Raw genomic sequence first — 70597 nt, 5'->3', positions numbered from 1 at the left:
ACTGTGTCTTAAGGCACTTTGTTACTAGCAGGTGGTTACAAAAACACATAATTTGTTCCCATTCCTTTAGCCGAAGCTCCAAAAAATACCAAAGATAACACAGTTTGACAGAGATAAAATAGTGTTTTTGCTCTAACAACTTGATTCCCAAAGACCCGTTGGCACATCTCTGCATGGTGTGCAGTGTATCTTTAAAAAACTGAGAAAACTGGAGGACAAAATAAGAAGTGGCAGGCCTGACAAACTAACTACAGCAGATGAGCAACATCTGAAAGTCATGTTCTTAAAAAATAGGAAAAAATCCAGCAAATACCTGACACAGGACCTGAAAGATGCATCTGGCTTCTAAATTGATCCATCTACTGTTTGTTGAAGAAATGGTCTCAGTGTGAAGAGTGGCTGGCAAGAAGGGAGAAAAGTACAGAAAATTACAGAAGAACTGGACTGAAAATCAGTGACAGCAGGTCTTATGGAGTGATGAGTGCAATTTAGAAAATTTTAGTTCAAATCATCATCAATATGTACAGATGAGCTCAGGAGAGAGGATCAACAGTGAGTTCAAAGAAGACCTCAGGATGTCCTTCGAGAAGCCTGGAGAACTGAGATTATCTGTTTTTTTAAAGTTTTTAAAATGTACTTCAGGTAATTAAAATATGTCAACCCCTGGTTTTAGTTTTTACACAAGTTTAGATCTATCAGAGAACTGGAAGTGCTGGTGGATGAACAGCTGAACGAAAGCACAGTCTGTAGCTTCAGTTAAATGGCTACTGACTGTAGCTTTATATTTCTATTGGACAAGCACTTGTGTCCACAGTGATGATTACTACTACTACAACACACAAATCTGACCCTCTCATTACAACACTATGCTCTGAAACATTAATATTACTTTGCCATGTACTACCCACCAAAACACTCACTTATGAGTGAGGCAATGATACCACTCCAGAGCAGCAGCCTACCTTATCAGGATGCTATACCGTAAAAACAGGAACTCAGAGCACCAGCCTAGTCTTCAAACTCCCCAGACCTAATCCATAGAGACTTGTGGGATACAAGTCTCTATGGAGGACCCATGTTCCATGACCACAGGACACCCCCAACGGTCCTGTGTCCATACCCTGATGGATCACAGCTGTTCTGGAGGCGCGAGGTGGACCCACACAATATTAGGCAGGTGGTCGCAAAGAAGCTGATGGGTTTATGCCTTATGAAGAAGAAAGAAGAAGCATTCATGAGGGTAAGCCATGTGGAGAAGTTGAATAGATAATGACTCCCTTTTGTGGTTTATCGAGTCATTATCTTGAAGGGGGAAAAAGGCAGGATTTATCCAAAGAAAAGGTCATAACGGAGTTCATCATTAGGATTCCCTGAGGGGTCTGTGTAACAGTAATCCATCAAGATGCTGCACCTGCAAAGAGACAAAACTGTGAGATGGGATGAAGGATAGAGATCCAACTGCACATGAGAACGCTGCAGACTGGCGCCTTCATGTAGAATAATAACATAATGGCATAATGAATGTAGGCAAAACAAAGAAAAAAGAAGTAAATATGTAAAAGTGATAGTGGAAAAGATTCTGTTGAGACCTGCAGTATATCAAAAATATTATCTTTACTTCACACATATAAGCAACATTTATAAAACATAAGATATTAAGGAGGAAACAGTGAACTAGAGATCATTGTGTGATTGGATTACACCAGTTTTAGCTCATTTATTGGGAAGTACTCAAGGGTAGGACCACACCCATTTATGAGCTTGACCTTGATCGCTGTATCTGACACGTTTGTGATGGACAAATAAGGTAGACCCTGATTATTCTGTTTTTTGGGGGGCCAATTCAAAGAAATCTAATATAAATAGATCAGCTATATTCTGTCTTAAATTCATATTATTTTACTTTCTCTGAAATACCCATAGTGCATTTTCCTGCGTTATTTAAAAATAATACAATGTCTGCACACTGGTGCTGATAAATCAGTGATAGACCATAATAAGCCCATCAGTATGTCCACTGAATTCTATTATAAACACAGGTGAATACTCATTACCACATTTGTGGCTGTTCTGACTGTATCCAAGGCCACATTTTTTGCCACACACACACACAATCCCGACACAGACACACACACATTTTTTATACTTTTTTTTTTCTATGTTTGTATTGTTCAAACCCATGGATACACAGATGTTCAGACCAAGGTCAGCATTGGCTATAGTCAACTAGTTATCTAATTAGTAATAAATTTACTGCTCATGAAAAGTGTCAGAATGTCCATATACACAGACGTACATGCTTAATCCCTCAGATGTAATAGGTTGTTTCATTTTCACGGGCTTCATCAATGTTTTAGGAAATGTTTTAAACTAAAATAAATTTAAATCCTCAGAGCTTTGAGAGAGGTGAGTGAGTGAACCTGCATTATTATCAGCTGATCATAGATGGGTTGCTTATCACAGAAGTAGTTCAACAGAAGTAGAGAGATGAGGAGGTAAATACCACTTTTGTATATCTTTGGTGACAATTTTGTGAAATGACAGTCAAGAAGAGCTAAGACTGAAAAAAAATGCAGCTAGCCTGTCGAAAGGTAATCTGTATCTATCTGGTTGTGGTTTAAAATTTCTGTTAGTGTGCGTTTGAAAAAACAAGTCTCTTAAACTTCAGAGTGAATTCTTAGCTTCAGAAGTGCTCTTTAAGTGATCTATTTACTTTCAAACAAAGCAAAGCTACATATATTCAGTTGCAGGCAACATCAGACATCAACAGCTAATCATTGGAGATGCATAACACAGACACAAACGCACACAGAACACACACACACATGCATACACATATATAAACCACAGTTTTGATACATGTGGAATTTCCAGCAGATAGCAACAGCAGTTAGAGGGAGCATGAGAAAATAAAGAAGTGTCAGGGACTGAGTGGTCCCAGTAGGAGTATTAGGAGCTGTAACCCAGAAACTTGAACAGTGTCTCCAGCAGATCCCAGGGGCAACATCACCGGTCTCTGTCCAGAAGAGCATAATCCTAGGAACAGGTTAGAGCGCACCGAAACCTCAAACACTCAGGCCAAATAAAGTAGACACTTTTTTTTTAATCTTAAAATGATTATTTTACTTGTCTTTTTTTTTTTAGTTTTACTGTTTTTATTTTAAAATCAGAATTTATATCCACCACAAACGTATATTTAAAACTTGAATGCAAACAGAAACTGGAAGCTGAATTCAAAAACAGATCAAGAAATCCACCTGCTTGAATTCACTCACTATTTCCTTTTGATATTGTACAGGGTTTGAATACTATAACATTTCACAGGAAAACAAAGACCAAAAAAACAATGGCGTCTCTAATCTGTGATTTGATACATATACTGGTTACAAAAATGGAAAGAAAGAGAAAAAATATGGAGTCATTAAATGCAACATTTTCTAAACACGATTATTATGCAAACCCACAAAAGATGAAACATTCTGAGGTATTGAACGCAATAAATATACAACACCTTAAATGATACACATGTTGCACAACATGCAGATTTTTATTTAAAGCTTGGATTCCAAACACCTGAGGCTGCTGTTGTCGCGGGGGGGCGGGGCTTCAGCAGGAAGCGGAGCAACAGCAGGAAGAAGCACACACTGACCACACTCAGGATGACCACACCTGAGATCAGAGCACTGGTCACTGGGTTCATTGAATGGGAGAGATCTCCAGAGGCTGGAAGATGGAAAGGGAAAGAAACTGAAAACAAGCTCTCGGATGAGGTTTTTACCACGAGCTGAGCCCGAGTCTTTCCCTTGCAGGAACAGAAGAGGGTTTGCTGTAAACAGTCATTTCAAAGGGAATCTGCTGTCATGATAGTTTACAACACTTTTATGTTTCACAACATTGCGTAATGGCACTTACCGAGCTGGGAGTTGTTGACGGGAGTTTCATCTGTAAAGCAATTTTTAAAGCGCTTATTGGATTCATTTTTACTTCAGCAGTCCTAATTGAAATCAGCTTTAAATTAGCAGTTTGACATTTCAGGCTGTTGCTTCTTATTTTGACTGGATTGCTGCACTCTCAGCATGAAAGCAAAGCAGCATGTCTCTCAAAACTATTCCAGTAAAAGTGGGTTTATAGTTCATACCACTCCTGGTGATGATTGGACCGGCAGAGAGGATGGCGTTCCCTGATGCTGCTGCCATGGAATCAGGGGTCTCCTCTTCCCTTTTGCGCCGCCGCCCACAGATCTGCCAATCACATCGTCAGATTTCAGTCCTCAGTGAGGTGAGGAAACAGGTGGTGAGTCACAAACGGAGATTTTCACTCTTACAGGCATTAACATGATGCAGTCATCGGCCCGGCAAAGCTTGGTGACGCAGTGCAAAAACACAGTCGACATCTTCTGGTGCCTATGTTTAACAAAACGGAAAACCTCAAAGGAAAAACGGCCCATCTGGCTCTTCCCGTTCTCCAAAACTGTCGTCTGGGGATCTTTATAGCAACTGTATGGAAGCAGACCCAGCAGAAATGCTAGATTTAATGTCTATGAGTACCCTTAAGAACTCTTTAGGAAGAGAAAACGTGGCATTCAATGAGGATAAGCCATGTGGAGAACCTGAATAGGTAATGACTCCCTTTTGTGGTATCGAGTCATTATCTTGAAGCAGAAAAAAAACACGAGATTTACCCAAAGAAAAGGTCATAGCGGAGTTCATCATTAGGATTCCCTGAGGGGGTTGTGTAACAGTAGTCCATCAAAATGTTCCACCTGCAAAGAGACAAAACTGTGAGATGGGATGGAGGATAGAGATCCAACTGCACATGAGAAAACTGCAGCCTGGCGCCTTCATGAAGAATAATAACATAATAGCATAATGAATGTAGGCAAAGCAAAGAAAAGAGGAGTAAATCTGTAAAAATGATAGCGGGAAAGATGCTGTGGAGAACTATATTTAAAATATCCTTTCTGCTGCAGTAATAGGTTTGTTATGGTAAAGAGTCTTGCACATCTATGACGTGAAAATTATGGAAATTCAATAGTGAATAGCTGGGTTTTGTGCGGTACCGTTTGTCTAAGTTTGTGGCTTTCACAGCAGCAAATACTCTGGTTTTCAGAGCCAGTCCAGCCATGGGGATAGAGAGAGGCTGATTGTATGCTGAATCCTGGAGAAAAAAGAAAAAGAAAAAGAAAAGTTGATTGTTCTCTCAAAATGTGGCATAAAGCAAATGAAGACATTGAATCAGTCTTTACATAGCTGGTGTTATTCTATAGTTTTGCTATTTTTCTGCTGTCCAGAGCAATTTTTGCACAGGTCTGTAGCCAAACAAGCATATGTGACATTAATTGTTAAAGAAGGAGCACAATTATATGCAACACGGTGATTATGTTGTTTAAAGTAAGTACAGAGTATTCTAAGCAGTGTGATTTTAAACAGGATTACATCGCAAAACTTTTGTGGAATATTGTTGTTGGTGGAAAAATACATGGGCTATTACAGAAAACCAACTTTTGTTGTTTTCATGGAGTTAGTTGGAAACAGTGAAAATACTCAGCACTGATTATTAAAAGACATTAAAAGATGTTATATGAACATCGAACTGAGGCACTAAAACAAACCAAACATGCTCATCCAGTCATGTGCCAGTTCTAATGTCTATTTTGTTTCATATGAATTCCTCTGCACCTCTTAAGCTAGAAATGGAAATATATTTTTATTCCAGCGCTGCTTTGTACTCACATTGTACAGGATCATACTGAGCGTGCTCACAAAAGTACCGTTGCTGTCTTTGACAGACACAGCTGCAGAGGATCTGTGGAGAGACGGAGCCTTTGTGAGCCTTGGCTTAATAAATAACATTTCGGGAGCAGAGGTTTCGATTTAGTACAGTTATAAATCAGCTGCGCTTTTATTTATATACTTGTCTGATTTACGAATGTCAGAGAATAATATATGTGAATAATAGATGTGAATAATAAAATTAATGGTTTGAAAAAATACTGTGAGGCACAAAGTCACTGAAGCTTTTAAACTGGGAATTTAATTGTTAGCACCGTTTTTGAAAGCTATAAGTGAATCTAATTAAATGAATATATCTTAAAGCCAGCCTTTCAGGATTAACTCTGCAAAGCAACTCCTGCAAGGTGCAGCTCTCTTTTGGACACTGATGGATGCTTTGGCAGAAACTCACGATGCCAGCTGTGAGTTATTGACCAGGTACTCCAGCGGGTAGCTGCAACTGAATTTATACAACAAACCAGGCAGATAGCTGATTATAGTTGGTGGGTCAGGGGTGTCGATGTAGCCTGATATATTCCCAATTTGTACAAGAGACATGTTCCCATAGGCAGTGGGCCCATAGGCTGTGCTGACCTGCAGAGAGAAACATCAGCCAGTCACTTTGCTCCAACGTCAATACACAACATGATGAAGCTGATTATTGATTAGAATAAAGCCATGCGCAGTGCTCGAGTATTCTTTACCACCAGACTGTTGCCGCAGGCCTCCAAAGTGCTGAGGCTGATGCTGAACAGAAGTGCTGTGGGGAAAGTGTTGTTGTTGATGAAGCCGCGACACTGGGCTTCGCTGTGATGGCCGTTGAGGGCCAAATCTGCGTCGGTGTAGCCGGAGAAGAGAACAGGACAGAAGTTGATCTTCAAAGTGATGGTCTGAACCCCGCAGTACACGCTGATGTCCCTTTCACCTGGAGGAAGGCGGGAGACGAAGGTTCAGAGAGAAAAGTTGGCAATGTAATATTTGAAATCAAGATAAAAATCAAGACATGCCGGTTCATGCAAGGCAGAAGTTACACATTTTTCTAATTAACACTTTTATTCACTTTTGTACAGGAATTTTAAAGTATGAAATTACTAACCGAGCTCTGTGGAGGCAAAATCAGTCAGGTAAATCAATCTAGTAAAAATGTCTGTATCCAGGAAATGTTTGTCATAATAGGGCCATAAACATTGTAATTAAAATATTCGATGCATTAAATTATTTATGTGGTTCACATGTTTTTTTTAACTATAAATGAAGCTTCCAGCTTAGATAGGCAGAAAGGTATTTTGATGATCTATCTAAATATAAAGATATAACTTTATCGTCCTCAATATTAACTCTCAATAAGGAAATAAACGTTATTAGAAACGCCATCAGTAAAAAAAGCTTCACCCTACCAGAACTATTTGTGCTCATTTTAATGTGGCTGCTACTTTTGCTGCTCATAGATCTATCGTGTTCCACACCTGTTGGCAGACGTGTGTGGACGGCAAAGAGAGAACCTGCTGGGGAGGATTCTCACCTGGAAACCTGCTGTGGTAGTTGGCATCGCAGTTGTATCCATTAAACTGTGTGGAGACTGACGCGGCGTTACTCAGGAGCAGGAAGATAAAACCCATTCGTGTCATTTCCGCGCCTAAGAGAGGTTTGTCCGCTGTCATCTTCAGAAGATCACCACTGCATTAGCCACATTCCTCAGGTACGTGTTAAGAAACAGCACTTATCTCAAAATTAGATGTTCAAAAACAATGCCTGTTGTTTCCTGACTGCTCCACGGTTTGACCTCTATCAAAGTAGTTCAGCCTTCTTTCCCCACGTCCCCTAATCCTTCTTGTTCTGCTCCCCCTGCACCCTTTTACCTCAGTTGCTCATGTTGGTCTAATGCCTCCATTACCCAACCCCTTTTAAACTGAGGTCACCCCTCTTTGCGGCTCATTTCATCCCACCCCCCCAACCCCACAACCCCCCCTCCGTCCACCCCCACATCTATTATTTTTCCACACCTGTTTACCTGTCTCCTGCCTTTTCCAAAGTAATTGGCTGGAACCCCTCTTCACCTGGTTAGCGATGAGAGAAAAGTTCAACTCTGTGGCATGCAGCTCTAGTGGCACAGAGTACCTAAACTAAACACAGCGTCAGCCTCACATGTATCTCTTGTGTGTGCACAGATGACAAAGATACCTCGACAAAAACCAGCTGCGGTGCAGAATATGGGAAACTCCATCAGATCTGAATGGACTGGACAAATCTTTTCACCATGCCAAGAAACCTGAGCATACTCAGAGGGTTTCCACTCATCTCTCCACAGTCTGATCTCTGTCTGTCAGATCACACAAACGGCGAGCCTCAGCAGGGGGGGTCCAGCTCAGGAATTAAGCTGTCATCGGCTCCTGCTGCGGCCCACATTCACATCAACATAAAAGTCAACTCACGGTCTGATGCAGGGCTGTGTGTGGGTAATTGTGATGCACAAGACATCACTTAGAGTAAAGGCATTCAGTGGTACAGCTACGGCACAGTGCTTTCAGCATTGCAGAAGGAAAAAGTGGACCCTAGCATGTGCTTTTATGCCGTGTTTCTCTGCCTCGAGATAACCCACTCACCTTGGATTTTACTGCAGTCCATCTAACAAAACATTATTATGTCGCACTTGTAGCATAACACAAAAAAACTTCTTCTTCTGAAGTTCCTTGACCTTTTAAAATGATCTGCTCAAATTTAAAGAGGTGTAAGAGAGTGTTGCTTGAGCCTTCTGTGATGCTGCTGAGCTCAGTCCAAGCCTGTGGAAAGCATGAATTTATACAAATGGGTCACAAATATGGAAAAACAACTTAAAATATGTATAATTTTTCACGACAGCTGTAACTACAGCATTTTTTGGGAAATATTTTGATTATTGGATTTGGTGTTTAGTGGGTATTGGCAGCAGATCTGCCCATTTTCACTGTTATCGAGGAACATTTCACTCTGTGCAAATATGCAGCTCACTTTGTCCTAATGTTTATGTGGATATAAATAAAGGAACTCAATAAGCTTTACAATATGTTTTATTTTTCAGAATGCTCGGTTTTGATGCATTCATGGAATTGGTTAATAGGAAAGTTGGTATATTGGATTATTGGCAGACTGTAAAATACCTATGAACAAGGCACAGAGAAGAAATTGCTTAAAACTTAATCCAATTTGTGACTCGTTTGTCAGACAATCAATGTAAGTCTGGTTTGCTGTAGTTTATGAACAAAGTGACAACAATTTTCTATTTTTCATTCATATTATTTCTTTTCCATCTGTGTCTTTCCTGTAGAGGAAAAAAAGGGCCAAATATCTCAAAGCAAATAGTTTCATTGCTTTTTAGATGAGCAGAAATAAACTTTTCTGTACCCTGCTGTCCTCATTCCTTTCTCTGAGTAATGACAAACAAACAGATGTGGAATTAAAGCACCTTCAGTGGTGTCTGAAGGGCCTTGAAACAGTCACATGCTTAAGATTGCTGAAAGTTGCTTATAAAATTCATGCTCGTGCAGTTCCCTGAAACAGAAATGTTCTAAACAGGACATTACTTGTCCTGGAGTCTCAGAAACACTTTGAAAAATTATTTTGGATACAAATTCTTGGAAGCATATTAGTCACAAGCTTTTCGATGGGTAAATCAATCATTTCAATACCCTCTTTTCATGCTAACAACATCCACCAGTCTACCCGGTCTGCATGTCAAAGTGTTCTAGCCTCCAAGTTGCCCACGGAGTGTGCATGATAGTTGGAAAGTGCTTGAAGGCATAGGATAAAGTGCAGCATGAATGTGGCCTGTGGTAAAAAAGAAAAAAAGTACTTTGAGTGCTCTGAGTAGAAAAATGCTATAGAAATTCGAAATTATTTATCATTAGTGGCCTGAGTCCTGAGTGGGGATATCTGGGATGTCCTGGCATCACAAGTGGAAAGGGAAGTTGTGTTGATGGCATACCGTGTGGTAACATAGATCATTTCAATGTTACTCCAGGGATGATTTTATTGTTTTGTTTAAATAAAGAGAACTGTGTGATTGACCTGTGGTCATATCACCTGAGCCCAAATGCCGTGAGCATCAAGTGTTCAATTCCCGGCCAAGCAAACCAATGCATGCAATCACTGCACGTCAGCCCCGCTCTCGCTTCTCAGATCTCCCCTCTCTGCCCACTGTCCACAACTCTGAAACTCTCTGACTGTTCACTGGCTCTGGCAGTATTTTTAATTGTAGTTTTTACATTTTTAGTTTTAAGAGCCTTTAAATAAATCCTTGACTACTACAAACTGAGTTTCACAAAAAAAAAAAAAAAAAAAAAAAAAGATTATGTGGAAAAATAAATATTTTGTCCAGGTATTATTTTTGATTTGTATCAATCTAATGGTCTGGGTAAAATTATAATAGACTACATTTAATAAGAAATATGCATACACAGTCATGGTAAAGTAAATCATCAAAGTAAATACAAACTGAGAGCAACATGACATATTACACTGTGCAACTAGTTCTTTAATAACAATAAGAATGAGAATAACTTTATTGATCCCAGAGGGAAATTCATATGTTTCATATCTCATAATAAAAACAAAAACAAAATTAAGATGCATTGTGTGAATAACTAAATACATCCCTATGATCCAATAGCTTGTAGAAGCAGCAATAACTTTCAATGATATTTTTTTGCTTCTGTTTGACTTTATCAGTCTCTCACATCGATGTAGAGGAATTTTGGCCCACTCTTCTTTACAACATGACTTCAGTTCACCGAGGTTTGCAAAACCTTGATTCTTTTCTTTTTCAGCAATTCTTTGTGTAGATTTGCTGCTGTGCTTGGGATCATTGGCCTTTTGCATGACCCATTTTCAGCCAAGGTTTAGCTGTCACACAGATGGCCTCACATTTGACACTAGAATACTTTGGTATACAGAGGTGTTCATTGTCGACTCAATCGCTGCACGATTCCCAGGTTCTGTAGCTTCAAAACACGCTTAAATCACCCCTACACCATCGTGCCCGATCTGCTATTTGGCTCTCACTAAACGTGGTTCGATACACTATATCCAAACATCTCCACTTGTGTTTCTTGTCTGTCCATTGTTCCAGAAGTCTTGTGGTTTCTTCAGCTATAGCTTTGCAAATCCAAGCTCTACTGCCATGCTTTTTATTTTAGAAACCCTTCCAAACGAACCACACTTGTTCAGTCTTTTTTGAATTGCACTGTCATGAACTTTCTTTGAGCATTGTACGGTCTGACCTTGGGGTCAGTTTGCTGGGATGTTCACTGCTGTCAAGATTGGCAACAGTCTTCAGTGTTTTCCGATTGTGAATAATCTTTCTCACTTGTAGAATGATGGACTTTAAATAGTTTGGTAATGACCTTATAACCACTCCCTGATTGATCGCTGCTGTAAGATCACTGCTGATATCTTTCCTCCTTGGCATTTTGCTAGCCCACACCTGAATGCTCCAGACCAACAAACCAAAACTTCTGCTTTTATAGAGGTGCTCAGATTCACTGGTGAGCAATTAATCAGTTGCATTTAATTACCAGCACCTGGCACCCTTTTAATTCATATGGAAACAGTAAGCGTGTCCTCAGCTTTTTATCCCCTGCTTTGGCATTTTGTTTCAGTTTTTATTAAACAAATGATGACACGTTGTAATATGTCATATTTTGTAGTTCATCGGGTGTTGTAGTTACCTATTTTTACACCTGCTTAGGACCAGAGTGATTTGCTGTACTGTCCTGACACAAATAAAGAGTATACTTGTTTTTTTTACTGACTGTATATCAAAGCATTAGATTTATTCATTCAATCTTTTTTTGCATGAGCTCATTGAAACATTATATGCTTTGATTGTTATTCCCTTCCTGCCCCTAATATTGTTACTGTCGTCTAAGACATGTAATGTATGTCACCTGGTTCAGGCACATCCTGCTCTGTGGTTTTATGTGTCAGATCCAGACTCACAGCCCTACACAGCTTGCTGCACATGTTTGCTATCCCCCCTGCCTTTCTGATAAGGTAGTGCTGAAATACAATATGAATTCTGAGCAAAACAAGATCAGATGCCCACGTATCCTGCTTTTTTTTGTGTTTTGTTACAAATCCCACCCAGCAGATGACCTATTTAGCCAGTACACTGTGCGTTCAGTACAATTCTTTCTTAAAGATGCAAGATTAAACGAAATATCTCTCACCAGTGTGTGGAAATACATGGTTGCTGGTTTTCTTCAAATCTGGCATCAAAATCATTCTTTGTTAAACATCAATGAACTTTCTGATCCTTGCCATAAAACCACGATTTTCTGTGCAGACCTCATGAGCTTTGCGAATGATTTCTTCAGGTCACCATGTCCAGAAACTTTTAATGGCTCGGGACCGCCTGCCAAACTTAGATCTGCCTGATAGAGCCGCGTCTATCTGATCAGCCTGAAACACCCAGACTCAACAAACAGACATCTAAATCACACAATCTGGGCTGAAGCACAAAACCTGTGAGAGTGCGGCTGTAATCTGATGCTCCAGTTTTAACGCAGGCAGGAAAGTGAAGCCTTCATCAAAGGCCCTGCTGCGATTTGATCCTCGGTGAGTAATGTTTGCCAAAGCCAGGAAAAATCTTTATTTTTTGACAACAGCAGATGGACAGGTTCATAATGCATGATTAAAAACGTGACTTATAGTACAGATGAAAAAAAGAAAGAAAGAAACTAGCCAATGATTATTTATAACTCTCTGCTAATACAGATGATTAAGAGCTTGTCTGTGGAAGTCATCTCACTGACGGCAAGTTTTTATGTGAGGATATGTTTACAGAGGCTTTTGTCCGTTTCCTTTGTTTGGCTGAAAATGGGAAAAGTCCCCAGTGGGGTGGGATAACTCCAGGATGAATTATTGTTTACATATGAATCTCAGCCCCATATTTAGAGAACAATACGTGAGGAGCACTGCTTTCCACCATCATGACCTTGTCAAGGATATCACTCAGAGGAAAGCGCAGGTCTTTTTTAGTCTTTTATTTATGTTTCCACTTGTAAATACCCCAAAATATAATTTAATTCAGGAGATATTCCAGATTAAACATCAAGCTTATTTCATAATCAGTCATTAATATAAAGCACATTGATATACATCACAGTGAAACTGAAGGGAAGACCTAAGTAATCCGTCCTGTTATTATACGTATTAATGAAGTTCAGCCACATTAATTAGTCATAAATTTGAATTTTATGTGGTTAAAACAATTCATCATTTACCAGGCATACAAAATCCTTAAACACCAACACTACAGACTTCATGTTTGGTCAGAATCATGGCTCTGTGCTGCTCCCTAGTGGTCTCTGTGGCGCACTGCATATAGATAAATGCTCATTTGAATAAAAATGCGTGAAAGGGACTATCCAGTCTCCTTTTTAGTTATGCCCAGTTTCCAGATATTATCAGATTTTTATGTTGTTATGAGTTTTATTGTGTGAGTTGGTCAAAAGATTGCGTTTAGTATTTTAAAGGTTTCTGTGTAATCAGTGGCATGCATGATTAGGCCCAGAGTAGTGAGTAACTGAGACACATGAGAAGTAGGGGAGAGCAGGAGATGTTTTAAACACAGCACAGTGTGTATATATTAAAGGTACTCATATTTAAAGATTTTGCTAGTGTAAACCAGAAATATCATTAGCTTTATGTTGTTGTGGGAACACAGTCCTGTAGTACTGAACATAGTAATGATAATAATAATAATTTTGCACAGCAACTACAGGTAAAAACTTGTTAAAAAAGCAAAGATGAGCAAAACAATACAAGTCGAATATTATAAAGAGTTCCTTTGCATACAACACAAAATGATCATAAAGAAAAGCACATTACTTTTTTTTATAGTATATGTACAGACTCAGAACCCAGGTAATTGGAAACTACACATGTACTTATTTGTTTTTCTAAACACAAAGTTAAGCACATTTAGAGCTCCACTAAGTCACTTTTGAAGAAAATTCAGGGATTTTTTGCTGTTTTAATATAATAGTAATAATCTGTGCAACCACATTCTTAACTGCTCAAGCTGTGATACTATACTTACAATCAACAAGAAAACATTGGTGCCTCCTAAATCATTTTTGTGAGTCTAGTCTTTCACAGCAACACGGATAATCTATACAGAGGTGTGACCAGATAGGGAATGGGGTGGCACCAGCCCCGGTCACCTTGACCACTTACTCACATTAAATAATTTTCCACATTTTTCACTATATTTATTTCTAATAAAATAATCCGATTTCTCATGCTGATTTCTTTCTTCCTTCTTTGTCAGCCCTGTGCCTCCTAAGAATTGAATTTGAACCTGAATTTGGATTAGAAAATATATTTATCTTCGAATGACATATGTGCTACAGAGCTCTCAGTCTTGGTTCTGACTTTTTTAAACGTAAAATAAGTTACCAAAAACATTTAATTTCTTGTATTTAGCATTCAGGGTAACTTACAGCTTTCATAGGTGCAACATTGATAGACAACTTTACAGCATCATTGCTAGATATGGAGTTTGATATATGGGCTTCTCAACATTTTAAGCATATTCATTAAATAGTAAATGAAAACAAACACAATATTTCTGCAAGATAAGACCAGATTTCCATTAATCAAAGTAAGATTTATATTTTTATCCCAAATGTCAGTGAAAGAAGCCAGAGGGAATTGTTGATTCTCGAGGCACAGAGCATCTGGACAGAAGTCTCTCTTCCTATAAACAACATTTTAGGGAGATTGCTGAAAATGAGCTCTAGACTGCAGTAATGGGAGTAAATAACAGTGATTATTGACATTCAGGATTATTAAATATTCTTCTGGTTATCCAAAAGAAATGGAACTGGACTGGACCAAGATAAAGTGCAGTATGAAGGAGGTACATGAAAATGTCCTATTTCCATGAAGCAAACAAACTCTAATGATGCAACCCCTTTATTACCTTTATTATATTCATCTATTTGTGGTTTTCTTTTCTCATTTGATCGATTTCTCATCTCCCGTCTACAAATGTAGATTGAGTAGATTCATTCTTGCAGAACGTTGCAAGTGAATTTCAATAAATAATGTCAATAAACACATGAAATATCAAGTCTGTAACAAAAAAAAAAAAATCTCATCAGTTTAATGTTGAATCAGGCTGTCTAATGGGAAAAAAACCCTGCTGTCAAAATGTGGCTCAAAGGATGTGACAGATTTGCTTAGTTTATTAAAACTCCAACACAAAGCAAAGAGGTACTGTGGAAATCACAGAAACACAAACAGTGTGCATGTGTGTCGTGTTTGGAGTTGTTGCAGGAAATGAGGTTGAATCAGAGTGGATGGATGGAAGAGACAAGAGTGACCACATGACCCAGCTTTAATGGCCTGCAAGGCCCCAGAGAGTGGTCCATGTTAGCATGTTGCCCTCTGATGTGACTAGGACTGCCTTTAGGATAGACCTCAGCACATCCAAACCCAAATGCTAAAAGCAATTACAAATCTTAAATTTTACTTACGTTTATGTTTTGATTATTGTACATTACTTAATAGCTACATCACTTTAAATCTATTAAAATGGATTATATTGAACAATGGCTAAGAGGCCAAGAGTAACAAAATATACTGCTGCAGACACCTTGAGGCAGATATTTCATACTTAGATCAAAGAAAAGTTGGGTTAACTCCTTTTTAAATAAAAATCATTGGAAACCATAATTAAACATATCAGAACATTTTTTTCAATATCTGTCACAGGTATATGGAAACAAACAAACATGGAAGTAATTGAAGCAGGAAGCTGATATGATATTACTGAAAAAATATGCTTATCCTCTGCATCTCTGAACATGGATTAAATCACCAGCAGGTACAGCTGTACAGAGGAATGATGAAAAGCACAACAAATCAATTTATTAAAGTCAAAACACTAATTAAAAGTCAATTAAAATGTGTTTTTGTAATGTAAAGTGTCAGACTGTGAGAAATGTAAGATGATCCAAGATGATCCAAGATGATTTAAGATTATATATCCAAGTAAGAGTGCAATAGCCATGTTTCCCTATTCCCAGCACTATCTGCCATAAAGCCGCCATGTATAATGAAAAATGCAGTGGGCCCAGAATTCTATCCAGTGGTACACCGCATAAAATGACATGTATGTTTGATACTTGATCTCTACAAGTGATGAAGCATTGGAATTATTTGAGAACATTATCAGAAAAACCTGCCCAGTGAAGAGTGCATTATCAGCTGTGTCAAAGGTTGTGCTTAAAATGAGGACAGCAACCTTATTAGTGACTTACGTTAGTATGTGAGGTCTGAGGTCAATTACCATCTCTATGGGGGCAGTTTCTGTGCTGTGAAAAATAGAAACATTATAGTATAATGGGGCCTTAAATTATCACACTTATTCATTTTAGTAATTTAAATAGCTTTGATGCTTGAGGGCTGAAATGTTTCCTCATTGACATCTTACTATATAAAAGGACAATGCTTCAACCCACCACCCATCTCACAGAAAAGTACTATGAACAGGGCCATGTATCATGGTGTCTGAACTCTTATAACTAGCATCCAGAGAAGAAAACACCTGAACTTACATGTAAGACAGTGAGGATTATGGTCAGCAGGAAATTACTGTTAACCTCTGACCACTGGAACATATTTACATGTTTATCTCAGAGTGAGCAATCTGTTTATCATAAATGAATGATGAGAGTCACACTGGAAAAAGGTCACACTGCCTAAAAGAAAATACTGACTCTTTTGTAAGGACACTTTATTAAAGGTTATGAAAATACTAGCGTCTTTCAGACTACGTGAGGCATCTCAGTACACTGTTATCAAACATTTCAGGTAATTCAAAAAATATACGTTTGCCATTTTTACGTCTGTGTACAAAAAATACCCGACCAATTCATTTCAAAGACAGACACAGTATTAAGTCTGAAGTCACGATTTTGACATTTTTACTGGACCAGAATGAATGTTTCCTTTCCAAACTCAACAGTGTAAACACCTAAAATGAACAGCTTCTGTACACATCAACCTAGTTGTAAAAACAGTGAATGTTTTTGGTTTATGAACATTTTTCAAGTCAGTAAAGTGAATGCAGGGTAACCCTTTTTTTTTTAGCTTTTTAACTTTAAATGAAAATATTAATAATTAATTATCTAATAAATGTTGAAGTCTTTTATTGAATGACACTTTTGTGCAATTTCACTGTACTTTCAGCATGCACTATTAACTGCCTGCTTGTCATGACAGCAAACCTTTTTATCTATTCAAAATTTCAAAAAAGGACTTATTGAGAAAGACATATATGCTGGTATCCAGATTAGGAAAAATGGTGGGGAGCCCCTGTCTGCTCTCCTTATTTTATCTGAGATGGCATAACAACTGCTCACAGAAGTCTTACAATTAACCACTGCCACAATTTTAAATATGATCAGTTCACCTTTATCAGTAGGCTACATATGACACGGTTATAATCCAATTAAAACATTATTTACAAACCCTTTACTTGATCCAAGTGTCTTAGCTAATTACAGACTGATTTCCTTGCTTTTATTTTGAAAATGATCACTTATAAGAGTTGTGGTAAGCTATATGATTATTTGCAAAGTAATGCTCTAGCTGAAGAATTTCGGCCAGGATCTAGAGTCCATCCTCATTATGGCCTAAGATAGTGAAGTGATTTCTGACATTTAATTGATTGAGAGTGATGTACAAAATTGGCACAACAAGTTACAACAGTAGTTAGAGTCTAGTTTGTTCATGTAAATGATAATCTCTTTCACACACACAATTCCTGCAGTTCTACAGGGTTATATTCTAGACCCAGTAATTTTTACATTATACATATTATATTATTATTAAACCCTGTATACATTTCCACTGCTATGCAAATGGTACTCAGTCATTTATGTCAGTTTTATTTATGAAGGCAAAACTATTAGTTAATTTTGTATCATCTATATTATCCATCTACTATTACTACAAATATTATTACTAGTGCCTTTTTGCCTTTATTAGATGGCACAGTGAAGAGTAGACAGGAAAGCAGGGAGAGTGAGTCAGGGTTTGTGATAAAAGTGAAGGTGTTGTACTGATGACATTACCTGGGCCTACAGTGCTACTTTTAGGGACCTTTTTTGTCCTTCAACATAAACCAAATAAACATCCACAAATGCCTTTTTTCATCTGTATATTGCTACCAAAATTAGAGCTCTGTCTCAGAGGGATGTTGAAAAACTAGTTCACACATTTGTGACTACTCAATAACTACAAAATGCTACAGTGAGAGAACTAACAGGGTGTAGAAAGAGAGATACATACAAAAGTCCTGAATGATCAGGCCGTGTCATATCTTAAAGACCTTGTAGGACTGTATTATCCCATAAGAAAACACTTCACTCTCAGTGTGCAGGCTTACTGAAGTTTCCAAAAATAGCATGGTAGCCTTCAGCTATCAGGCCCCTGTCCAAATGGAACCAGCTCTTAGTTTGGGTTCAGGAGACAGACACCCTCTCTATTTTTAAGATTAAGCTTAAGACTTTCCTTTCTGATAAAGTTTATAGTTAGGGCTGGATAAGGTGGCCTAGAACAATCCCCTAGTTATGCTCCTTTAAGCTCAGGCTGCTGAGGGACCTCCCATCATGCACTGAGCACTTCTCCACAACTCTCTTTTCATTCCTGTTGGTTATAGCACATCTGCATGCCATTCACTTTCATCTACTCTCCCCCACAGTTTGTGTTCTGTCCTCATCTCCTCCCACTCTCCTTTCTCTCCATCAACCAGTCACAGCAGATGGCGTGGTCCCTCCTTGAGCCTGGTTCTTCTGGAGGACTCTTCCTTTCAATATGAAAGCACCTGGGGCGGTTGTTGTTATGAATTGGCACAGAAAATAAAATAAAAATGAACTGAATAATACTACATGTGAACTACTAAATATCTTGTATGGTTTTTAATTTTTATCACTGTTTTTTAATGGAAAGCACTTTGGTCAACCATGTTGTTTTAAAGTGCTCTATAAATAAAGTTGGATTGGATATTTGTGTAGAATTTTTCTTCATTTCTTAATAATGTTGCAACCTTACTTACTGTTATGATTTACTGATGTTATTTAGTTCAGTATGTTTCACTGTAAAGGTTGAGGATGTGTGTAAATAACAAACCCCTGTTAAGGAGACAGGATGGCTAGCCTTAGCGACAAGTCCACGTTGACCAGACAGATAAATGAGGCGATTGTCACTCAGCAGTGATAATGGGAATTTCTCAAGGACTGGAGGAAGTTATCATAACAAGTTTAAAACTGTTCAGTCTCTGTGTTCTGGAGTAAGATAAACCACCCGTTCAACCTACCATGAAGCCTTGGGCTCATTGTGCCTCACAGCCATTCCTGGGGAAAATGCTTGCTCTAGCAAACCAAAGCCACACTTTTGCTAATGCAATCACACATTTTTACACACTGGAACTTGATCGTTATTATTTACAGGGAATAATAACAGTTTCTGAGAAAATAAAATTCTATCCACTTCTTCTTTTCACACCAAAACGAAACAGGAAACTACATTTAAGTTTAAATCAGGAAAAGTATGTAAATGGGAGGTCTGCTTATCCTACTGGCCATTAAATTTTTTTAAATAAATTAAAATCACATGTATTTTTTCAAACTCAGTATTAGTAATTCCTTTGAAGTGTGTACATATTGAAAACACAAAAGTCCAACTCTCACTGCACACTCCTGTCCTCAATCAAAATACAGGCTTCATCTCGACATCCAGGCCTCACTGACTGAACCTATCTGCTTTATTTCAGCTGGTCTGCGATCAGTTTGTACACACCTGCACGGCAGCGGACCTAGTGGCGTGTCTGAGGAGGCAAATCTGACTCAGGATCTGCAGCACAGTGTGTCGTGTGTAAGTATTTTTCCCCACTTCATAACAGAAAAGAGGAAAGCAGGCCCGCCATTTCCCCTCCTCAGTGGTCTCTTTTTCAGTCCTAGCTTGTAAAGCCGACCGACGGTGGCGGCGGCGACATCGGCGGGAGGAGGCGGAGGAGAAGGAGGAGCGGCGGAGGCAGGCAGGCGGGCAGGCGAGCGGAGAGACGCAGGGATCTGGTGTGCCACATCGGGATGAGAGCGAGGCTGAGATCCGGGTCGAGTGAGTCAGCGAGTGGACCTTGCAATCACGGCATCCTTAAAAACTGACTGATTCTGGACGGAGCCGAGCGGCACAACAATACATAAACTACCGAACATTTTTTTTTTTATTGTTGTTGTCATTTTTCGCTTGTCTTTATTATTCCGCCCTCCCTCGGTCTGCGCCTGCCATAGCCTTAGTTCTGATTTTCATTTCCACCAAGCTGGGTGAAGCGGGGGGGGGTCCGGTGAGGTAGCGGTGTAGGAGGAGGTGGAGGGTTTATTAATTTTTTGCTGTTGTTATTGTTTTCGTACGAGCTCATATCTGAAGGCAAACCCAGACGAGCCTCATATTTTGACAGCCTTTTGTTGCACTGACTGGAAGCGAAGATGTCGGGGCAGAGCATTACGGACAGGATAACTGCAGCCCAGCACAGTGTAACGGGATCCGCCGTGTCGAAAACAGTATGCAAGGCCACCACGCACGAAATAATGGGCCCGAAAAAGAAACATCTGGATTGTGAGTATCTTTAAACACCACACGGGTTTTGGGGTAAAACCACCACTGAATTTTCTTCCCAGTGGAAACTAAGCTAAGCTATATCGATAGCTGAGCTATTAGGCCTCAAAGCCTTTAGCACAGGCTACGTAGGCTAAGATGCTAGCGCTTGCTCATGACAGGGAGATTAGTTATATTGTTTAAACACTGACCACAGGCCTTCTTGAAATAGTTTTGAACGTAATTACGGAATCTTAAGATTGACAGCCTTTATTTATGCTTACAGTTAATTTAGCCTTTTCGTTTTACATATAAGTTGCTGTAAACCTAGCTTTTTTTTCTTTTAGCTCCCACTACTTCCTATATTTACTCATAGCTTGAAATTATAGCCGTAATTCGCTTATGTGACTGCTGCTTCATACAGAAAATCCTTACAAAATATATCAGGAAGCTGTGGGCCCTTGCACAACATTTCCAGGAATGCTCTCATCTTTAGTGGAGTGAGTGAGTAATTTGATACCTGCTGATACACTGAGGTGACACTGAAGGAGCAAAAAAGAAAAATCACAGTTTGTGCCTGGAGTACCTTAAAGGACACGGACAGTACATGACACATCTATGACAAGAATACATATGCACCCTGACGCAGGCACAGGGGCTTAAACCCTCCTCTGACTTATGAGTACATCAGAGGGGTCACTGCTTGTGTGTACTTAAAGATGCAGCGGCAATATTTTTCTGCATTTTGATCCACAGAAATTAAAGCAATGAACATGGTTTTATGAAGGCCCTGTGTCTTCATAAGAGTTCAGTGTGTGTGTGTGGAGGGAGGGGGGATTGTATATTTATCTACCATGTTCAAGGCTGCTAACCCAGCACAGTGGTTTTTGGACTCAAGAAGCTAAAACTGTGGTGAGTATTTTGGGTTGATGGTAAAGCTGCAGGTTCCACACCTGTTGTTCTGCTCAGACGACTCCCCTGAGGTGACATGAGTGAAAGTTGGCAGAGTCATACACTGTTGGACTGATCCCAACAAGAAGCCATAAATCCAGCGTGACTGAGATGCGTCTCAGCACACACAGGACAACCTGTATGTGTGTGCGTACATAATGCCACAAGGCCCTCTTATTGTATGTTGACACTTAAGAAAGGTCGGTTGTCTGGGTTGGCAGGCTTACTTATGTTTTCTCAATTTTTAATCTCCATTTTGACACAAATTTTCTGCATTTTGAGTAAGTTTAGGAGGATTACTTTCACTAGAGAGTTGAAAGTACTGTGAATGACTGGAGACACACCAGAACGATACATGTGGTGCTTTTTAAAAAGTGCGTTACGAGTAAAAGAAGCTACAGTTAGCTTAATATCTGTAAATTTTAATCTGTATAATCCTCAGAATTCTTTCAGATTCACATATTTCACAAAGTTTTAAAACACATGACTAATGACAGTAAAGGTGTGTGTGTGTGTGTGTGTGTAGTCGAGTGTTTCAGGCTCCAGATGCATGCAGAGGGAACATTATAGGAATCTGATCATTTATGCGGCCTATTGTAGAGACTGAAAACACATTTGAGAAGCTGTAGTCTGTAAATGTTTTATTTTTTTAGGTTGTCCTTAAATCTGGATATAGCAGACACCTTTTTTTAATGGAGGTTTTCAAGTGTAAGAAGAAAGTCGAAGTTCTCAAATGTCAAATATCATTCAGTTTAATGCAGATGTAATAGAAGTTTTTCTACAGTCCGCATCATTGTTAATGAAATCGGCACTTCTTTTATCAAAGGAAAAAGTAAACACGACAACCAAATGTTCAGTTTTGTCAGTTTTCAATACTCTGATGCACTCGGCAGTATGTGCGTATGTGGAATGGAAGAAGAGCTCAAAGTGCACAGTAGTAAAAATCAAGTGTATGAATGTAGCTTGTAGTGTAGCTGAACTTTGAATCTATTAAAACTATACAGGTGCTTCATAAATAAAAGTCCAAAGTCTGATAGCCACCTCTTATGTGACACTGTCTGACTGGTAATCATAATCAGCTTTAAGTAGACATCATTAACATAGACTCATGGACTCATTAACAGTTTGATCCACAAAATGCCAGAAATTTTAAAAAAAAAAGAAAAGAAAAAAGGTGTCTCATAGTTTAAACCTCAACCTTTACTTTAAAGTCACATTTAAGTAAAGATGGGGAATTCAATAGCAGAGTGTGCAGAGGATCTGCAGAGTAGTTGATAATTAATTTTGTTATTCAGTTAATCAATAAATTCTGTTAGTTATTGCTATTAGTACCTGAGTGACTGCTTAGTTTGAGTAGTGGAGGTGAGGAACGAGTGACGCTGAGTCAATGGGCCAAAATGTAACTTTATTTTATGAAACATGTCAGATCAGTATTAAAAAGTTCACAATGATCAGTCAAAACATGGTGGAAGAATTTACACACATTTACATTTTTGTCATTGTTGTTTTTTTAAGTTATCACAATAAGTAACTAATTCATCATTTATATCCTGTCTTATAGCTCCTATGGAAAGCCTCCTTTCTCTTAGTTGCTCTGTCCTCACTCTGATGCATTTTAGGACTAAAGGCATGTTTAAGATGACACACTAAGACTGATTTCTGGGTCACAGGCACAAATCAGTGTTATAAAAATACTCTTTTATATCATTGTGCTCGCATAGTCTCTCTCTCTCAATTTTTTTCCCAAGATAAAATAAACTAGCAGCAAATAATTATTCTCTATTATAAATATTCTTATAAATAAAGCCCTGTTTTTAACACGTTCTAGCTGATCCTGCATTGATTGTCGTTACATGGATTTAAACTGCATAATGAGGACTAAATGCGGATTTATTTTTAATGCACAGTTCAGTGGCATCACTCATTGTCATGACAGTTACATGAATACATTTGTGTCTTGTGAATTGATTCACTTAGAAATCGTTCATGTCAGCCACTGTGGACATTTAGCAGGCTGATTATAACATGACAGTGCTGTCAGTGCATCCTCCTCCCCCATCTTCTTCCTCCTCCTCCTGCCTCGTCTCCTCTCTGTCGTCGTTTTCTTCTCTGGGCAGTTCAGCCACCCATGCTAACTTCTCTGCTGCTGCTTCTGTGGAAGGTTATCCTGTCCTACTTAGAGTCCCCCGCCTTTTGAAAAGTCAAATATAGGACAGAAATGGAGGCCCAATTACCTCTTCAGTCTGATCGCTTCTGTGAATGGCAGGGTCATTAGCACTGATGTACTCGGCTGCTTCGAGTAGTATCATTCAACCAGCATATGGGTGCGGGGAGAGCATATGATCAGAGGAAGTGGGACAGAACATGTATGGTTAACATCTTATGCCCTGCACTTTATACTGGTCTGATAGAAGGGTGGTTTGCTGCCAGTAATAAGCTAGATTAGTTTCAGGTTTCTGCTGCAGTGATCCCTGATTGTACTCAAACAACAGTATGATGATTTAGTCATTATCATGCAGATTTTATGTGGAAAACCGCTTTTCTTAAATACCCTTATTTGGCCAATTTACCTCACTGCTCCAGAGGATTTTGGATAGAATAATAGCAGGACTTCAGGACTACAAGAACCTTTTGTTACTACCTGATCTGTAAGTTACTGGTGTGATTGTTTAATTAACTGCATAGACTTTATGTGAAGCAGAAAAAAGCTTGGCAGATGTTAGAGGAAACAGCACCAGAGCTGCCATTAATAATACAGAGATCAACAACGCAGTATAATTTTTTAGGTGCACGTATTGGACTTGGAGATTTGTGATCAAATATTCACCTATTTTATGTCCAACAATATGAAATTAAACTGTAAAATGACTAAACGAGATGGGAAATACTCAGATTTTAGAGCTGTTGGTCACATTTGTTTGGCAAATGATAATTCTGTTATCCACATATGTTGGACAGTTTCTTAACAGTTTATCATTTACAGTGTCCTAGCTGATTGTATTTTATAGTATTATCAATGGTGTTTTCTGTTAAGCTGATGGTGTTGTGTTAGATTAGAAAACATCAGTAACATAGTTGGTCTTTACAGCATTTTTAGATAATTTTGAACAGTCTTCCTTCACCATTTTCAGTTTTGTCTCGACTGATCGCCAGCACAAAACGTAGTAATGTGAATTAGCCTGTGTCGCAATTTTTGGGATTATTTGCCAGCGTTGGGGTTAACAGGTGAACAAGTTGAACTACTGTGAGCACAGTGACCTGCTTTGGAAAACATGGAAATTAGATGAACACCGGAGACCAGTTTTAAGTTTGCGCATCTGTTGTTAGTTTCTAATTTGTCACAGTAGACAGCGGCAGGTGTTGGTCTGTTTGCTGGTTCAACATAAGGCCTGTCTGACAAAAAAAAATGATACACTGGGAATGGATTCCTGATGAACATTATTCAATGTTTGTTGGCATAATATGCATCTAAATCAGCGGACAAATGGGAGCTGTTGGGATCTCAGGCCACAGGTCAGAACAGTGGAGCTTCAGATAAGCCATAAAAAGCAGTAAAATGCCTCATTCAGACTGCAGTAGACAACACTGGACAGCCTCCAGTTATTAAAAACTGTAATTTAACTGTATGAAATCTCTTTTGTTTTAAGATTTGATTCATTGCACCAACGAGATGAACGTGAACATTCCCCAACTGGCTGACTCGCTGTTTGAGAGGACCACCAACACCAGCTGGGTGGTTGTGTTTAAATCCCTCATCACTACACACCACCTCATGGTCTACGGTAACGAGGTGAGACACTTGATCCCATTCCCATTACGATCCAAGCCAATGAACTGGTTCCACTTTAATGGCAGAATATTTGAGTGTCTGTTTCACCAATTAGTGATGTTGCCTTAACTGTTGTCACGCCTCCTGCAGCGTTTTGTCCAGTATTTGGCTTCAAGGAATACACTTTTCAACCTCAGTAACTTCTTGGACAAAAGTGGATTACAAGGTAACGTTTTTTGTTCTTATCGTGGAAGTTTCAACAAAATACGTAAATTGTGATAAATGCTTATTTGTCACCTCCTGTCTTGCGTTCCAGGCTATGACATGTCTACATTCATCAGGAGGTATAGTCGATACCTGAATGAGAAAGCAGTTTCATACAGACAGGTTGCCTTTGACTTCACAAAAGTTAAACGCGGGTGAGCACTGAAACCGATTTCCTATTCTACAATAAAAGCTGTAAACTTGCTTTCCCTTTAAATATGTTTAAAGAAAGAATGTTTACATCTGAAGCAAATAATAATGCTCATTGTGACTAAAGCTGGGTTGTTTTAATTCATCAAATAGTGAAATATAGTGATCAGTTACTCACGGCTCAGAGAGGTCTTTAAATACGTTGTCTAAACTGTCTAAATTGGCTCTTTTTTTGCATTTTTGACTGTTAAGCCGTCTCAGCAGAACTTGTATCAAATTAATAGTAATAACCCATTTTTTAAAAATTACATAGAGTCAAATAGCAAATGATAAATTAATCAGTTGATTCACAAAAGATTAATTGTTGAGCATTTTTATACTTCCACAGCAGAGTTAACAGAATTGTTGTAATTCGTCTGTAATTTGTTTTCCAAATAAAGTTTAGTATATACTTTTTGTTGTTGTAATGGAGGAACATGACACTCAGTTTGCTGGACAATAGAGCTTTGTGCTAAATGGTACTGCTTGTTCTGGCTTCTCCAGTATAAAGATTTCAATTTTTAATTTTTTAAAACAACTTTTTGAAGCTGTGTATGTTTAACCTCCTAGGACCTGGCGTCCACATATGTGGACATCACATTTTGGGTTATTTAGACCAAAAGCACGGTGGCAAGGTGGTTAGCACTGTTGCCGCACAGCAAGAAGGTCCTGAGTTCAATTCCAACATCAAGTCTTTCTGTGAGGAGTTTGCATGTTCTCCCCGTGTTCGCGTGGGTTTCCTCCGGGTACTCCGGCTTCCTCCCACCGTCCAAAGACATGCAGCTTGTGGGGATAGGTTAATCGGATAATCCAAATTACCACTAGGTGTGAATGTGCGCGTGAATGTGAGTGCGAATGGTTGTCTGTCCCTGTGTGTTAGCCCTGCGACAGACTGGCGACCTGTCCAAGGTGTACCCCGCCTCTCGCCCTATGACAGCTGGGATAGGCTCCAGCGCCCCTGAAAAGGATAAGCGGAAGCGAATGGATGGATGGATAGACCAAAATACTCAATTTTGCACTACAAGGGCCTGATATCCTCTTACGAGGACATTTTACTGCTACTGTTCTATCAAAATTTTAAACGAATATCCTCATATGTGGCGCTTATTTTTCTTAAAAACAAAAATAAGGTAAAAAAAAAAAATTGGTAATTCTTTGTTTTTACATTCATATGCCCCAATATGCCCAAATATCAAAGAGAAATTAAAAATGCATGCCATGGAAGAGTTTGGGTCTTAGGAGGTTAACTGAAAATCTCTAGGCTTCAGATTGATCTCCCCTTCAGCTGTGACAAATTACAGCAACATTTTCCTGTTCTGTTTTGTTTTTGACATTTTAGAGCCTGCTGACAGATTTATCAGTAACTATTTGCAGCACTATCATCAGTGTAAACCCATAAGTCAGTCTGTTTTAATATCTGCACTGTTTGCTTCCCCATCTCTCCTCTCCTCGTTGCCCTCGCCTGCTCCGACTCTGCGTGTGTCCACACAGAGTGGACGGCGTAATGAGGACCATGAACACAGAGAAGCTGCTGAAGACTATCCCCATTATTCAGAACCAGATGGACGCCCTTCTCGATTTCAATGTGAGTTTAAGGTGAAGCCCCCCCCCCCCCCGTGGTTCTGCAGCTCGTGTAGTAAGAAGCTGCTCATCTGGAGTGTGCAGAGTGCACCGAGACTGCTGTATTTCCCTAATTCAGAAGCAGACTTTTTGTTTTTTGTGTGGCAACAAATCGCTGTGCAGAAGCTTTAAAGATAAATGTCTCGGCTGATTGCTTTCCCTCAGGTCAATGCCAACGAGCTGACTAATGGAGTCATCAATGCAGCCTTCATGCTGCTCTTCAAAGACTCCATCCGGCTCTTTGCTGCTTATAATGAAGGCATTATCAACCTGCTTGGTAAGACCTTTGCGGACTCACCTTGTCTTTGTAAATCCTGTGCTGTTGTTGGCCATTACAAGTAAATACAATGTTTTTTTTCTTTTTTATATATATAACCAAACAGAGAAATACTTTGACATGAAGAAGACTCAGTGCAAAGAAGGTCTGGACATCTACAAGAAGTTCCTCACTCGAATGACCCGGATATCAGAATTCCTGAAAGTAGCAGAGGTAAATTAGACTACATTTATCTCCACAAATGCTCCTGCTGTCGTGAGTGCAGGGAAGCAAACACAACTCGCTCTTTCTTTCTAACAGCAGGTGGGAATCGATCGAGGAGACATTCCAGACCTTTCACAGGTAAGCGTCAGAAAACCTGAGGTTTCCACTCTTATTAGGAAGACTTTTCTTTTCTTTCTGTTACTGCCAGCTCTAACTGCTTTTTTTTTTCTTTTTTTGATTCAGCATTGTCCTTGTTAGACTAGAATATAGTATACTCGGCTCACATTTTATTTACAATTAGGCACTTTGCATGATTTCCTTCTTGGGCGCATGTCTGCCAGAGGAGGCGGTCCTCTTTTCCAGTTCCCTATCCTCTTTCTTCCTCTTCTGAATCTCCTTCTTTTCTTCTTGCCCCCAGTACCTTCTTCTAATTCTTCTGACAGTAAATAAAGGTGTGGAGTCCTCACACTATAGTTGAAGCCTGCATAGTGGCAGATGTTTCATAATTTACAGTAAACTGTGCACACTGTTGTGCTCGTCTCTGGGGGACCAGTTTTACATAAATAATTTACCCCCGAAAAACTGCAGCTAAGAAGCCTTTCCTCTCACTGTCACCACCTTTATATTCTGTATTTTCCCCTTATCTTTCCACTTTAGTTCACAGTTTGTGTAAGTACTATCATTCCACTCTTCTTCTTCTATGTCCGTGACTTGCCTCAGTGTTGTCTTTTTGCATGCCTCTGCTCTGACTCTGTCTCCTACATCGTGGTGAAAAACAGTTGAAGGAAAAAACACTCGCTGTGGTAAAATTCTGTTCACTTTTGGTCATGTTATTGAGGTGTAAGCAAGCATAGCTCATCTCCTGTAAAATGGCTGCCCCGTTGTGCTTAGACACCGCCACTTCAACAACGGCCGGGTTGCTGAAAGTGTTGTGGTGCTGTACGTCATCCCACACAGATGTTACTCTCATCCAAAGTAGCTCTTTGGCTGGAATGTAGTTATCGATCAGTGGTGGGTAACTAATAGCCCAAAGCTACCAAAAACGTGCAGATCAAAGACATAAATTGGCTGTCTACACCTGAGTTTTCATGGTGTGGTGTTTTGTACTCCATCTTGGTTGCTCACCACTGTCTTTTATGGTCTTCATGTCTATGTAGACTACATTTTCTGTCTCAGGAAGTCACTGACTCTATGTTCTCTGTCACGACAGGCTCCTAGTAGCCTTCTCGAAGCTCTAGAGCAACACTTGGCCTCTTTAGAGGGCAAAAAGGTCAAAGATTCCACTGCAGCCAGCAGGTATATAAATCCTCTTATATTTGCCTTGGATCACAGCAACTACCTCAACATTTATATTAGATCAGTCATACTGACTTATCTGTGCTGCACTGCATCTGGTGTGAATTTGTTTCCCTGCAGGGCCAGCACTCTGTCCAATGCTGTGTCATCACTGGCCAGCACAGGGATGTCTTTCACTAAAGTCGATGAGCGAGAGAAGCAGGCGGCTCTCGAGGAGGAACAGGCTCGACTCAAAGCTCTCAAGGTTAATGCATTTTTGAAACGAAAAATGAAACATTATTTCACGTGGCATGCATTAAATCTCCCCAGCGTTGGCTTTTTTTTTTTTTTTTTTTTTTTTTTTGACTGGACTTCATTACTCATCAGGAACAAAGGCTTAAAGAGCTCTCCAAGAGGCCTTCATTTGCCACGACTGATACATCACCAATCTCCACCACTGGGGGCACTATCAGCACAGCACCAGCCATTGATCTCTTCTCTACACCCAGCTGCTCCAATGGGTACTGCTTAGATCTATATTTTGTACTTGAAAAGAAAGCGCTTCAGTAACTAATTTATAACATATAAAATTGTGAGTAATTAGGACATGTAGGGAACCTTTGCCGGCATTGTCGTTGCAGAAGAAGGTATCAAACAGTCACGATGAGATGCTCATGCTAGTAATGACATGAGAGGATGTACATGTGAGATAGCTGAAGCAGTTTATTAATCAGCTGAAAAGTATTTTGTTGGTTTTCTTGATTTTGGGTTTGAGACTGGTGATCATTCAAAAAATTACATGATCTCACCGTGTGCCCAGGGAAAGGATAACGGGTACGTTTCACCCTTCATAATGCTTCCTCTTCTACAGCTGCAGTCTGTAACCCAGAGGTGTAGTCAGTTTATTATCACATTGGCGCTAGAAGCAGCCATTAGAAAATGAGTACACTGTTGTCATAAAGGGACAGACATGGTCAACAATAATATTCAGGTAGGCGGTGGCATTTAAGTGACACTCCGTTAGTGCAAATAGGCACAAAGTGTGCCAAGAAAATGTCCCCACACCATTACATCTCCACCACCTGACTTAACCAAGGCAGGATGAATGCATGCTTTCATGTTTACACTTAATTCTGACCTCACCATCTGAATGTTACAACAGAAATCAAGACTTCCTGAACAACAAATGTTTTTCAGTCTTCTGAAACATGCAAATTTTAGCCTCAGTTTCCTGTTCTTAGCTTAAGAACAGCGTCAATTGCACTTGGTGTGGTCTTCTACTACCTGTAGCCCATCTGTGCACAGAGATGCTCTTCTGCATACTGTAGTTGTAGTGAGTGGTTATTCAGGTTACTGCTGCCTTCTTCCTCTGACCTCTAACATCAACGAGGCATTTTTGCCCCAGGAACTGCCGCTCATTGAAATATTGTAATGCTCGATTTGAACTTCAGCAGGTTGTTTTGACCTTGTCTACGTGCCTCAATGAATTGAATTGCTGCCATGAAATTGACTGATTATATACTTGCGTTAATGAGCAACTGAGCAGGTGTACCCAATAAAGTAGCAAGTGAGTGTATTTACACTGAAAAGCTTAAGGGAGAGACTTCTGGTTGGAAAACACATGCTTCTATATTAAAATAATATACTAATGGTGGTTGGTGGTATAAGATGATGTATTTCTGGATCAGGGAGCCACATGACAAAGTAAAAGTTTTATTAAAGTGATTTTGCTCAATGTGTACATTTAAATATGACAAGAGCTATGAAAGCATAATATTTGATTTAGAAACAAAAAAGATTAACCCTTCCCCACTAGAGCAGCCTTTTCGGCCATTAACTCCAAATGGTTATCTGTCAGAAGAGACCAGGATAAACACTATAATCAAGCAGTTTCCGGGGCTGTATTATGGATTTGTTTACCAGGCTTTTTTCTTCTGTCCACAGTGCAGTGAAGATGGAGAGCGACCTTTTTGACCTGCAGCCTACTTTCCAGCCCTCCATGCAATCAGGCACCACAGGGCTTCCAGCAGCGACAGCATGGGCAGGTGAACTGTCGCCTCTCCCATCACGTTCCAACCAACATCTGCTTCTGGACTTTATTTGTTCTGCATGCTTTCCTCTTGTTGTTGTCTGACTCTGAATCCCACATCTTCCTCTGCTCTTCACTTTCTTCTGTCTTTTGCTTTTCTGTCTCTCTCTCTCTTTCTTCTGCCCGCATAGATCCTTTCACGTCTACTGAAGCTGGAGATGATTCCATGCCAAACCTTAACCCTTTCCTCTCAAAACTCGTTGTCGATGCCACTCACTTACCTGTCGTGTCTTCAGACGGTGTTAGCTTTTCCTCTAGGACATCTGGTCATGAAGTGTTTGGTGGTAACAAATCATTTTGTTTCTCAGAAGTCTTGTCGTGCTTGTTCATTTCTGTGTAGCTTCTTATAAGCATGATTAGCCTGCATGTTTTCCCTCTGCTGGTTTAGTTTGAATGTTGATTACCTGTCTGCTTATACACATCTCAGTTCTCTCTTCCTGTCTTCCTGTTCTAAGCTCAAGCTCAAATTACGTTAGCTTCTTAGCCTCTTTGTGCCTCTCATGTACCAAACAGGGTCCTCCATGTCCTGCTATGGAGGTAGTTTGGGCTCTTTTAATGAAGTTTGGTGTTGCATTGTAGTGCAAAGATGCCTTAGAGCTTTAAGTGGAAATATGTTCTTCTTTTACCAACACTATTTTTGATTCTCCAGATCGTTACAATCCCTTTATTGACACAAACTCATCCGTTTCAACCAATTACAAACGCACAGTGCGGATAGAGCACTCCATCTCAGGTACTATGATGGCTCCCCATCACAGCCTATGTTTCCTGGCAAACATAGGATCCTATGCAAATCCCCCTCCCTCCCCCAAAGAGCCATTATTTTGTCATCCATGGTAGAAATATAGGCAGAAACTTGTGTTAAAGGAAAGGTCTGACATTTTGGGAAAATATTTTAACAAATGGTAATATTTGTTAAATTAGGGTTAGGTTTGGTTAGGTTGCTGGGTTGGATCAGTGACTGTGACAGCGTTGCTCTGGAGCTGTTCCTTAGTGATTTGGGGCCATTTTGACCTGGTAGCATCACACTGTTGCTGCAAATTTATTGAAGCACATCCATGATGCAGCTCTCTTGTTCCACCACATCTTAAGTATATTGTGTTGGGTTGGTCTGGTGACTATGGAGGTCATTTGAATACACTTAACTCATTAACCAACTTAACTATTCAAGAAACAAGTTTGAGATCATTTGAGCTATAACCCATTATGCTAGTGGAAGCGGCAATCAGAAGTCAGGTACACTGTGATTGTAAAGGGGTGGATGTAGTCAGCAGCAGGTGATGAAATGATGCTCAGTTGGTGTTAAGGGGCCTGAAGTGTGCCAGGAAAAATCCTCTACACAATTGCATCACTACTACCAGCCTGAACTGTTGATACAAGGCAGAATGGATCCATCCTTTCATGTTTATGCTCAATTCTGACCATACCAACTGAATATTGCAGCAAAAATCGAGACTCCAAATCCAGGCAACATTTTTCCAGTCTTGTTCAGTTTTTGTGAAGCTGTGCAAACTGTAGATTTGTGTTCTTAGCTGGCAGGAGTGGCACCTGATGTGCTCTGTAAACCCTAGAGATAGTGTGGGAAAATTGCAACAGATCAGCAGTTTGTGAAATGCTCAGACTAGCCTGTCGGCACTAACAACCATGTCACGTTCAAAGTCACTTGAGTTTATGTCAAAATGTGGACAGTTTGAACTCTTTTAGTCAGTGTGTCACTCAGAAATAATACTACTGTAAATCCCCTCAGGCTGCAGCGTGAGCCAACCAAAACTCTGGTACTTCTTTACAGTATCACAGTTTTGTTGATACTCTCTGCCTGGTTAAAGGACTAGGATTTAGTCAAAAGCCTTGTGTAATGTTATTTTGAGCTTTGAGACTTTTTCCTTAAATATTTAAAAGCCATTTCTTTTATGTGGGTTTTCAAAACATGCAGAAACTATTGGTCTTTTCAATCAGTGTAAAAAAAAATAATAATAATTCACTGGTTCATGCTTCTCATCAGCAGCAAAACAGTTTGACATTAAGCAAGCTATTTAGCAAAGTCTGACCAAGCTAGCTGCCATGTGACCTTTTGTGAATGCTCACAGCTGCATTACTTGCTTGACAGGAACAACTGCCAATCAAAATATAATGTTCCTCCAGCTGATCCGATCTACCACCAGCCATTTTCTTTAGGTGTCCACCTATTTTCAGTTTTCATGTTAAGCTAAGTGTAACATATGCTAGTCTGATCAATTAGTATTAATCTCCAAAATGTCAAACTATTCCTTTAATGCTTGCCTTTGGGTTGCTGCGGTACATATCCACCTCAAATTTTGCTTAAGAGTTTAATAACTTTTGTACATGTTAGCTCTCGTCTTTCTTTATGTAATATTGCTGTCACTTCCTCCATGTCTCTCGGCCTGGCCTTGAAATACTTTCTTTCTTCCTGTCTTTCTTTTCTTTGTGTTCTTCTTGCTTCCTGTGGCGTGTCAGACTCCTTCTGTGGTCCAGTGTCCATTGCCCAGCACCTCCCACATCAGGCTCCCTTCCCCACTGAGCCCTCTTCTGTAGCAGGTCTATTCAGAGGTAGAGTACTGAAGGCATCTCTCTGCCTCATTCATCAGTAGATCAATGCTTTTTTTTTCCATCCTGTAGAGGAAGCTGTGTTATTCTGCTCTGTGTTCAAATGTCTAGAATTTCTGTAGTTAGAAGTGCTGGTGCAGAAACCTTGGGTCCAGGCCGTGGTCAGTTTTTAGAGTATTTCTCATCTTGTAACTGTGTAACTACAGCACTCTTCTCTTTCATCTCTCTGAAGGATACTCAACACCACAGGCCCCTCCACAGCCATCAGCGGGGGGACTGCAAGTGGACTTTGAGTCAGTTTTTGGAGCCAAAGCCACAGGCAGCAGTAGCCTCAATTCTGATGGTAAGGATTTCACATTCAAGTGAACTGGCAATACCAGTACCATAGCTTTTTGTCTCTTAGTAAGGCAGACAGTGCTTAATTATAGTTTGCAGATGATGGATCAAAAACAGTCCTTCACTTAGCTGAAGAAAGTTTTTTTTTTTTTTTTTTTCCTCACGAAAAGGGGGAGGAAATATCTGAAAGATAGTGGACCACATTAATGTTTTGTTTTTTCTACCATTTATTTTAGCTGTAGTTGCTTGAAGAAAAACAGCGAAATCTTGCTATTTAGAACTGCACTAAGTCATGTTATTTGCTTTAGATAGCTGTGTCTGGTCCTGACGTCAGATGCAGCTGAAACACCTGCAGCTCTCAGCCCCATCTTGCAAGTCGCCAATGCACGAACATACTGGTGTTTTTCTTCTGGGTTATTTTTACCCCACACTGTCTGTGTGTCTGCAAGCAGCCAAAAAACTGCATATAGTGAAGAAACTGACAGATGATAGACCTCAAATCAGAGTTAGGCTAAGAAAAATTTTCACTCGTAGTATTTTGGTGGGTATAATTGATTTTAAGAAGTGTTTTAAACACTGATAACTTACTGAATGTGCAGAATTTCAATGATGAAATAACAAATTCAATCTCTTCAAATCATCTGTTTGAACAGAGAATGAAAACAGTTTCCAGAAAACCCTGAAAGGATTAGAGAGTGATTATCAATGCACTCTAAACAAAAATGGCACCTTTGTTTTATAAGAAGGAATAAACCACATAACATACAGACCATTATATCCTTTTCATTTATATATTCAGTCCGAAACAGGCACACACCTCTAGCACTTATTGGTGTTTTTTTCTTTTTGAATCGCTCAAGAAGAAAAAACCCACTATTTCACACGTTGTTAGTGGTTACTTTAATTTCTTTAAAGCAGATGCTGCTAACATAATATGTTTTGCTTGGGGGAGAAAACTGCAGAACTCGTAATCGGCATTGTAAACTGTTTTGGTTCGCCCTTTTCTGCCCTCATAGCGCTGTTTTTGGCCCAAACAAGCAACTGTTTTCTTTTCTTTCTTTTTTAAAATCTCTAAATGTCACTTGAAGCTATCTGGCAACACCAAACTGCAGAGAAACATCATATTAATTAGCTACTAGCTGGTGCCATACCGCTGGCAGCTGACGCCAAGGTGTGCATGGAAAAGAGGATAAAGGGACCCTGATCACGGCTGCTGGATACTTGTTAGTTCTGGTATAACACAAGTGTTGCAGGAACTTTAATGATTTCAGATGTTGTCAGCTGTGGCCATATCTTTTTTTCCAGGAATAGGTAGAAGCCAAAAACTGAGCTAAAGGGCTGAAAACAAAAATCCAAATGAATAAAAGTGTCTTTTTTTTTTTTTTTTTTAATAACACTGGAGGTACGTTAGTCGCATTTGTAGTAATTTTATGTTTACTAGATTAACGAAAAAGGTAATACTGTGTCAGCTGGCACAGAAGGATTAAAATTCATGAAAAATAGAATTTATAATAAGAAAATAAGCCCCAGTTCTAAGTGTTTGTTACGGACGGATTTTGTCATTATTACATTGTGACGAATATCTTTTCTTTTCTGAGCCAGTCCTCTGTTCTGTCTTGTCAGATATTACTGGGGGTATCCTGAAACCGACTCTTGCCGGCTCTAACCAGCCGTCCAATCAGCAGCCAGAGAAGTTGGTGTCAGATGACCTTGACTCCTCCCTGGCCAACCTTGTGGGCAGTGAGTGTGATGCTTTCCTTTTAGCTGCTCTAATTAAAGCAAGTGTTCATTAAAGGGGGGGGAAACATTTGCAGGCTAACAGCTGCTCGTTGTATTTCCTTTTTCAGACCTCGGCATTGGAAATGGCACGATGAAGAAGTAAGTGATGCTTCGTCGCTCTGTGTGTGTGTGTGTATGCGCACGTGCGCTTCAGCGGCTCTGTGCTCTCGGGCCACTTAAGGGCTGGCGCTAACATTGGCTGTGTTAATCCGCAGTGACATCCACTGGAGCCAGCCAGGGGAGAAGAGGATGACCGGCGGCACCAACTGGCAGCCCAAGGCGGCGCCAACTACGACCTGGAACCCTGTCTCCATGGTGACACAAACAAACTTTTCACTGCAGATTTTTTGCTCTTATTCTGCTGTCAAATAGAGAGCTGACATGAAACCAGAACATCTGGGTTCTCTTACATAAACTCAAAATCTGTTACTAATTACATCCATAGCTATAAACAGAACCTTGGAACAGGTACTGGTGCTTTAAACAGTCTATAACTGTCTGTAGTCAGATACACACACATATATATATATATATATATATATATATATATATATATATATATATATATATATATATATATATATATATATATATATATATATATATATATATATGAAGGGCAAGTCCTCAGCTTTTAATCACGGTTTTAACGAATTAAGTCCATTTTTAATAGGTTCAGAGTAATTGGACAAATTAACATAAAGATATGGGCATTATTTGAAATACTTTGATGCTAAATCAAGCAAAATGCTGAGTTTCCTCCCTTGAGATGCATCGTCAGGTCTTTACCACAGCCACATTAATACAATACTTGTGTTAAGCTCCTTGAATTAAAGCTGAAAGTCTGCACTTCAATCAAATGTTGATTGCTTTATTTCAAACCCATTGTTGAGGTGAATCAAAATTACAGCAGTGTAAAGCTATGTTGTTCAGGATTCTTTTAATGAACGTTTCGCACAATCAGTGGAGCTTAACAAGCCCTGGAGGGCTTTAGATGGCAGACATTAGTGCTGGAAAACAAAGAGTTGCTGCACGTTATTGTCGTGGGAGTAGAGGTTTTTATCTGCTCATAAAGTAACCATCGTTTAATTTTGTCAAAGCCTCAAAGGTTTCCATTTGTTGCGCTCCATATTTTGCAATATGAAAAGTAAAGAATCAGCGTGCACTGACAAGGAGGAGGTAATTAAAAAGGAGCTAGACCAGCTGTTGAGTCGCGACCTTTGTACCCCTGTCACCGTGGCTGTCACATTTAATGTTGTTGCCTTGCCTTGTCTTACCTGACCTGTTTGTGTCTCCTCAGCCTCCGTCGATCATGGCCTTCCCTGCCACCACACCCACAGGCATGATGGGATATGGCATGGTAAGTACGTGTAAAGCATCTGTAAAACTCATTTCGTTTGAAGTGTGAAAGAAAAATAAGCTGGATATCCATTCAGGAAGTTGTCAAATCAGCTTGTTAGATAAATATTTCCCGTGCTCTTTATCACTTGGAGAATTAATTAAATGCACTTAAAGTGGGTCAAGTGACTCATTGTTTGCTGATGTAAATATTCTCAAGGCTGATAAGTAAAGTGAGAGGTGAGTTCTCAGTAGTTTTTATTTAATTCAGTCTATAAATATTAATATTCAGTTTTCATCAGCAGATAGATCTGAGAGATTCAGGATGATGTGATTGTGTTGTTTGTGCTCACTACTGACCCCTCTGAAATTGATGTTTAACTTGCTGCAGCCTCCACAAATGGGCTCTATGGGGATGATGAATCCGCCCACCATGATGTACTCCCAGCCGGTCATGAGGCCACCCAACCCCTTTAGCTCTGTGTCTAGTGCTCAGGTGGGTGCACGTTAGTTTGCTCCGGGTTGATGCACAGTAAAGTTTGCACAGTTATCAGGTTGAGTAAACTGGTGTATCCATTGTGCTGTGATGTGCACCATGATTAGTCACTGTAAGTTTTGTTGTCAGTGTGATATTGCTGAGGATGATGACAGTTTTAACAAATGAACCCTTCACTCTGTAGAGCTGAATGGGACAAAAACTGTGAATCATCTCCCTTGTTTTGACTCCCTGTTCCAAAAAAAAAGCCTTTTTTCTTTTTTTTTTAATTAACCCTTCTCTCATACATCACAGCTTCTCCAGACTAATCTCATCCCTCCTTCAGTCTCTGTACTGACTCTGACTTCTCCTCTGGTCCTCCTACCTCCTGTATTTCTCCCTGAAATAGCCCTCTGCAGCCTCTAGTCCTTCCAGCCAGAGTCCTCTCCGAGCCCCTGGACAGGACCCGTTTGCACACCTCTCTCTCAAGGATTTCTTGTAGAGCATCTCTTTAGGTACATCATGCTCTTTGCTTGTGGATGCACCTGCATGCTTTGCATGTCCAGTTATCCATTTGTTTAATTTGTATTCAGTATAAATCCATCTGATTAGATGTATTGCTTTTTACTAATGTTAACGTGGTGTTGCTCAGATTGCTTGCCTTATTGACAGATTTAGCCATACTCATTCTAACCCCTAGTTCATCCACTATCACCACATGTTGCTCAAACCTGTTTTCTCTGAACTGTGTAGACATTGGTGAACTAACAGCATGTTTGCTAAGCTCTGACCTAACATATATATATACTAATGATAAATGTCTCATTTTGCTATCAGAAACCTACGTAAGCAGTAGCTGCTAATGAAGCTAATGTTATATCCATGTATTAGAGAAATTAAATTAATCATCATGATCCAAATAGAGTGTTTTATTTTATGTGAGAAACAAACATTGTGTTTGAAATGATGGCGTTAGCAGATAGCGTAATAGAAATTAACAACTATGTGGGATTTAGCCACTAATCTGAATTTCACAGTTGTCAGACTAATTTCCATCAAGTTTCTATTATTGTAGTGTAACCACACTAATTAATAGTGGACCTAATTCTGTTAACTACTGTAGCTTAAATTAGGAGAAGTTCAACGCTGCTAACAATTTCTGTACCTTTTTTGTTTGTTTTTGTACTCTGGAAGTCTAAAAACAACAAGTCCTGCCCTTAAGAAACACTTCGGCATAAATTTGAATGCTCTTTGTATTCATGGTGCTGTCGTTGGCGAATGTGCTCATGAACAGGCTGGTTCATGGTTAACAGTGTTAAGACTCCTAGATATGAAGATTTTGGGTTAATTTAAGGTCCCAGTCACATAGGCCTAGAGACTAATCAGTAACAACCTGGATAAAGAAATATTCATCCCCCGACCATTTGGCAAGTGGTTGTTGTTAGTTGCAAGATGAAACTGGTTGCCAATCTCCTTTCGATTGCTTTGGTTACTTGCAGTTTGGATGAAAGATGCTGCTCTTGGATTCAACAGTAAGGCAAAAGTTGTGAATGGTCTGTTTCCAGTTTGTCACATTTCCCAGTTTGACTTCCACTGGGTGAGCAGTTGACAGCTCAGGATCTACCATCCAAACTACAGATGACCATGGCAATCTGTCAGTGATCGACGCAAGGAGGGGTTTTTTGGAGCAGCACCCTCTTTTCAACAGATTTCACCTAGCAAACTTCAGCAACCACTTGGGTTTTCCCAAGCAGCCAGTCATCAACTGGTCTTAAGGGCCTATGCGACTGGACCTAAGAGAGAATGCTCCTCTCTTACTTGTTATCACTGCCAGGATATATCAGTGTAAGGTTTTGACTGTTAACAGTTGCTGGACTGGATTATGTCTGCAGGCATTTTAGTGAGTTTCTAACATTGTGCATGACCTTTTCTTGCAGATGCAGTTCATGTAATTTGAAGGAAGTGACTCTTGGAAGATGAAAGCACCCAAGCAGCAAAACTTTGTCCTCGTTGCAGTCTTCAGAGAAACATTCACACAATGGTGCAGCGACTGTCAGAAACCATGCTAACAATGTCCAGATGACGTTTGGCGATAGCTCACACCCATTATTCTATAACTTGTCCGAGACGTCGAGTGATGCTGCTGTCTAACCCACCCACCCCTTAAGAGGACTCCTTATCCGTTTTACAGTGTAATCTGTAAAGATAGTTTTGGGTGCTGAGAAACTTAAATGTTGATGTATTTGGACATGCTGTGGTTGGATATAAAGGGTTGATGTTCAGAGGGGAGGGAGTGGAAGGGAAAGTAGAGCAGTCCTTCCCTTTCTTGATCCAGTCATCAGTCATCTATTCCCTACGGTTATTTAACTGTCACTAAGTAGTGATGCTAATGACGTTTACACCTGTTTAGTTTTTGTCTTTTTTACCGTGTTTACAGTAGACATTCCTTGTGTGTTGTTTGTATTTATTTATGATTATTGGTTTAAGATTGGGGGGAAAAAATAATAATAATGTAAAAACTACAGAACACGTGGGAGTGCTTCAGCATTAAACAAGGATCTCAGACTATCATTAAGAGATAGAGTTAAAAAAAAATAGCTATTATATAAATGACACCTATTAAGCGGAATGATAGAGCACTAAATATTCTTTTTGTGTTAAGAAAATTTTCTACTAGGTGAAGGACTTCACAGTCCCCGTTGTAATTAAAGAGCAGGGGTTAGAGTACAAGTCAGTTAACAGTATATAGTTGATTCTGTGCCTAGGGTTTTACTTTGCAATGGATCAGTTTTTCTGACTAGTTGGAAAAAAACAAACAAAAAAACAAAAAAATAACACACTTCATCCACGAATCTGAGGCGTCGCACTGGGTGGTGGGCTCCATTTGCTTTAAGCTTGGCATGCCATTGACTCACTGACTGTAATCAAGGCTGCCTTTACTCTGAATGTGAACGAGTTGTCTTCATGTTGCACACATCTTTCCACACTGCAGTTCCTCAGTGAGAGGGGGCGGGGGTGGGAGGGCGGATGGCGTGTCCAGTGGAGGGGAAAAGAGTCGCAGATTAGTTGTAAATTAATTGTATAAAAGATCCCGAGGGCAGGGTGGCAGAGGAGACGCACTGTTGATCGGTGCTCTGTGTATATAAAACCTGACTGTTCTTTGAACGCAAACGTTGAAAGATGTATGAAATATGAAAGCAATTCAATCAAATTTGACTCTACCTAAGTTTGATTCAGGATATTCTCTGCGTTTGTCTCCGCAGATGTTTTCTTTATGTAATTAGAACGTGTAGCAGACAATGACTGAAGTCTTTTCTTTTCTTTTTCAAATAAAGAGCAGCTTCCACAAACTCTTGTTTATGTTTTGCTAGTTAATAGTTGAAGCGGTTTACCTGATAGCACTGGATTATAGCACGTTTTCACACAACAGGCTGTCACTAAATTACGTGCTGAATCTTGTGTGGGCGCAGTGTGTTCCAAGAAGTTTTTCGGCTTTAGTGAGTGAAAATCAGGTATTTTAATTGGCTCTAATTAGCAAAAACACATGTTAGCGCTTTATGGTTGTATCACTGGCCTTTCATCCAATATGCTCACATCTGGCTCCAAAAAAATCAATCAATCTTTCATATACAGTCTATACTTAAATCATAGTAACATACTAATAGAAACAAATTTACTCTCCAGTTTGACTGTCTTTCAACCCTTAAGTCTAATTGGAAGATATTAAAAGAATTTGTAGCTTTTGACATTAAATTTTTATGTTGATCACACCTTGCAGGGTTGGGAGATTATTTTTCCAGGGGGCTGCATGCACTAGGAATGGTGTGGAGGACCACATGGATAAACTAAACTCAGTTCTGCTCAGTATAAATTTGAATCTCTGTGAACTCATTGGTGTGGCTTTGGGGAAAATGAATTGCCCACCCGTGCTGTAGTAGGATTGGGATGCTACATCACTATTTGTGGGATATCCTGATCTCAACTGGGAGGCCAATCTGAGTCTGCTGAATATGGTTTCTTGTAGGATTAAGGGTTAAACACTGCAGATTAACATCTGTCCTGTGAACCCTCATGTCCCTAGTAGTTATCATTAATTCCTAAAGTCTATTTTAGTAGGTTTATAAAAAGATGCACACTTCTAAAGGTTTTGTGAAGAAGAGAATTTAACATTGAGACTATAATGGGTTTTTTATTCCAGGTTGTAAACACGCTCATTAGAAGTCTGTGGACATCAACTTGCTTCTGAAGCCAGTCAACAAATGGCCATTCAGTAAATTGCTGCTTGGGATGAGGGAGAGGGCTTGATGAGTTAAACACAAGGCCATCAAACAGGAAAGCTGAGTAGTGATCCTACGTGAGGCTGATTTTTAGACCACATGTATACACCCTCAGCTGCTCTGATGGAAGGCACTTAAAACAGAGGGGAGAGTGTTTCCTTTATGGGTTTCTGTCTACTTTATCTTTAAGATCAGAGACTCACCTGAAGGATCTTATCCAGCAGATGACATCCTGCTTTAGTAGACAACATAGTCACATGGTTACTAACCAGTTGCCAAAGATTTTTAAGGTCTTTGGTTCAGGACAGTTGTTTTGTTTTTTGCTGTAGGGGTCACAAGACGGTTAAATGATAAAGGGAAAAATATTCCGTAGACTAAGGTTTAATTTGCTGACTAGAGAAGTCAGAGTCTAAAATGTATTAGACCTAAATAAAATCAGCACAATTCATGAGCTATTCAAATATAAAACCTATAACAGGATTTTTGTGCAGCTTATGTCACAGTTCACTTTCCAACCGTTTTTATTTGTGCTCTTCCTAAGCTGAAAACATGAAACCAGGAAGGACTCAGGTGTTGAAACTGTGGCTGTGCCCTGAAACCACATCAGGGTCACCGTGGGAATATTTATGGTCTGCTTACTCCAAATAATTTCACAGCATTCAGAGTGCAGGCGGAAGGGAAAACAGTGCCTTGCTGTAAGCTTGTATTTGAGGTTTGGGCTGTCCTAGAGCCTCGCCTGCCCGTGAGGATGCTCACACCCTTTTGTCAAACAGACCGATGATGTCAACGTGTGTAAACTGGAGACACCTGCTGGACACTACCTGGCATTACACCACTGACTGCATAATTCATTTATATTTAAGTGTTAGATCAGTTAAAATTAAAGCTTGAATTTGACATGAAACACCCAGACATTCACTAAATAAAAATAAATATTTATATAGTTACTGAAAGTCAAATTAAAAACTGCAGCTCATGCTCATCAGATCCTCCCCATGCACGCGCTCTGAGTCCGCCCCCTCCCACGCGCATGTCCGGAGATCCGGCGCATCCAGCAGCAGGAGACCTGTGGAGGAGGTAAGAACTTTATTTCCCGTGTGATTCTCTTTTTTTGTAAAACATGAAGATGGGAAAGACAGAAGCGGGCTGTGAGAAGTCCTCAGGTGTCCTGTAAGGTAGGCAAATATAAAACACAAACAAACGATGTTTTACACTTGTTGAGTTTGAAGTGGAAAGAAAGGAAGTGACACTCTGGAGATTTAAGGTAAACCTCTGCCACTCACGTTAATAGGTTAACATGAGACTTCTCAGGTGTGCTTCATTTAAAACCATTTTTTACTCTATGAAACGTTCATGTGCTTAAGTTTGCTCAGCCAAAGAAAACTTTTGCGTCCGCCCTGTTGCTGGTTATCTCTGAAGGAATCATCAGCTGCACAAAGACCAGACGATTCCTCGCGTTACTGTCCAGATGTCAAAGTTTAGTGTTAAAGTATCAGCATCTCTTTCGCTTGATAAACTTTTTTTATATAAAAAAGAGCACACCAGCTAAAGTTTAGCACCACTGATAGAATATTTTTTTCTCAGGCACCCTTATTACTCTAAACATAATTTGGGTACTTATTAGAGTAACAGTAAATACGTGCCTGTGGCTCATTAATATATATGACTTGCTTATATCAATAGCATCAGTGTGTAAGCAGCTGTTCCCGTGGTTAAGGAGCTGCTTACTTTCCAACCTGACCTCCTTCTTCAAAAAAGTTCCCATATTCAATATCCAGAAATTCACTGTGTGAGCTTCTATAAGATGTGACTATGAAACTACATACAAGCCAAAAAATAACAGGAGCCCCTGATTTGATCTTTAATATTGATGGTTTTGTAGGTTTAACCTTCTGTGTAAACCTTGTTAAACCTCCATCAGTCACATGATAGAACCATAGCAGTGCACTAGAAGTTTAAAGCAGCTTAAGGCAGCTATATACTTGGGTAAAGTAGAAAATATAGGAGCTACAGCTTTAACAATAACTCCTCTAATGGAATTATTTTCATTGCTTTAAATACTGGACCGGCTTCTGGTTTAAATTGGAAAAAATGGGCTCCACGTCACTCTTAATGAGAAGCCTGCTGTATAGAGGGGTAGCTGCATAGACAGTGACCACCCTCATTAACTTCTAATGCAAACCCAGTCATTTTGTTCTATAAGCAGACCTGAAATATTAAAGAAACCACTTAGATCAGAGAAGAGCTTCTAGGTGTCACTGCTGGTAGTCCTTCAAGGGGTAAAGAGTTAAGGGTACAGCTCTAAACTTTGAGAACTTTACAGGATCTGAATTAACTGCTGTATACTTTGACAGAACCAGCAACCATTTCCACACCTGTCCGCTGAGAAAAGCAGGAGAAGGAACCATGATAGACCTGAGCCACCTGACGGAGGAGGAGCAGGCGATGATCATGACGGTGCTGAAGAGGGATGCTGAACTGAAGAAGGCAGAGGAGGAGAGAGTCAGGTTGAAATTTGAGTCTCAGTCACGTATGACGATATGAAGTCATATTTTTGGGCGTCCTTTAAGCCACTGTTTACTCGCGTGTCGCTGCTTGGCTCTGTTCTTGACATGCGCTGAGACATTTTGGGCTGACTCTTAAGTTAATGTCATGTTGTTGAGCTAATGTCATTTTATTGATTTAATAAGAACTCCCAAGTCCCTCTGTCACCCGTTCTGTGAGAAGAGGCCTTTGTCGGATCGTCAAAATAATATTTGTCTGCTCATAATCCAATAACACAGTAACAGCTTGGCTGGACACAGACGCTGCCTCCGTAGCTGAGAAACCTCAATGTGAGATGAGCAATTAGATTACAGCCAAGTCCACACGTGGGAGAGGATCATGCTGGTCTGATGGACAGGAATAGAAACCCTTAAAGGCCTCAGTGATGGGAGATGCATCAAGAGTGTCGAACGTGATGGGGAAAAGAAGTTTAATTTGGTCATATCTTTTTAGGACTTTTAAAACAATTGACATCTGCTGTTTCCCTGTCGTCTTAGCACCTTCGGGCGGGGTCAGAACTTCCTCACTGTGCATATTCAGGGTGTGTGAAGACAAACAAGAAGCTCACATCTTCTCTGGCCTCTCCCATGTCCTGAAACAAAAGTGCACACTTCGTCTTTCAAATTGCAACCATGCGGGCAAACTATCAAAAATCCCCGATGCTGTGTACCCTGTTTTGATTTCATTTTCAAAAATCGAGAATGCCATCAAACAGCGTGCTTTTTGTTGTGGCCTTAATGCAATTGGCCGGCCTGACTTTTTCCATCAGCGGGGGGCTGAATGCTCACTGTGTCTCGGCCAGTCTAGTGTAAAAGGATTAAGCCAACAGTCTGTAATAATGTGCTACCCTTTTTTCCCATGACCACCGAGTTCCTCTGTGAAGGAGGAAAGATGAGTTGGAGCAGTCAGCTCAAGGCGGAGGAATTTTTTTGTTCCCTCTTTGATTCAATTTAAAGTTGATGGAAATGTTTTCCGAATTCCTGCACAGTAAAATCAGAAGCTTATCATTAGCTTAAGCTTAAATCTGAAAAATGCTTCACACGATTAAAAACACAAAAGAGAATTTGTGTTATGTTGATTGCATTGTGAACACCTTTAAAAGATTTTTGGGAGTTTGTCTGTCCTTTCTGCGCTCTTGGCTTTGTATTTCACCCCATATTTGCAGGTTAGTCCTGCTCAAAGTGAATTAAAATGGTGTCAGATTTTTCATTCAGTGCAACCGAAAGCGAGCATTGTCTCGCTTTTGCTTTTTTTTGTGTCTGTAGCCATTCAGCAAGACGTGCCACTCAGCTAGGATTAACACACTGCATAAAAGAACTAGAAATTATACAGAAAAAACCTCTCCACTTGAGCGTTTTCACTTCATTTCTCTTTTGTGTATGTCTATTTTATTCTTTTTATTATATCCTAACAGGAAACTGGAGGACATAGTAAACAATACCTCCCAGTCTGACGCTAAACTGAAGTACCTGACAGGAGAGTGGTTTTACGAGGCCAAGTCACGCAGACACAGGGACAAGATCCACGGCTCGGAAATCATTCTGGCTTCCATGAAACAAGGAAAAGCGGCTAGTTTAGGTCTGCTCATTCTGCACTGTTCGCTAAGAGTTTTAAATGCACATTTCGTGCTCAGGGGAAAAAAACTTTTCCTCTTTTTGACCACAGCACCCTGTTATCACAACAGAGGCAAGTACAGATTTTACTGATCTGCTGGATTTAAATGTTTTAGCCTTTCGGAGGTAAATACATACAGAGTGCTGAGGTCAGAAATGAGGCCAGGAAAGAATTCCCTCTCAACGTGTGGTGAAAATCAGAATTATTCTGCTTCATCAACCTGGACAGTGTTGTTATTCACAGACTTTTCCAAACCTCTCTCTCCTGCAGATGGTTCTCTTAGACTTGACAGACCCAAGGTCGCGAGCAGTCGAGCTTCAGACATTGTTCCTCCACTGAAACCTGCCAGACAGCTGGAAGCAGAGCAGCCACAGCAGATTAGGTAAGCAGTTGTTTCCTATAGTGCTGTGCAATACTGCAAATGTTATTATGTCAACACAAAAAGGTTCAGGCATTTCTCATGTTTGAGGTCTATTCAATGATGTCCAAAACAAACTGTATATAAAAAAATTACAAGTATTGATCCTGCCGTGCTAATATCGATCTGATACCAGTACCAGCTTCACTGTGACTCGAGAAACAGACCGCGAAGGATGCGTTCACATGTAACGCTACCAGACACTGATATTATCACTTGAGGCTGAACCAGCTCTGTTTATCTCTCTCGTCACCCTGTCAGTGTGAATATGTACTTGGAGTCTTGTGACTCAGCCTGTGTAAACATAGGTGGTGCTGACAAGGAATACATCTGTTTTATAGCCAGGCAGCGGCTACTGTACCTTCTGGGCAAAGTGTTTAACTCGATAAAACTCTCAGAGCAATTACTCCGATTGGGACATAACGAGATGTTGTTGTTATGTTTGAAATTAAGTTATGCAAAAAAAAAATGTCAGGATCGTCCTATCCTGTGGTTCTAATTTGAATGAGAAGATTGTTTTTTATTGTAAGACCTTTTGTTAATATAAGACTGGATTAGTCACACAGTTGACTGTGTAGTGAAGTCACTTTGTGCCACACATTCAGCACACTTCTGTTATAGTGCAGTCAATATTTGACTTAGCCCCTCTCAGGTATTTGCACTCTGACAGTGTTGGTTTGCAGTGCATTTATTTCCCATTGCTTCGTTACATCACATGAGATTTAAACGCAGTTAAATGAATTGCATTAGATTAATTTAATTCAGCCACAACATAGACATGTCGCAAGTGTTGTCTCATATGTTTGCTCCTTTGATGTTTGGGTGGTTTGGATGGGCAGACATCTTTTGCTTCTTTAATGTCATTACTCTTTACTGTCGCGAGTCCCAGTCATGCACGGTGTTGTTTACATATTAGATTAAAAATACACCCTTTTTTTTTTTATTCTTTTTTCCCAGTGATGCAGAAAAAGAGAATCAAAGTTCAGGGATTCGTTCCCCGAGAATGGTACGTGTTGAAAAACAGGCTGGACTTTCTTTTTTCCATTTCTTTTTTCCTGTTGTAGAGTTAACAGCGCATTTCATTCTTTTCTGTCTTCAAGCCGAGGCATAACCCTTTTAACCGTGCTTCCCTTGTTGTTGTTGAGCCTCCTGAAAATAATCATTACCTGTCAGCCAGTCGAGACCAGGAGTCACTGGAGACAGGTCTGAACTGAAATTTGAACATACAGATCTTTGCGGGGCTATCTGAGGGTATCCCGCAGTGAGCCTCTTATCTTTTCTGTCCTCAGAGCCCATCTCTCCACTGAAGAATCACCCAGCAGGTGAGGCCAATCAGACATCAGAGGGCTCCTCTGTAGGTTTTAGGCCAGTGCCAAAGAAGAGGACCTTTCTCTCCAGACGTCCTCTCAGTCCGTCTGAAAGCAACGGCCTGGGGTTGGATGCTCAGCCGGGGTCAGCGGGGATTATTCCTACACCACGACGGAGGCTGCAGCGGGGATCCAGCGGGAGCTCTAATCAGTCTGGCCTGAAGAGCCAAGATGAAATGCCTCAAAGAAGTGCAGTGTCTAATCAGGTAGCCCGGTCATCCACATCTGCAGATGAAAACTCCTTGCAGTCACTGTGTGACAACTCTCAGGTTTCCTCCAATTCAAGTCTGGAAAGACAGAGAAACCCAGCTTCTATAACAAGAGACAGGTCAGTGGGAAACTTATACTGGGAACCTGTAATTAAACGTTTGCATCCTTCCACTGTAACTCACAACCTGTATATTTTCAGAGTGTCCAGATACACAAGAAGTGATGCGTCCACTGAGACGGGACCATCGCAGAGGAGTGAAGAACGAGATGACCAACCTCAAAGAGAGCTTCCACCTTTGAATTTTGTCACGCTGCCTACCACCAACATTCAGGACAAAGAAAACAACAGCCGTGTGGGGCCAGCGATGAGGCAGGAGGAGCTGAGTTTGCCCCAAAACATTGTGGGTAAGTTCAGTAACAAGGTACGACAGGGCAGGGCTTTCAGGCATGTATTCCTCTTTCAAGGATTGGAGGAGATGAAAAGAGGTGAAAGTTTAAAAAAAATGAATAAAATCAGAGAAAAGTCTGAAAAACTGACATTTTTTGGGGGGAAATATTGTTTTTTCATTCTTCATCTTTTATTTATCTTGTGACCCCGAGTGTATCTTCCATTCTGGTATTTTCCTCTGTTTGTCTGCTACAGACAGACGATTAATCTTTTTTTTTTCCCCACTTCAGCCAATGTCCAAAAATTTAACAGAAGATAATATATCGTAATTCCAGCAAATCCAATTTAACTCCACTGTGGACGACTATCTAACATACTGATTTGTAGCAAGTATAATAAACACAATATTCACCATTTGAATATTTAAGTACTAAGATTCAAGAATGAGCTCTAAACCATAATTAGGAAAATAAGATTATCTGAATGTATTGGGCAATAAAACAAATATAAGACACAATTAAAAGGGGCGATCGCCTGAATGAAAAATCGAGGGTTTGCTAAGGTCAGCAAGTTTTATCACCCTCTTAAAATGTTGTTAAAATGTTTTACTTTAGACTAAATATGAAATCACACTGCCATCAATATAGCAACACCGCAAAGTTATACTGCTATATGAGGTCCATTTCCCCTTCAGGGTCATCTTATTTTCCGCCTCTGCAAGCTTCCAGCACTCCTACAGTACGCAAGCACTCCTCATGCACTCACACATCTGTGATTTCACCAGAAATTTAACCTCAAATTCAGGTTTAAGGTAACCCGACATTCATGCCAGCGATCATCACCGGTGAAGGAGAGTCTAAACTTGAAGGCGACACATCAAATTAGGAGCTTATCTGAGAGAGAGTCAGTGTTTTGCTTTGTTTTTCACATTTTCTCTACTGTGTGCTGTGAATTTAGTGAGTCAATGTTGAACTCTCCTGTAATGTACCAGGGCAGCCGAAGGAGAACATTGCACCGGCTTATAACAGATAAAAGAAAGAGACAAATTCGGCTCCCACCAACTTAAAGATGAGAAATTTGAAGGTCAGAACCTTTGGGGGCCTTTAAACTTAACTTAATGTGTCAAAACTTCAGGAGATCCAGCAAGCATCACAGTGAACTTGACTTCTGTAGAGTGACTTTAAAAACACAGGAGTGCTGGAATAAGTCCAGAGGTGAACAAGGAGAAGACCTTGAAGGGCAGAGAGCTGAAATTGAAGTCAGAAATGCTTTTTCCTCAGTGGGTTGTAGCGCTCTTTGGTCACACCTTGTACACCAATACTGTTTTATTTATTCATTAAATTGATGTTGTAATCCCGCCGCTTATTGAAGTAGAGCCAAGTATCTAATTCTATTTCCCCACGTTGCTTTTTAGATCCAGATCTCCCTGTATCCTATGATCTCAACTTCGTTGATAAGTCTCATCAGCAAACCCAGAGGTCAAATCATGCAAATGTGTTTAAGCTATCCACTCAGGCCACCAGTCCCACTGGTGAGGATGAGGAATCCATTGCAAAGGTGCTGGAGTGGTTCAGCCGCAGCACGGACAGCAGCGATTGGCTAAATTCAGACGATCCAGTGGTTACAAAGAGCCCTGACAAACATGTGGAAGTTAGTAGATTAAGAGCTGAGGATTTATTGTCGAAAGATGCTGTGGATATGATAAGTGACAGGAAAAAGGAAACGCTTGAAACAAAGAGGAATCATTTACAAAGACAGATCAACAATGACAAAGAGCTTAGAGCCGCTGACAGAAGAGGCAGCAAGGAAGTGATTGAATCACAAGAGGAGGTGAAGACGGGTACCAGAGAGAGAATGCATTCACAAGATGTGAAAGACGATGCCGATGAAAGCCAACCACCTAAAATATCTCATCTGAAGTCGTTCTGGGAGAAAAGCAATACAGGCCCTAAAATACTCATTGGGAAGTCGGTCTCGTCTGGCGACAAAGGTCAAAAATCTGCTCAGCTGACGACAGAGAAAAGGTCTGATATGGCGTTGGTTCCTGGAATATACAGCGGGAATGAGATTTATGATAAATACGCTTCAAATCCAAGTGATGAAAGAGAGCAGCAGCTGCTAATCACTACAGATGTAGGAGAGAGTGTTCATTTAAATAACCACCAGCAAGCAGACAATCTGGTGATTAATTTGCCCCAAGAGGGTAATGATGATTCAACATACAAGTCAGATTATTTGATGTTGCTGTCCAGTGAGAGAAGAGGTTCAGATGCTGAGGTTTTTTGCACAACAAGAGCACCGGCAAGGACGGCCATCAGTCCAGAGTCTGAGAGCATCTTTTTAATCAAACCTGACAGCTTTTCTGAACCAAGAGAAGTCCTGCTGCCAGAAGAGCTCTCAAAAAGTCTCCCCGTGTCTCAGCTGGATACAGACCTTCTAACAAGGGCCAGCCTGGATTCTGAGAAGCTCTGTTTAACCAGAAACAATGTGTACATGGACTATAAGCAACCTGGGAATGATGTGCAGATCACCACAAAAGCACAAATTCAAAGAGGTTCAGGTGAGGATAAAAGCATTCATTCGAGCATGTCTCCAAAAAGAAAAGAGGACTCATCCAATAAAGACAGGACTAACAGTCCTCATCTAAATAGGCAGGCGTTGCAAAACCAAGAAAGCACTGCAGAGCGAATAAAGCAGCTCAAATCCTTCTGGGAGCAGGAGAGGAACAAGCCCATGTTTTATACCGGCAAACCTAGAGCTTTCGGAGATGGTAAGGTGGCTCGTGGAGCAAATCAGGCGAAACTGAATAAAAGATTCACAAAATCAGAATATGACCTGAGGTCAATTGGCAATGAGTCAGGCAGTGACGATGAAAACTATGACAAAAATCATCAAAATTTTTCTATTATGCCGCTGAATCAGAGAATAGACAAGCTGTCTCCGAGCCTCGGCACAAGCCGGGCCCAGTTTAACACTCTACGCGAGTTCTGGGATGAGGCCACATCAGACTCCAAGGGATCATTTTCCTTTGACAAACCCAAAAGCCCCAAAAGGAAAGAGGGAATAAGTGCTCAGCTGTCGTCTCAGGACGTAAAGGTTGTTGATCCAGAGATTTACAGACTATCCTCTGCTGTCGAGAAAACAAGACCAGCCGTGATGAAATCATCTCCACCTCCTCTGAATCGATCAAAGTCGCCACATGACAGACAGACGGGCTCTGGGTCCAGAGCACTGGGTGATGGCAAAAACAACCCACCTAATTATAACTCAACTGAGTCAGGCCAACAAAGATTGTCCAGAAAGAGCTCAAAAGATTCCAGCAGAGAGGAGAAAACTTCAAAACCACAAAACAGCTCAGGAAAAGAGAGTCGTATTCCTAAGAGCAGAAAAGACAGCTTTGGTTGTTCGAGCAGTCGGGGTAATTCTATGCGCCGCGCCACCAGCATGTTCGCTTTGAGCATTCCCGATGAAAAAGATCAAAGCAAACTGAAAATGGATGTCAGCCCTGTTCACTCTCAGAGCAGAAAGCAAAGGCAGAACCCTGAGAAAGCTATAGTGCCGAGACGATCAGAGGAAACGGAGGCTCTGACTCCACGAGCACGCGCCTTTGTTCCTAGAGACTACCGGCACTACCTGGGGATGACGGATAAGACCAGCGTCCACACCTCACTCGCTCCGGCCGTGAAGGACGAGGGGTCAGAGGGCAAATCTGGGTATGAACTGGATCTGACTGGGCCGGTGAGGGCCAGCACACCGGTTAGCTCTGAGGAGCGATACAGCAGGAAGGTCAACAAGATGAGTCAACGCCCCCTGTGGGCAAACTACAGCAGCTCAGACACTGGCCAGGAGTCCTCTGTGAGCAGCACGTCAGAAACCTGGTCCAACTCGAGAAACAGTTCAAATCGTAAGCACCAGTTTTCAATCTGATGTTTTTACTTTCTACTGCAACTCAAAACAAGAACTTCTCTCTAAAATACATGTCGTCATAAAGTGTTTTTTTTTTTCTTTCCTTCAGCTACAGTTATGCTTGAGAAAATAGTGGTTGAACAGTGCACTGCAACTGCTATGACCTTGTGATATCGTTACCTTTTGAAATGGGTCATTTGAATAGCCCAGACAGAGACTGTCTATAAGTAGAATACAACCAGCAGTCCCTGCTTCAGAGAGACGCATCGCAGACCAGGTGTGCTCATGTAAATTACAGTAAATCCAAGGTGGCCCGGGATTGTTTGAAGATGGATTATCCTCGCGTCAGGTGATCTGTAGCAACCTATGGGTGACATCTGCAAATAGTACCAGTGGGTTGCTGGAAACATTTAAAGAAATTGAAATGAATTAGTTTGCATAAAATAAACCAGAAAATAAATAAACGAGCATCCCTCCCATTCATCGCAAATATCAATCTAATTTTTTTCAACAGCTGTTTTGTGTAGGTCGTACTCCTGTGTGTACACTCCGATACAGTTTGTCATCATGGCTTGGATCCAGCTGTGTCCTTGACATTGTGTCCGTGTCGGGTTATCTGTGTTGGCAACAGCAAATCTCAGTAAACAGACTGTGTACCTGCAGTCAGCTGTCTGTGTTTAATTTGTGGGCTGGGTAACTTAATTAAAAAGCAAAAACAAAACAACATTTCACCAACAGTAGTTTTATAGTGCTATATAGTATTCTTCAAACCTCAAACCTTGAATTGTTTAAAGGTTAATTTCTTTTCTTTTGTATTTTCATTATTACCTCATTGTAAACCTCAAACTTCAAATACTTCGATTTTCATTTGTGGATTCAAAGTAAATGGAGCTGCAATAATCAGCTGATCAAAAGCTGTTTCATAATCAGCTGTCAAAGATTAGCAGATTAGCCTCTTGTCTTTGCATTGCAATGCCGTTAACCGAAAAACACTGTAGTGGGATACTGTGATTGCCATTTTTCACATGCTTCTGGGTTTTTTTTCCTAGAACAGTTTAAAAATATTTCAGACTATTTATCATTCAAATAAGAATAGATAAACCTTATTTATACCTTTTGTCAAGTCTAAAAGTTTCCTCCACGCATCCAGGATCCAGACGACAGCCATTAATCAGTGCCCTTAATTTGCTTCATGGTGCTTTCTCAGCTTTCAAGACCATTAATCAGTTAATCAGAGCGTTTTCCGCTGATTGCAGGTGAAAATGATGACTGTGACCAAAATCCTGTAAGGAAAGCACTGCGGCGAGCAGAAGCACGGCCCAAAAATCTGGCTAAAAGTATGGAGGATATCACCGCATCATTATCACCACGTGAGCATGTTCTCAATGCTAAAGCCCGAATCTTCCATTTGTAGACACAATTTGAGATGACTGTAATTCTGTTTCTCCAAGGACAAGAAAGAAGACAGGACTCAACTTCTGACCTCAGGCGCGTTAACGATGGTAGAAACTGCCTTTTTCCTTTCAGAAAGGATTTTATTGCCAAATGTTGAGCAGATTTACAACATTAGGAACTTTATGCGAGACATGATAAGACAAATACTTATCTTATTTTATCCTTCTGAGAACCAAGGGAAAAAAGTATCTCTCAGTTTAACTTTTTCTCTGATTTTTGTGTCTACTACAGAGGACATGCATAATTAGGCTGGGTCTCCGGAGGATATACATTTTCTTGCGATCATAGCGGAAATTTAATCAGTATTTTAATCTTCTGCTTCCCAACTAACCACGCTCTAGCTTCTGTTATCGCATCACCCTCCTCGGCCTTATTTTCGGATCCAGACCACCTGAAGAAGATGAGCAAATCAGTTCCTTCATTCTTACAGAAGGAGGTAAAATGACTTCTTGCATCTTTTAGTCCTGTAGAAAAAAGCCTGCACTGCATCTTCGAGCACAGAGCTTTGTTTGCTGTCTGTGTTGTAGGATCCTGGCGAAACCACTGACTCCACCTGCGAGGACAGTTACCCCCGAGAAAGACTAATAATGGGCAGCTCAATGTCTAACCTCACCATCTCTTCTGGCAGGCCGTCTGTGTCTTCTGTATGTTTATACACAGCAGAATGCATCGCTTTGCATGCGCATTTTTCCCATTCACTTATCTCTCACTTTAACTGCGCTGCTTCTTGGCTTTAAGCTGAACTAGAGAAACCTTTTTCCACAACAAAAGCTTTAAATTAACAATACAGGTGTACTGAAGGCTGCATTCCACTTAGCATTCATGCTATTGCTGGCACAGCCGCCAACATGTCGTGGCCTACAGTGATACACTGACCTCATTCTTTTGTAAACTTTGTTTAATATGAGCATTAATCATCAGTTTTCTTATACTTTGAATATTATGTGAAGTAGAATATCTCCAGTTGTATTGATACTGACATAAATAAATGTTTCTACCACCACTGCCCCCATGTCGGGATGACAGCCAGAATCAGAAAGATCCCAAAGCTGCCAAGCATCTGTGCACTGCACCTCAGCTGAACAGTGGGAGGCTAACCAGACGTGAGCAGATGTGCATTAGCTAAACAAAGTTGGTCTTCAGCCAAATCTTCATTAGTGAACACTTTTAATCAAGCGTAAATTTAAATTTTGTTGTGATTTTACCACTTCTCAGGCCTTAGGAAGCTCCAGTGAGCCCTGGAGCAACAAATACTGAAATGCTGAGTGAGATATGAGGTTTGTCAAGTAGGGCTTTTTTTAAAGCTTATCCATAGAGATGATTTTAAAGGAGAAAACTGATAGCTCTAAAAGAAATTTGAATCCTCCCCACACCTTAGTGCAGTTCACAGCAACTTTCCAGCGCTAAGGTTTGTAGCACTGATCAGGTCAAAGTATAGAAAAGTGCACTAACAAGAACTCCGGTCACTGTTTGTACCTCACACATTCCTTCTCCGTCTGTACCTGCTGCACAATAAAACTCAATAACCAAAAGCTCAAACATGCATGCATCAGACCGTCTTCTGCTTTGTTTTATAATAAACAATGTTTATCTTCATGTTTGCGTATGCTTTCAGCTAAGTGGAAGTGTGATGACCATGTACAGTGCAGACTTTGCGAATGTGGAGGTCCAGGGAAGCATCCAGTTCTCCATCAACTACGTCCAGCGGCTCAGAGAGTTTCATATTTTTGTGGCCGAGTGCCGAGACTTGGCTGCTGTAGACCCGAAAAGGGGCCGCTCAGATCCGTGAGTGCTACTTCCATACTAGATTATAAACCAATGAAAGGAAACGTGATATTCCTGCATCATGTTTTCACCTGTCCCCACCAAAAAAGGACTCCAGGTTTCTTTTAAGTCACTGTAAAATAATAAAGAGGGGCATATACAGAGTATTGACTGTATATAAGAGATGGCTGTAGCCACTATAGCACTAGCATTTACCTGCAATATAGCAAAGTGGCAAGGTCAGAACAACAGTACATGTGGTTCATGATGTTTCCTCAGCTTTCACTAGAAACTTGAAGTATAAGAAAGTTTGTTTTTTTTCTTAACTTATTGTATTTATCCATTTCTACTATATTCTGTCACCATATCACACAAAAGTTATTATTCATTTTAGCCCATTTTTGGCCACTAACTGTGACTACTTCCTCCATATATTCTGTAAGATTTGTTTTCTTTCCTTTTAAGGTATGTCAAGAGCTACCTGGCACCCGATAAAGCTAATCTCGGAAAGAGGAAAACATCGGTAAAAAAGAAGACGTTAAACCCGACTTTTAACGAGATCCTCAGAGTAAGAATATGTGGATATTTTACCAACACACAAATATTCCCACACCGTAAATCTTGCCTGACAGCAAATAAAAGCGCCCTGCTCTTTCCTATCCTCCCAGTATAGAGTTCGCATGGAGTATCTCAGGACCCAGACACTCATTCTTTCTGTTTGGCATCATGACACGTTTGGCAAGAACAGTTTCCTGGGCGAGGTAGACGTGGAGCTGTCTAAGTGGGACTTTGACCACACCCAGATGAACTACTTAGCCCTGAAAGCCAGGGTAAGAAAAAAAGATAAACACACACAAAGGCTTCTTTATCTGCGACATTGTTTTCTCATCGCATAACGCCGGTTTATCTGGAGAATGTGGTCCGTCCGCTCATTTATTTTCCAGAGTCTTGTTTGAGTTGGTTATATCAGCTGTCACATGATGACGTTTTTGGGTGTTTATGTAATGTCTCCCGTGTCTTAGACGACGCCCACGCTAGCGCCATCAAATGACCGAGGAGAGATGAAACTAGCCATACGTTTCCTGCCACAGATCATCCACAGCGAAGGTCTGCAAGTAATCCTCCTCTGTTTTTTATATTAGATTAGCAGTATTGTTTACAGTAGCACAGCAGCCTCTCTCACCTGTTTGTCAAAGCTTCTGTTATTCTGACATAGAGCCAATCAGAAGAAAGTCGGGTTAAAGGGAGACGTGTTAAAAAAGACTTGTGTAACACCCTGTCCTCACATACATGGGTATTTTTCTTTGCATTTTGACTTTTGAAAAACTTTTTTTGGCTGAAGATTTTCATACTCTGCATTTCCTTCTGTGCGAGGAAACAGATTTTGTCCTATAACGTCAAAGGCATGTGCCTTTTTTCCTTTTCTGACATCAGACTGCACAACACATCATTTGTTTTATATGAGGCGATTTCCTGCAGTGGCAGACAAAGGGGCGACCGTGGCTCAGGGGGTTGGGAATCGCATCTGTAACCGGAAGGTCGCCGGTTCGATCCCTGGGCTCTCTGTCCTGGTCGTTGTGTCTTTGGGCAAGACACTTTACCCTACTTGCCTACTGGTGTTGGCCAGAGGGGCCGATGGCGCGATATGGCAGCCTTGCTTCTGTCAGTCTGCCCCAGGGCAGCTGTGGCTACAACTGTAGCTGCCTCCACCAGTGTATGAATGTGAGAGTGAATGAATAGTGGTATTGTAAAGCGCTTTGGGTGCCTTGAAAAGCGCTATATCAATCCAATCCATTATTATTATTAAAGGAAAGATTTTAATATCTGCAGTTGCATGAATAGAATATGGATGTCAGTGTTTCCCCTGATGTTTAGGAGAAGTTGAACCTCACTCTTGAGTCAAATGTAAAACTCAAGCCTTCCGCTTGGCTTCTGATTGGCCAAGATTTCTACATCACCAAATGCTTGATGTTTTTAATCTGGATGGAGATATTTTTCACAGTGCTTCTGTTTTTTCTTAAAATGATGAAAGTTGACACCTGCCCATCTAAAAACAAACAAACCATGTAATGTGAACGATAAATAAGAATTATTTTGAACTTTTAATCATGTATGAGTATAAAGGTGGAGTTCTTAAGGAACTCTTTGTTTTGAGTGACCTAGCCAAAGTTTGGACTTAAATCTGATTGGTGTGACCTTAAAAGCCTTTTCATGCTTTAAAACCTTCAACTGTGGCTTGCTTAAAACAATTCTGCAAAGACGAACGAGCCTGAATTCCTCCACAGTGATATGAAAGGCTTATTACCAGTTATCACAAACGCTCGATTGCAGTTCTTGCTGACACGGGTGCCAGAACTAGTTATTAAATTTAGGGGTGTAATTACTTTGCCAGGTAGGTTGGTAAACTCGCCCAGAAGGGTGATGACAATATCCCATCAGCCTTTTGCAGCAGAGGAGTAAAAACTGCATTTTGTATTTCCTTGGGTTATATTTGTCTAATATTTAAAATGTGTTTGATCTGAAACGTTTAACAAATATGACAAATATGTAACAAACCAAAGAAATCGTGCACAGTAAATACTTTTTCACAGCACTATAGCTGACTATCACTGTACAAAGTGTGTGCAAGAATCAACCTAGATTACCAGTTAAATAAAAGCAGGAAAGAAAAGCATCATTTAAATCCAGTAATAAAATGTTATGTATTAACCTCCCTTACTGCAGTATGTTTTAGTTTTTAAGTTCAGTCTTATACTTGTGTAGAAATACCAGAGTCATAAAAATGTAATGTCATTTTCTTTAAAGGTGTAGCTAAAGACAGTTGCAGCACTGGAGAGATTCACATTTGGGTGAAAGAATGCAAGAACCTGCCTCTAATCAGGGCTACCATCGACCCATATGTAAAGTGGTATGCACAGCTGATTCATCTCAAGTTAGTTATTTAAGGGGTTCTTCTGTATTAGTCACGACATGTTTTCTTCTACCCGCTCATTTGAAGCTTCGTCCTGCCAGACACGAGCAGGAAAAGTCGCCAGAAGACGCGTGTGCTGCGGAGGACGGTGGATCCGGTGTTTAACCACACGATGGTGTATGATGGCATCAGAGAGGCTGATCTAACAGAGGCATGCGTGGAGCTCACTGTGTGGGACCGAGACAGGCTCGCAAGCAACCTGCTGGGGGGCCTGAGGCTGGGGACTGGAACAGGTAGGCTACTGATGGAAGAAGTACTTATGAAAATACGCAACCTGATGAGATACACTCAGCGGCCGCTTCATTAGGTACACCTGTTCAAGCACTGCAAATGCAAATATTGTATTGGCGACACATGGTATCAGCTCGGTGCTTTCAGTCGTGTAGACATCATGAAGACAACCTCTGTTAGATGGGATAGACAAAGTTTCCAGCTGCCAGTTGAGGTGGCACTGAACGACAAACTGAACATGCCTTCTGTTGTGAAGTTATTGGAGCTTTGATGTTTACATTATGAGTGAAAGCAGTAAGACTTGCTCATTTTAGTATATATATATGTGAAATGTCTTTAATCTTCAATGCTTTGATCATTCTTGTTGGCTGGTTGCATGCACAGCCTTTATAGTCTGCGAAACATAAAAGTGTGCAGAATGTAATTTTCAAAAACAGAATGACATAATGTGAGTAGTGTTTCTAGATCAAAGTGTGTAGAAAGAAAACAAAGGCTTTATATGATGTAGATAAGAGCTAATTATTCTAAGAAATTTAACAGTTTCATGCTGGAAAGATGATTTTTTTTTTTTTTTTTTTTTTGTGCTTTTTTTGTCTCTCTCTCTCTGTAGGCAGAAGTTACGGAGCAGTGGTGGACTGGATGGACTCGAGTCCTTATGAGGTGGCGCTGTGGGAGCGCATGATGGCTACCCCGAATGAATGGGTGGAAGCCGTACTCCCGCTGAGAATGCTGAACTCTGCAAAAACCGCTTTCAAATAAATATCTCAAACTGTGACGAGATTGCAGACGAGTATAAAGTAAAACTGCTTTTACATTTCAAAGTTTAAAAATAAATGAAAGGCAGCGGAGTGAAACACTGGAGTCATCAGTTTGGCAGAAATTTTACAGAAACCTGTGGGCCACCCAGCATAAAGGTGGTATGAACACTTAGAGAAACCTCTGGAGGGTGAGTTTTGTTTTTAGACTCATATTCTTACACAGCTATGAGAATTAAGAAGAGGATCGACCAATGCCTACATTATTTTTATAATTCCAGCACCTTAAAGTTGTTTGTTCTGTTCTAATGCGACACAGTAACATCACTTTCACCTGGTCTTTTGCCGAACATTAATAAGACACTGGGTATTTTTTATTTGTATTGTTATTTGGAAGAACTTACACTTAGTATATACCACAAGTTATCAATGTTATATCACCTGGAAGTGCCAATATAGCCTTTGTTTACTTAGCTGAGTCTTCAGAAAACATGGCTTCTTGGACTAACAATTATTGACAGTATTTTCAAAAATATAATTCAATCCAAAGACAGATCTCACGTGTGATGAACTGTTAAAGTGCCGTGTTAATTATATTAACCACAAGTGCAATAAAAGACATTTAATACAGATCATTTGAACAAGTCTGTCTTTTTTAATTGTTCAGTAAATTATAAGAAATTTAACATTTAACAGCAGGTTTTTCTTAGTGTTTTTTGTTGAGCTCTGAAATATCTCAACTGTTTTTGTACAACCGTTACAGATGACAACAAGCCAGTGCACTTCTACTGCCGGTCCCAGGCTCAGATAAATGTGGAGGGTTGTCAGTGAAGGTATTTTGTGTAAACTCTATGCTACTGTTGGACAAAACCAAAGGAGGAGGAGTGGGGTGGCGGGTGCTTGGAGGCAGTGAGAGAGAAGGAAAGGTTGGTGTATAGAGGTGGTAGTAGGGATTTTAAAAGTAGCTTTAAATGTAGAGAATTAGCTTATGTGATGTGGAGTCCTACAGAGGTGTAGGTATGCGCTGGAGAAACAAGGAATAAAGGTCAGTTGAAGCGAGAGAGGGTATACGCATCGATAAGAGGGAAGCTGTCATGGTCTGGCAGAGGCAGACTGTATGGAGTGACGCAGAGGACCCAAAATGCAGACAAAATAGAGCGTGGAACAAAACTTGAATTAACAAAAAGCGAGCTGTTTAATGAGGCTGGTAAAAAAAGGTACAAACAAAGGGCAAGGCAAACTGAAATAAAACTAAGATTAACCTAAACTGGGAGAACTAAACAAACAACATGAACCATGGCATGGCAAACAAGGCGTGAACAACAGACAACCTAACAAAGAATGAACAGAAACACAGACTAAATACACACAAGGGTAATTAGGGGAAGTGGAAACACATGGGGAAACAGCTGACACTAGTCATAACTAGACATAACAAGACAAAGGAAGCAAAGCTGACTACACTGACATAGGACACAGACCTTCAAAATAAAACAGGAAACATGAGACGCGGACAAGACAATATAAACTTGACAACATAAGACACGCAGCATGAAACAGGGAGAGGGAAACTTAAATACAGGGGTAGAAAACACAAAGAGAAACTAATAAACAAATGAACTTAGCTACCCGACAGAACTTAAACATAACATCCAAATAAACTAAAACTCAAAACGCTGGGTCAACAGACCCAGGAACGCGACAGAAGCAGGTGTAACAATGAAGTAGCAGAACTGGGTGAGTGGGTGGAGACGAGCATCAGCAGTGATTTGTGACAGAAGGACAGATATGATGTATGGTTTGGAGACGGTGGCACTGATAAAAAAGACAGGAGGCTGGGATGATGTCAAGATATTCATTTAAAGTGACCGGGAAGGACATGGAAAGGAGTATTTCAGAGGCTCAGCTCAAGTTGAGTGGTTTGGCAACAAAGTTACATTTTCTCATGCTGAATAAATGTCAGGTTAACTTGTTCATAGATTAACTTTTGTTTTGGATCCACCGTCAATAAACTTTAACTTCTCTTGATGTTTCTGACAAATTACCTGCAAATGTTGAAACGGGTTAATATTCTAAACCTACATACAGGACAGACGCGTACAGAGCAGTATGCACATCAGCAGGTAAACCTTTGTTGTTGTTGTTTTGTCATTTTGTTAACAGCAAGAAAGTTAAAATAATATTCCTTATTTTCCAACCCCAGTTTATAATATGGAACATTTAACATTGAATTCAATGTAATCCAACTGCTAAAAAAGTTGCACTAAATATTTTTTTCCAATGCATAAAATATGAACTATTATCTTCAAACTGCAGTAAATATTGAGCCTAAATAATGGCTGACCAAACTGACATTTCTTTTTTTCAGCATTACATATTTTTAATCAATATTCCTTCATGACTGGGGGACATAATGGAATGACTGTTTTTCAAATGGACAGCAAAACAGTTATGATGACACTGCACACAGTTACAAGCATTACAGGGATCCTTTTGCGCTTCAACAATGGAGAATCTGTATGAGGAAAAACACAAAAAACATCAGGACTTGCATTTTTATACTGAAAAATGTTGCATATTTAAAGGGAAAGAGGCCCATGGGGGGTTTGTTGGCTTTTGTCAAAGCAAAACATTACAGGTACATACAGTTAGAAGAGTGGATTTTCAGAGAAAAGGCTGCGCCCGAGGTGGTAAAGAGTAACTAAGACTATGTAGGCATGACTTCTAGACTTCTCTCGCCTCTTTTCTCAGTTCATACATCTTCAGTTCCTGTAAATCCCTCTCACCATACATGCAAATTGAGGACAAGACATAAGGAGAGAGTTGTCTTTAAAGCTGTGCCAAATAAATAAACTAATAAATAGTTTTTCAAGCCCAACTATATTTTATGATATCAAATGTGATTGGAGTTTAACAGTGTTTCTGAGAACTTGTATGTGGAGCTTCTTTTGATCATATTCACATCAAAATGTCAGGATATCGGATATCAAACCAACTTTTCCTACACCAAATCATCTTTAAAACCTAAAAAAAAAAAACTGAGTACTTGTTAGCATGTCTTCTACTTCCTGTCATGGTTTTATGTCTTATCTCGTTTATGCTTCACTGTTTAAAACATAAAGGATGCACCTATACACCCTGCATTAGAGCTCTATTTCAACTGTTCTATTTTATGCAGAGGAAGAATCAAACAATATGTGGATGCGCACGGACCCTGAAGCCGAAAGCTCAGGTTAACAAAGAGACAATGCCACTGTGATGATACCTAACACTGTAGTTTTAGGTTGATCTAGTGCAAAGAAGTCCAACTAGCTTTGTAGTATGCGCCTATGATTGGTTAAGGTGGAGAAGCTGATTGGCCAGCATCTGGTACATTCAGGAAGTAATGATGTATCACCGTTACAAGTTTAGCTGTGAAGCAAACTGGCTGAAGATGATTTGCAGTTAGATATTTTCTCGAATGCTCCAGATGCAGGAGGTCAGAGTCTAAAGGAGCTGATTTGGTCAGCTAAACCAATGAGCTATTACCACAAAACACATAAAAAATGTTACTGAACTAAGGTGATACATGTGTAAATAGAGACTGTATATACACGTAAATACAGATACACATGTATATACGGTGCAGATATGAACATATGCAAACACAAGCCGGCAACAAATAAAAGACACTAATATAAAGCTTAAAAGACTTTTTAAAAGATGTTTGGTCATACAGCTTTAATACGCAGTGACACTGATTCTTAGGTATAATTCTTTGCAAGCAATTTAACACTTTTCTTTCAAAACGTATTCCTCCCATAGATGTGAAATTGCGTTGGTATTCAGTAACAAAGGACATCGCATGCATTTCCCATCATTTGATATGTGCACTACGAATGGAGGTATTGTCACCATTAGAGGTAACCACTCCCATCAGATGAGCTTTGTTTTATTTGAGGAAAAGGTCACGATTCAGAACAACATGGTACTGATTTACACTAAACGCTTCCATTTAAGACGCCAAGTGGACCAAACAATAGCAGCAAAGTGCCTCCGACAGGGCAGAGCAGAGCAAACAAAGCCCTCACTGTAGGGTTAAGGGTCTAATAGTATTCAAACATAACTTTTTCACATGTGAATAAACATACATGTAATTATTAACATTATAAACGAATGCCTGGATTTTTGTACTATTGTAACAAAAAATTTGTACAATTTTATGACATATTAAAATAAACTTGTGCAATTGGACCTTTCCCTTTCTTTTTGGTTTCAATATACTGGACCAGAGTGATTTAGTGGTTATGTTTTTTCTAAATTTGTGTTAGAAATTTCTGGTTAATTAAATGAAGTGCATCAAATTGTCCAATCAGAGCACTTTCCATGGAACAAGCTCATAACGGTTCAGAAAATATCTTCTGCTCTGTGCTCAGTTTGATGTTTGTCGTGATCTAAAAGTCCTCAACAATGAATTCATCCATTTCAATTAAACCTACATGACCATTTTATGAGTTGTGCAACTTCACACATCACATTCAACACAGATTCTTAGCATCAAAGACTGAGTCAGCTGGCAGATCTACAGAAAAATCTAAAGGAAAGAACACCAGTAATGTTAATTAACTGGTTCGTTTTAAAGCTAATTTTGCTTTTAAAAGAAAAATAAACTTTTGATCTAAAATCAAAAGAGCCAAAAACAAAACTGCAAAAAAAAGAGAAAGAAAATTAGCCTCAAAACATGCTTGAGCCTAACAATACAGGGCACACAATCTATTATAAATGTGTTAACAATGTTTTTCTTGCATTTATAAAATTATACAACTAAAAATACATTTAAAAAATGCATTACTAAGAAAACAGAACAATTATGAAGTGAAGCAAAAATGTGTATTCAGAGGTTTTGGCCTGTTTTGAAACAGAGTGGCTATAAAGCTTTGAATTCTTGCTGTTATCGTGTAAATTTGTTAGAATTAGTTAGAATCAAAAGGATGCAACTGTGATAAGAAAACATACAGCAGCCTAACGGGTCTAAAAAATGACAATTTTTTAATTTAATTCTGACTGTTTGGAATGGATTCATAATGTGAAGCTTGAATGAATGAATCTGAATGCTCACGACTGAGCCTTCAGAGGGTTAATTTACCCCCAAAATATTGTAAATGTATATATTAACATATATAATACTGTCTATCTTCTACTTTGTTTCCTTTTATGTTTGTGCTGTTATTTACTGCCAAGTACGAAAGCATACCTATGCTACTCAACACAAGTGTCATTGCTTTCCTCCTCTGGCTTCTCACGTGGATGGCAGGTGAAGTTACTATAGTGCTCTCTGACACGTATTTGTTGACCTTTCTCTTGCACAGTCTCTCAGAAGATCCAAATTTCTGTCAAAAACATGAAAAACTGCAAAACAATCTTCAAACAGGTAAAGGAAATGTTCACAGAACTGAGCAAAAGTTAAAGACATAATATTTTAAAGATCAAAGTCTATGAAGTGAACTTACAGACAGTAACGAGCGACGTTTAGACACCTCACAGAGTCTGGTGACACAAAGCAAATAGAAAGTGGAAACTGTCTCATACTCATTGTCCACCAATCTGAAGGCTTCAAAGGAGAAAAGTGCCTTTTGCGACACCCCATTGATCTCCACCATAGTTTGCGCATCCCGTGTATACCTAGTAAAATAATAAACATGTACTTGAGAAAGCTTGAAATGTGTCAGTGTGTAAATGGGTACATATTACATTTATCTCACTCACCACACAAACAGGCCATAATGGCCGCTTTGCATTGGACTTGGACTTGTTGTTGCAAAGCATCATTCCAGCAGCACATTGAACCTTTGAGAACAAACAGAGAGTTTTTTTAAAAAAAAGACAATTTAAAAAAAAAAGTTATTAATGTAAATTTTAAAACTTGCCTGTCTTTTAGATTGATGGCTTTCACTTCAACATAAATCTTTGTCTTCACTTCAAGTCCTGTTTCTGGGATAGTTAAGATCTCTTGGTACTGTTTGTCCTGTTCCAGGGAAAATTAATAGAGAAAATGAAGTTTTAAAAGTATTTTTTTTAATATTCTAGTTAATTCTAAAAGATTTTAAAGATTACTTTGTAGAGCTGCAGACTCAGCATGTTGAATAATCTACCATCGTTGGATTTTATACTTGAAGTCCCACCAGATCTGCATTCAACCAAATAAACATATTATTTTAGAGTATGACAGATTCAGTTTGCAGGTATTACTCTGTGCGTCACATGGCATACTCACACACTCAGTTTGGTGTTGTTGAACAGATATTTCATCCGGTATGTGCAGGAGAAATTGTACCGGATCTGGGGCCTGTAGGTGATCATGCCCGCAACGCGGTCTATAGAAGTAACAGTGCCAAAGACAGTGACGTACTGGACATATGAGAAGTCTGAAAACTGTCCACTCCTAATATGACTGCTTATCTGTTGATGGAGAAATATGTTTTAGCATGACAGCTTTCAATAAATTTGTTAAAAAATTAAAACTGAAGTAAAAACTATTATATAGGTTACCTCAATATTATTACCGCAGAAAGAGAGAGAATTTGATTTATTGGAAAGCTGAATCTTAATCTTGGTGGGTCAACAGTGAAGTCAGCAGTCCCATAACATTTAGGATTATTTGTCTGATTATTGAGGACCACCCAGGACTCGTTGTAAAAAGCATTGTACATCGGGCAAAGGTAGATGCTCAGGTCTATGTGCTCAGGCTCGCAGGTCACAGATACATCTGAGTTCTCTGGGAGAGGAAAAATAAAAGATTTCAATCAAGTCGGTGGAAGATTGAGAATGGTTTTAAACTAGAGAACTCTCATTATGCTTGCTGCACAAAGCCTACAGTTACCTGATAAACAAACATTTAGCAGCTACAATGCCATATACTTGTTTCTGGAGTTGACAGAAACCCAAAAAGACTGTTAAAACAAAATGAATGGTGGAGTAAGTCTCTACTTTTATTTGTATTTTATGCACAAGACTTGTATCTGCTGTTCTGAGGCATCAAAATATCTGCTGTTGCTGGTCTGTGAATATACGCCGTTTTAAATGACTCTCTCAGAAACATACTCAGTATCCTTCTTCCACACTTAAAATTGTGAATGAAGCGATTTGGGAGATAATAATAATAATAACAATAGTCAGGGATATAGAAAGATGTTTAGATCTATAAGGACGACACAAATATGCAACTTGATAAATGTCAACAAGTATTTATTATTTAACATCAACATATTAGCTCCCTCTGCTGTCTGTTATGCAATAACAGGCAGCAAAAAGAAGAAAAAAACAAACAATGTAGCATGAGCAGCTACTTTTTTCACCATTCTCAACTCAAAAATCATTTAAAAGTTCATTGTCATTGATTTCAAGGTGCCATCATTCCTTATCAATAAGACTCTTGACAACCTGGTTCAAATCATTTATTTGCCATACACAGTTATTTTAAATTATTCTGAGCCCTTATCTCCCCATTAACAAACTATATGATTTATACTGAAGTTGCATGCTTAGATAACCACCGACCACCATGTAATATGTTTGTGAAATGGAAAAGCTACATAGAAATATGAAAAAGACCATGCACTGTTCCTTACTATTGTTCCCCATGACCTGTTTTATTATCTACTGTATAATGACCATGCATTGTAGATGATGAAATACTGCACTAGCAGTTTGGGAGATCGGTAAAAGGACTCCACTCTGAGTCAGAAGATATTAGAACTTTCTCTTTCTGCGCCCGATGTACATCCCAGTGTGAACGGTCAGGGCAGTGCTGAAAATATGGCGAAACACATGATGACAGCCACCAGAGGCCCATTGTAGCTGCCCCCATTATTCACACCTTTGTGAACAGGAAAAGAGAAAAGCATTAAGGTATTAAAACATTGTATATCTAATGAGTCAGCATTGCTTATTACAGACAGAATAAGTAACCCTTTCAGAATAAATTTGTACACACTAACACAGAAATGTCATACGTCAGAATTTTGATCTTCTCCTGTAAAAGTGAATCAAAAGTCATGGTCAGAAATGGATAGATTTCAAGCTTATTGTGCTGTTGAAAAAGAATTGCTTAGTTGCTTTTCTGAAAAAAGTCACACTAGAAAACTGAAAACACACTAGAAATCTCATAAACTGATGCTAGGTGCATTCAGGCTATGCAGGCAGCTTAGCATAAAGCCTGAAAACAGAGGAGAAATAACTTGGTTCAGACTCGACAGGGTAACCAAAATCTACCATCAAAGACTAAGTTTTGATAATTTTTTAAAAAATTGTGTCAGCGTTAATCTCGTTAAAATGACGTTAACGCCATAACCGCATTAACACGGCAAATCTCCGTTAGCGAGTTAGCGCGGACACGGGGCTAACTCGCTAACGGAGATTTGCCGCGTTACCGTCATTTTAACGAGATTAATGCTGACAGCACAATTTTTTTTTTTACATTGCGCAAAAATATTAATCTATTAATTGTAATTTAATGTAATCCTCTGTTTTCATCCACTAGCTGTATTGGCAGATTTGATCAGGTGAAAAATAATCTTTATTAAGCGGCATAAAAGGATAATAACACAAGAATACATATTTTATTGCAATTTGTTCTAAACACATACCAGTTTTCTGGTTGCCCACGACTATGATGGGAGAGGTGATTGTAGCATTGCTCGACACGGTCTCCACCTCTCTCTTTCTCCTAATTCGGGGGGTGCCACAGTTCTATCGAAAATAAACAAAGACAAACAAAATACATTTTATTTATCTTAGTAATACAAAAAAAATGAATTCTTTCAAGATGTCTGGTAAAAACAAGTCACTTCCACTCACAGGCAGCAATGAGCTACATGTGGATGTCTCACAGAGTCTGGTGACACAGTGCAGGTAGAAAGCAGAAACTGTCCGATTTTTGTGCTCCACAAATCTGAAGGCCTCAAAGTTGAAGTTTGCAGTATGTGACACTCCGTTTTGTTCCACCACAGTCTGTGCATCCCGTGTACACCTAAAGTGAAACAAAATACATGCACTTGAGAAGGTTTCAGGGGCTCGCTTGCTTTAAAAGTTTCAGTGTATGTCAATGATTAGATGAATTGTGGTTACATTTGTATAACTCACCCCACAAACAGATCATAAGAGGTGCTTTGCGTGGGATATGGACTTGTTGTTGCAAAGCATCTGTCCAGCAGCACATTGAACCTTTGGGGACAGACAGAGATTTTTTTATGGGTCTTTTCTGTTAACGCAGCCAGTCTAATGTAAATAGTTAAAGCTTACTTCTTTGTTAGATTGGTGGCTTTCACTGAAACATAAATCTTCGTCTTCAAGTCAAGTCCTGTTTCTGGGATGGTTAAGATCTGTTGGTACTGTTGATCCTGTTCCACAGAAAAGTAACTGAGTAACTGAGTTTGAAAAGTTTTTTGGTAATCTTCCAAAAGTTTTAAAGGGTCTTACTCTGTAGAGTTGTATACTCAGTGTGCTGAGAAAGGTGCCATTGTTGTCTTTTATGGCCAGAGTCACACCAGATCTGTAGTTGATAAAAAAAAGACAATCATACTTATGCTTTTATTTCTTTTTATTATTATTTTTTATGCTTTTAATATAACAGATACATTTGTGCACATATCTTTTGCATGTGGCATTACATACTCACACAGCCAAGTTTGTGTTGTTGAGCAGATATTGCATGGGGTATTTGCAGGAGAACTTATACAGGATCTGGGGCCTGTAGGTGATCGTGCCCGCAGCGGGGTCTATAGAAGTAACAGTGCCAGAGATGTTGACGAACTGGACATTTGAAAAGTCAGAAAACTGCCCAGTCCCAACTTGAGTGGTTATCTGTTGACAGAGAAGTAGTTTTTAGCTTGACAGCATACAATAAATGTATTTTAAAAATGTATTATAAATCTGCAGCAAAAAGCTATTGCATAGGTTACCTCAAAATTATTATTGCAGAAAGATAGAGAGGTTGTATTTATGGGAAAGCTGAATCTTAATCTTGGTGGGACGGCAATGAAGTCAGCTGTCCCATAACATCTAGAATTGGTGATCTGATTATTGAGGACCATCAGGGACTCGTTGTAAAAAGCATTGTATATCGGGCAAAGGTAGATGCTCAAGTCCATATTCTCAGTGCCGCAGGTCACGGATATGTCAGAGTTCTCTAGGAGAGGAAAAATAAAAATATTTAGAACAAATTACTGGAAGTTTAAGAGTTTTTTTAAACTGGAGAACATGCTGCAGAAAATGATGATACAAACCTGGAGCTCTGTTTGTAGGACTTAAAGCACAAGCATCTGGTGTCTGAGCATCAGCCCTCAAAATTAGGCCAAGCTGGAATAGAAGAAGGAGCAGCTTCATTGTTCTCAGTGTGGACCTGTGAGAAAACACCAAAACAATGAGAATAAGGCATTCACCATTTTCTTTTAACAAAAAGTGTTTTTGGGAAGAAAAAAAAAACTCTTCAAAAATGGACAGATTTCTTTTCTGTGTCAAAAACAACAGGGTAACCTCCCTCCAGGGCAAAGCTTACAGAGGTATTAGTTTCTTAAGGCTATTGTACAACACACAGTAAGCAGCCACTTGAGAGGAAAAACAGAATAAATTTTCAGTCAAGTTCATTAACATCAAATTGATAGCACATTCATAGTTGAGATGATTAAAAAGTAATTGTATTCTGCATAGACACATTCATCATGCTGTCTCAGTACAAAAACATCTCAAAATACTCACAATACACTCAATATTTCTCAGGTTTAACTTTTACAATTAATATTTTTCTCTGCTAATACATAAAAATATTTTTCCTGATGCAGACACATTAATTTGAATAATTTTCATAAATAGATTTTTTTTTTTTTTTTTTTTTTTTTAATTGTGAGACTCACCGATAAGCCTTCATCTGGGGTCTTCTTCCTCTCAGCTTCCAGATTCCAGATCCTATTTATACCGTTGTCCCCACAGGGGCGGGTGATGGAAGACAATAGTGTAACCTGAACACTGAGCCTTGAACATGAATATCTTCTTTGTTTCAAATCATTTTGGCTTCTTCTTTTAAAATACATTTTGATCTTGAAGAAAATATCATCAAAGTATTTTTAGGATTGTGTAGAATTGAACATCGAGCTCTGGCTTATTTTGACAACAATAA

At 39.7% G+C, this 70597-nt stretch overlaps 4 protein-coding genes across 12 annotated transcripts; 2 read left to right on the top strand and 2 right to left on the bottom strand.

Annotated features, from left to right (window-relative positions):
- Positions 1-3184: 3184 nt before the first annotated feature.
- On the bottom strand, positions 3185-7620 carry zpld1b (zona pellucida-like domain containing 1b). Its single transcript, XM_080889149.1, has 10 exons — positions 7294-7620; positions 6476-6696; positions 6184-6365; positions 5733-5805; positions 5060-5157; positions 4682-4762; positions 4325-4496; positions 4139-4241; positions 3913-3942; positions 3185-3723 (listed from the first exon to the last, which is right to left on the bottom strand). The coding sequence occupies exons 1-10, from the start codon at positions 7430-7432 to the stop codon at positions 3548-3550; spliced, it is 1275 nt and encodes a 424-aa protein (XP_080745275.1). The 5' UTR covers positions 7433-7620; the 3' UTR covers positions 3185-3547.
- Positions 7621-19717: 12097 nt separating this feature from the next.
- picalmb (phosphatidylinositol binding clathrin assembly protein b) lies at positions 19718-40895 on the top strand. 5 transcript variants are annotated; one of them, XM_080888734.1, is made up of 23 exons: positions 19718-20435; positions 25013-25155; positions 25285-25360; positions 25451-25553; positions 27079-27172; positions 27373-27484; positions 27591-27697; positions 27785-27826; positions 28899-28984; positions 29105-29228; positions 29351-29484; positions 30908-31008; positions 31184-31336; positions 31702-31785; positions 33528-33620; positions 33850-33960; positions 35577-35693; positions 35801-35831; positions 35948-36047; positions 37033-37092; positions 37462-37566; positions 37955-38060; positions 39483-40895. In XM_080888734.1, exons 1-22 carry the CDS (start codon positions 20306-20308, stop codon positions 38045-38047), a joined length of 2199 nt encoding a protein of 732 aa, XP_080744860.1. In that variant the 5' UTR covers positions 19718-20305; the 3' UTR covers positions 38048-38060; positions 39483-40895. The 5 variants fall into 5 exon arrangements, with proteins under 5 accessions (XP_080744860.1, XP_080744862.1, XP_080744861.1 ...); XM_080888736.1 differs by lacking the exon at positions 31702-31785 and having other exon boundaries at positions 19719-20435; XM_080888735.1 differs by lacking the exon at positions 37955-38060 and having other exon boundaries at positions 19719-20435.
- Positions 40896-42840: 1945 nt separating this feature from the next.
- Positions 42841-60071, top strand: sytl2b (synaptotagmin-like 2b). 5 transcript variants are annotated; one of them, XM_080888348.1, is made up of 20 exons: positions 42841-42899; positions 44177-44329; positions 45781-45944; positions 46251-46362; positions 47356-47404; positions 47499-47601; positions 47688-48093; positions 48175-48380; positions 49778-52267; positions 53526-53606; positions 53721-53771; positions 54066-54160; positions 54252-54368; positions 55340-55509; positions 55954-56056; positions 56157-56318; positions 56511-56595; positions 58294-58396; positions 58487-58692; positions 59301-60071. In XM_080888348.1, exons 1-20 carry the CDS (start codon positions 42853-42855, stop codon positions 59447-59449), a joined length of 5052 nt encoding a protein of 1683 aa, XP_080744474.1. In that variant the 5' UTR covers positions 42841-42852; the 3' UTR covers positions 59450-60071. The 5 variants fall into 5 exon arrangements, 4 of the variants coding, with proteins under 4 accessions (XP_080744474.1, XP_080744473.1, XP_080744475.1 ...); XM_080888347.1 differs by having other exon boundaries at positions 53526-53639; XM_080888350.1 differs by having other exon boundaries at positions 42898-42997; positions 53526-53639.
- A 6579-nt stretch (positions 60072-66650) lies between these two features.
- On the bottom strand, positions 66651-70353 carry LOC308401744 (zona pellucida-like domain-containing protein 1). Its single transcript, XM_080890124.1, has 10 exons — positions 70335-70353; positions 69708-69823; positions 69384-69610; positions 69101-69285; positions 68902-68974; positions 68725-68822; positions 68566-68646; positions 68281-68452; positions 68070-68172; positions 66651-67300 (listed from the first exon to the last, which is right to left on the bottom strand). The coding sequence occupies exons 1-10, from the start codon at positions 70346-70348 to the stop codon at positions 67221-67223; spliced, it is 1149 nt and encodes a 382-aa protein (XP_080746250.1). The 5' UTR covers positions 70349-70353; the 3' UTR covers positions 66651-67220.
- Between the last annotated feature and the right edge of the window lie 244 nt (positions 70354-70597).

This window comes from Rhamphochromis sp. 'chilingali' (assembly GCF_963969265.1).
Source record: "Rhamphochromis sp. 'chilingali' genome assembly, chromosome: 8".
Taxonomy (NCBI): domain Eukaryota; kingdom Metazoa; phylum Chordata; class Actinopteri; order Cichliformes; family Cichlidae; genus Rhamphochromis; species Rhamphochromis sp. 'chilingali'.
The sequence above is the reverse complement of the archived record's forward strand: the minus strand, read 5'-3'. Positions and strand labels throughout refer to the sequence as shown.

Bases quoted from the DNA above. Each gene is read 5' to 3' on its own strand.
- picalmb (XM_080888734.1), top strand. From the start codon at position 20,306: ATGTCGGGGCAGAGCATTACGGACAGGATAACTGCAGCCCAGCACAGT. The intron at 37,093-37,461 runs GTAAGTACGTGT...AACTTGCTGCAG, and splicing joins GCATGATGGGATATGGCATG to CCTCCACAAATGGGCTCTAT. The intron at 37,567-37,954 runs GTGGGTGCACGT...TCCCTGAAATAG, and splicing joins GCTCTGTGTCTAGTGCTCAG to CCCTCTGCAGCCTCTAGTCC.
- LOC308401744 (XM_080890124.1), bottom strand. The intron at 69,611-69,707 runs GTTTGTATCATC...TTCCTCTCCTAG, and splicing joins TCCTACAAACAGAGCTCCAG to AGAACTCTGACATATCCGTG. The intron at 69,286-69,383 runs GTAACCTATGCA...CTCTGTCAACAG, and splicing joins TCTGCAATAATAATTTTGAG to ATAACCACTCAAGTTGGGAC.
- zpld1b (XM_080889149.1), bottom strand. From the start codon at position 7,432: ATGACAGCGGACAAACCTCTCTTAGGCGCGGAAATGACACGAATGGGT. The intron at 6,366-6,475 runs GTAAAGAATACT...TTCTCTCTGCAG, and splicing joins CCTGCGGCAACAGTCTGGTG to GTCAGCACAGCCTATGGGCC. The intron at 4,763-5,059 runs GTACCGCACAAA...GTCTCTTTGCAG, and splicing joins GCCACAAACTTAGACAAACG to GTGGAACATTTTGATGGACT.
- sytl2b (XM_080888347.1), top strand. From the start codon at position 42,853: ATGTCCGGAGATCCGGCGCATCCAGCAGCAGGAGACCTGTGGAGGAG. The intron at 47,405-47,498 runs GTACGTGTTGAA...TCTGTCTTCAAG, and splicing joins GGATTCGTTCCCCGAGAATG to CCGAGGCATAACCCTTTTAA. The intron at 52,268-53,525 runs GTAAGCACCAGT...CGCTGATTGCAG, and splicing joins CTCGAGAAACAGTTCAAATC to GTGAAAATGATGACTGTGAC.